The following is a 72,089-nucleotide window of genomic DNA, read 5'->3' as shown; positions in this document are numbered from 1 at the left end:
GAATTGATTTTCGATCAACATTATATAAGAAAAATATCTATTTATAGACTTCAAAAATCCTAAAAATAGAAAAATATAATATCTCTTATATTATTGTGCTAGATTTTTTTTTAGAGAAAACAACGTCATTACCTGAAACAGTAATTTTGTTTGAACACAAAACAAATTTAATTTTAACTGAAAATTAAATTTTGAAATAAAATAGATAATAAATCTAAATTATCTAAAATAAATAATAGAAAATCTTAGGCACATGTGTACTATATATGATTTGCTTTCGCTTGCTTAGCCCCATGTGTAGTGGTCGAAAACCAGATTTGTTTAGGTCGAGGAAAGAAAATGAGAAATTGGAGAGGAAGAACAAGAAAGGTCAAAAGAGATGAAATGTGAGAAAAACAGAAAAATATTTTTATAAAAATCCAAACCACGTAGTTTTAATCTAATTTTATTTTTTTAGGATCTAAAATAATATTTTTTAGGTGTAGGTTGTCGTGTCATAATGTCACTAACTATTTAACGGTCGAGTAACCAATACTAGAGCAATTTGAAAATTAAGTGATTGAAAAATATTTAAAAAATGGTTAATATATATATTAGTAATAATTCAATTTTTTTTAATTTTTTATAACTTTTTCTTCTTTAAATTACAAGCAAAACAAATAAATTTTATTTTCTAATAGAAATAATCAATATATATATATATATATATATATTATGTTAATAATAATTCAATTCTTTTCGTCCTCAGTCCTCCCCCTCCTCTTTATTTTCAGTATTTTTTATTTTATCTCTTTAAACTACAAGCAAAAACAAATAGTGTTAATTGACTAACAGAAATTCTCAAATAAATATATATATATATATATTATTCTTATATTTCTGTTTCTTTTTTATTAATTTATAATCAAATAGAAAATAAATAAATAAATAAAATAAACTCTTGAATCCTAATTGTTTCGAATTCCTTGTGAATTAAATTTTGAATTCTATTTCAAACTTTTTATTATTGTTTTATTTTCAAATAAAACAATTGTTTGGTGACCAAAACGTTAGCTTCTAAAAGTTAGATGGTTAAAAGGTTAATTTTGAATATGTACAAGTCTTGAGTGTTCTAGAATAATCTACACTATTCTATCAACCTCCAAGACCAAATGTGGCCCAACATAGCCAAAATAGCCCAAAGTGTGGGGAAAGGGCCCAATTTCGTGACATAATGCTCTAAAAGATAAGCGATTAAATTGAAAGGACTGTTTCTATGGATGACCAAAATTATAGCCACTTAAAAAGTTGAGCGATAATTGAGGTACTTTACTCTAGTATTATTCAGGGCATATTACAAATATAGTAACTAAATTATTATTTTTATTTCGTTTTAGTACTTAAGCGTTATTTTTTTAAAATCTTACATAATATTTAATTTATGATTCATTTTAGTACACCAATAAAATTAACAGAACCGTTGACATGATATTTTTTTCAATGATTACATGACATTATCTTATGATGACATGTCAACAAGAACGTTAAATTTTTAACGGTGGGATACCAAATGAAACATAAACCAAGCATTAGGTATGATTTTGAAAAAAAAAACTTAAGTATTCACCTTTAAAAATTAACAGAACTGCTGACATGATATTTTTTATTTTTTCAATGACAATGTGACATTACTTTATGATGACACCTCAACAACATCATTAAATTTTTAATGGTGGGATATCAAAATAAAATCTACATTAAATGTTAGATATAATTTTAAAAAGGAGTATATTGTGTGATTAGTCCCTTTTGTGTCGGGTATGTCCGACTTTGGTCACTAATTTAAAAATTAAGGGTAAATGGTCCATAACATTATCGGTTTGTTTGGTTTAAGTCCCTCCGCCGTTAATCCTTAACGAATATATGATATAGATGAGAGACTAAAATCGAACTAGAGTTAACATCTGAGGGACTAAAATCAAATGAATTGATAATATTAGGGACTAAAATTGAACATATCAATAACGTTATGGACCATGTACCATTAATTTTTAAATTAATGATCAAAATCAGTCATACAAAAAATAAAGGGGACTATTCACACAGTTTACCTTTAAAAATATAATTTACATATGAAAATAAAATAAAAATAATAATTTAGATATTAAACGTGTAGTTGCCTTATTAATTAAAACCCGTAATGTAGACTAAAGTTCCATGATAACGGTTGAGTGAAAGAAAACGGTGTGTTGCGTGTTGGTGGGGCTAGCGGTTTGGTGCTGTAGTAGCCGGTGATGGTAGAATTAAGTGAGAAATGGGAATCACTATCTCTTTATAAATACGCACACTCTCTTTGTTCAAACCCAAAAGATATTCCCTTCAACCGTCGCCTTTTGTTCCTTCCTCTCCCAGATTTTCTCTCTTTTATTCCCTCACTTGTATGGCAGCCAATTTCAAGCGTGGTGGAGGGATCGCCAGCTTGGGGAAGCGCCTTCTTAACCGCACCTCCACTCTCTCGGCCACGCCCTCTCCTCCACCTGCTGCTGCTGTCAGGTTCCTTCTTGCTTTCTCCCCCCCCCCGATTTTTAGTTGATGTGATTTTTCATGCTGAATTTTGTAACAGTAATTATGTTTTAGGATTGATTTCTACTGAAAATTTGAAGATTTCTATGTTGAAGAATGAATCTCATTAGGATTTAGATCATATCGTGTGAATGATGAGATTATTTTCCTCGTTTTCGTGATATAAACATCAGTTATAATCGGAGGAATTTCTTGATGAAGATACTTAATTTTTATTTTTTTTCCTCTTCTAGTTTTCAACTGGAATTTATTAAATTAAACATATGTTTTTTAATTATATGAAAAAGGAAATAAAATAAAAGAGGGAATCGTTTGTTGGTATAATGGATAAATCTGGGAGAGTGGAACTGCGGTGTGGGGAAGGCTGGGCGGATAAGGACGCACCTTCCCTCCCCTCTCCTATTGGACACCTGTCTCCCAAATATCGTTTTCTACGCTAATTCTTCTTTAATTTAAATAGGTAAATTACATGTTTAGTACCTAAACTATTATTTTAAATATGTTTTAGTACTTAAAATTTTTAATTTTTTCAAAAACATACTTAAAATTTAGATTTTGTTTCATTTTAGTATATGTAAAAAATTTAACGTTAAATTTAATTTTTGTTTGAAAATTTAGGTACTAAAATGGATTAAAATTAATAGTTGAAGTATACGCTAGTATTAAAATAAAATAAAAATTAAATGTTAGTTATGATTTTAAAAAATTAAAAATTTAGGTACTAAAACGATTTAGATATTAAACACATAATTATTCATTTAAATACTAATATATAATTTTTAATTTAAATTATCTAAAACAAAAAATAATTAATAATTATAAACATTTCAAATGATTTTAATGATAAAAAGAATAATATTTTTCAAATATCAAATTCAGGCAATACAAAGTGTATATATATATTATCAATAATTGAGAAAATGTAAATAAATAATATCTTATAATCATTTTATATTATTTGAAAAAAAATTATGATTTTGACATGATACTTAAAAATAGTTTGTTACCGTTAATAAGTTGGTCTATTAAAATGATATACTATATTTCTTACACAAGTTTATACGCTAACGTTTATAAATGAAACAAATTAGGTTGAAATAATTTTTCTTATAATGGATCTTTATAAAATTTAATTTAGATTAATCAGTCAAGTAATTAATTAAAAATAGCTTACTAGTATATTAATTCAATTAATTAATGTGTACAACTAAGGGTCTAATATCATTAACATCGACTCTTTGAGAGTTGGCGTGCAAATTACGTTAGATAGCTCTTTTATGAGATTAGAAAGTGGACCCAATTTGGAAAATATAGAAATGGCCATATAACCGATCATTGTATATTTTATTTATATTATTACTTGCTGTGTCAGGTTTTTGAAAGTTGAGCAGATAGGGATTTATATTTTAGATCTTATGTAATTATAATTTATGAATATTAATATATTTAATGATTTATGGTATAATTATTGAAATCAACTTTAGATCTCATCATTTATAAAAAAATTAATAAAACAAACTTAAAATTAAATCATCACGTGATTTCAGTGATTAAAGAAAATATTTTTTATTTTTAAAAGTTTTGAGTTCGAGTAGTTATACATAATGGACATATGTGATTAATTGAAATTATTTTGAGTAAATCATGTATTTAGTACATAAATTATCAATTTTGATTTGTTTTAATATTTAAATTTTTAATTTTTTAAAATCAGATCTAGAATTTAATTTTTGTTTTATTTTAATATCTCGTCGTTAAAACCTTAATGCGTTTAATATCTAAACTATCAGTTTTGATCCGTTTTAGTATTTAAATTTTTATTTTTTTTAAATTTAAGTATGATTTAAGCACTTAACGTGTTTTGATACCTATATTTTATTTTATTTTTTAAACTTTAATGGCGAGATACTAATATGAAATAAAAATTAAATTTTAAATATAATTTTGAAAAAATTAAAAGTATATGTGCTAAAAACAGATTAAAATTGATAATTTAGATATTAAATGTGTAATTAACCCATTTTTTATTGTTGATGCTGATCACGTGTTTTAACAGTCCATTTGTTTTGCAGAAGATCTTGACCCACACTTCTGATGCTTTTCTACCTACCCTTCTTCACTCACTACCTAAGATTTGTACACGAGCCCCTTGCTCGCTTATCTACTACTATAATAATTTCCTCACCTTGTAACTAACAACTCTTTTTTTAAACCTTTTAATTAAATTAAAGGAGTAATTAATTGATGCTTATAGTCAATTAGGCACATGAAGATTTCAATTTTTGTCTGGTGATGAGGGATTTTGATCTTTTCTTAGTTTAATATTCATTCATTTAAATGTCACAAAGCAATGTTTGGAATTTCGAAAAGGAATCTTGATCTTAATTATTGTATATGCAGGTGTGCTCACTCATCGGCATATGACAAGAACCTGGATGATCAGGTCCATGCAACTGTGGTTCCTGATGATGTGATCCAGCCTCAATCGGACAAGTACTGGGCTCCGAACCCTCAGACCGGGGTGTTTGGCCCCGCTGCCGAGCAGCTTAACGCATCTGTGGGTGGGGAGCAAGGCATCAATTCCGGTGGCGAGAACTCTGTCCTCGAGGAAAAGGCCTGGTTCCGTCCTACGAGTATCGAGGACCTGGAGAAGCCACACCATCACTGATTATGAGCCTACTATTATATTGTCTATATAGATAAACAAAGACTTTGGTTGGATCAAATAAGGAAAACGTTTCCCTGGTATTAGGTGGTAGAACTATATAGTTGTTTGCATGGTAATTTGTTACTGTGAACTGTGTAACACACCAGCTTATGGTAGTGATGCTCGCGTGCTATATGACTATAAAATTGTTGGGTCATTTTGTGATTGCAATCATTTCTATGGTTTTGCTGAATTTGGGATGATAAAAATATTCGACGATCTGATCCATCGATCTGAATTTTAAAAAATTGGATGTTTTCTTTAAAAAATTAGGCGATCGGGTGGGGTACCCAATTAACGGGTGGGAAGTAATGTTTAGGAGCATGTGAAAATCGTGACTTAAAAAAGAGTGGTTCCTAATTCAGGTGGTCCTATGGGGCATCGTCGGTGAAAAAAGATGATTTATAAAATTCTAAGGATAATGTACTTATAAAATTTTAGAGTGAAAAAATAGATTTTTAATAGAAATATAAAAAAGTAATCTAAGATATATAATAATTTGAATTTTGTAGGAGCAATTGTCTTCACCTATTTTCTCCTCGATCCATTCTGTAACAGTTGTTTTCATTTTATGATTTGTTATCAAACAACGGAGGTATCCATGACTAAAGTGTTGAATCAAACATCAAGTTCTATTGTTTTTTTTAGGCAAATAGTATCAAGTTTATATCATCATGGGTTTAAAAAAATAAAATGGCTGCAGAGTGTTCAGGTTTACTTTTTTACCTCTTATTACGATATGCCCATTCTCAATTATCTTTATATTCGTTAAATTTTCAATATAAATTCGCATATTATTTAAATACAAAATCAAATGAAGAAAAAGCATGACATGTGATGCATGTAAGATTGGATCACAGTCATCTAAAAAGAATTCCACTTTGAGGTCTTTTAAATATAATTGAAAATTTGATTTGATTGGTACAAATGACGCCCACATATGATGCATAAGTAATGTTAGACCAATATTCTGAAAAAAAAATAATAATAACAAATGACGTTAAACCATAGCCATCTAAAAGGAATTCCACTTTGAGGTCACATGTATGGATATGGTAAAAAATATGATTATTTGGTTAATACAAATAAAAGATACAAGTGTTTGCTTGAAATTGGGAGTCAAACCTTTCTAGATAAGGGACACTATTCAGCCAATGTAATTAGGGATATATATGAGATCTGAACTCGATAGGTTTCAAATCGATTTTATTGAGTTAGATTTTTTTTTTAAAAAAAAGAATCGGGTTCGGATTGGATCCGATCGAGTCAGATTCTGATTAGGGTGAAAAATATCTAATCTGACACGACAAAAAAATATAATTTTTCTTTATATATTTAAGGATAATTGCAATAACATTTCTTTCTTTATATATATATATATATATATTAATTTTTTCCAATTAAATCTATATTTTTTGTTAAATAAAATTAATATTTTTTATAAATATTTTATTTTAGGTCATGTTCGAGTTTTATCTCAAAATGCATGTCGGATTCGAGTCAAATGAATAGTATATAATTTTTGGATTGAATTCGGATCAAATGTAATGTGTATAATATTTAGGTCGGATTAGATTAACTGAAAATCTAACCTAACAGGATCCATGCTCCTCCCTAATTATAACGTTGGCTTCATAATTAAAAAAGAGACTTTTTAGATTAGGGTTTTATATTTTGCGGGTGACAGATAAAAGTATATTGGGTCTTATATTTATGTAAATTATCTGAATTGTGTGTACATTTTTAAGCCATCAAGTCAGGGATACTGACATACAGTGAGTTCATACTACCTAATGAGTCATTTTGTCTACAAGATTGTCGGGTCGGATCAGTATACCAAATCTTATTTTAAGTTAGGTAAACTACACGTTTAATAGCTTAATTATTTCATTCGTTTTATTTTTTTATTTTAAAATTATATCTAATTTTATTTTAGTCATTCATCATTAAAAATTGATAGTAAAATTGATGTGACACTATAATATAATATCATGTCATAATTAAATAGTTTTTTTGGTCATCCACCATTAAAAAAATAACGGTAAGATTGATATGTCACCATAAAATAATATCATGTCATCATTAATTTTTTTTTTGAAATATCATACTAGCAGTTTTGTTAATTTTTTAATGACAGAAGACTAAAATAAAACCAAAATATAATATTAGATATGATTTTGAAGAAAATAATGTTTGGTGACCAAAACATAAGAAATGTGATAGACGAGGTACTAAATATGTAGTTTACATTCTAAGCTAATGGTTGATGTCCAATGATGGATGGGTTGATTTTACGAAAAGTTTTCTTCTTTGTGGTCTAGCTGACAGTCTTATAATTAAGGAAACATGTATGGTTGCTATCAGCCTAAAAATAGTGTAGTTCAGCTGCACTACAGTTTAATTTGAGGTTAAAAATGATGATTTTAGGGTGTAATAAAAGATGTGATAAAAATTATAATATTTTATATTAAGTATAATCTAAAATTTTATAAAAAATATAATATTTTTAATTTAACTGAAAATATTAAAAATATATTAAATTACATTCAATCTAAAATATTATCATTTTTTATTAAATTTTAAATTACGTACTAAATCATTAATTTTAACCTTAAATTAGACTCGCTATTTTCAATTTCAAAAAAATATGAATATGCTTATTAACTGCTACTGCTTTGTGTCCATTTTCTATGTAATGAAAAAGTAGCAAGAAAATAAAACCCTAAAAAATAGTAATTGTAACCTAAACGCTGGCCCCTCGTGCTTTAAAACTGTTTCCCCTTTATTACATGGATGCTGAAGAAGTAAAACAACTACATTTTACAGTTAAAATTCCAAACCAAGAAGTTGGAAAATGATTTGTCTTCTATCTATAAACTTTTTATTATTTTGTGTGTATAATTTTGAAATTTTCAATTCATCAATGATAATTATTTAAAGTAAATATTTAAAATTCTTTGACAATATTTACTTATCATAACTTTAAAACCCAAATTTTCCCACCAATATATATATATATATATATATATTTCTTTTGAACTAATTACTAGTATCTGATATATTAATCGATTAATTCATATTATATATGTATATATATATATATATATATATGTATTTTTTTAATCTCAAAAGAATAGGCCAAACACTGTCAGGTTGTCTGTCGATAATCATATTGGATGAAACATTCTTGCTATATTTCGGAGATAGCTTTCGGAAACTATCAATCCTCCTTAAATCGAGACTTTTGAAGAGATTAGAAAACAATGCATGCACCTCCACCTTGTGGTCTAACATCACTTCCACATATTTATTCAGTTTATCCTTAAAGGGCTTATCTACGTTAAACTTGAAAAAAATGTTTAATGCAAAAATAAGTATTCAAATTATACTTCAAATTATACACAAAGTTAACTTTAGGTGTCTAAATAAGTTTTTTTTTTTGTTAAAAATAGGTGTCTAATGTTTTCAACAGTAGAAACTATGTTTTCAAAATTGGTATCAATTTTGGGTGTTGTAGGGTGCTAATCATTCCCCGCGCATAATTGAATCTCAAATATGATTTATGATTTCGCATGCCAAAACATGGTATTTTTTATAAAAAAAAATTGTTTTATTAAAATTATCTGATATTAGGTGTTCCAATCTCACCTTAAAAATGATTGGTGGAGACTCCCATATTTTCATAAAAACCCTTTTATTTTCAAAATTTATTTTATTTTTTCAAAACATCAGATCGGTTACAACAGTTATCAAAACATAATCAAAACGTAAGGTTAGATATGATTTTGACAAAATAATGGTTGAGTGACAAAAAAAATTAAATAATAGGTGTGTGACCAAATAGTTAGTTTATATTCCTAAATAAAAAATATGTATGAATTATGTTAAGAAAATTATATTAGTCCAGATAAAATATTTTTCTAGATTTAATTCAAATATATATAAATATAATTATATTTTTAAATTAAAAAATATATGAATTATTTTAAATAAGTTTTTTATTATACTTATATTAGTCCAACCTATAAAATTTTGTTAGATTCGACGCTCGACATAGCATTCCACCGAAGTCCCCACCAATTGAACATCTTAGCCCAAAAACAATTAATGAATCTACACTCAACAAAAAGATTATCCATACAATTATTGTCATAAATTCATACAATTCTATCTTCCACCTTTTGAGATAAGATCACGTTAAGAACCATGGGAATCAATTTGTTAAGGGTCAAAATTTCCCTACGCGTTATTAATCTTTAGAGTAAGTGGTTAAAAGTTTGTAGTTGACACATTCCCTTTTCTCTAAGTTATGAGTTTAATAATTATTAGGAACAAATTTCCCATTCCTCTGTTCAAAAAGATCTCTCGTTTGTTAAGTTTTTAACGGCTATACTAAAATGAAATAAAAACTAAACGTTAGGCGTATTTTTAAAAAATGATAGTTTAAGTACTAAAATGAATCAAAACTGGTAGTTTAAATACTAAACACGTAATTTACTCATAAGTTTATCCAAACCACATCCTTGAACACACCATTGTGTGCCACATCAATGACTACAATTCTTTTAACCTTTGCTAGCCGTTAGAGCCTAAAAAATAAACACCCATCATTAGGATTGTTCAAATAGTTATTTCGTTCACCGATCAAACTGAATTTTTATTAATTTTCTCTAACCATTAATCAAACATAACTTTTTTTAAAAACGTTAATCAAACCGAACAAAGTTCGGTTATTTCAGCTGATTAACCGAATTAACCGAATTTTTTTATAATTTTTTAATTAGATTAATTTGAATATAATAGAAGTATTTTTTATTTGGGTTAAATTTTTAATTAGATATTGATAATTTAATGAGTTTAGTGCGGTTAAAAAATAATTAAGTCTTAATTCTTAATGAGTTTGAGCTTAAAATATGTATTTAATATATATAATATATTTCATATTTAATAATTTCTGTTAATTCAGTTAATTAATCGATTTCGAACCGAATTAATTGTTAACTAAATATTAACAAAAATATTAACCGTTCTTTAACCGAATTAATTCGGTGACCGACTGAATTAACTGAATTAATTCACTTCGATCGGTTAATTATGTTAAAACTGAAAAATGAATGCCACTACCCAACATGCTTTCACCACACCAAAAATCCTCCCAAAATGCCTTTTGAGAGTTTATTTTTCACTCTTCACCATCTATTCTTGTACACCACACCTTCCCTTGCCATAAAGTTTTCTTTCTAATGCATATCTCTAACTCCACTTGACTAACAATGCCTTATTTTTGGCTCGTGAGTTAATCAAACTTGTACTGCGCTTCTCTTGTGCAAACACACTCTTTTAATTCACAATAGCCGATTTCTTGCTACAAGTCGAAGATCCCCATAAAAAGTAACGTATAATTGTTTCAATTATATTAAGGGTAAACTATGTCATTAGTTTCATATATTTTCGATCTGATCGACTTTGATCACCAATTTAAAAATTAATAGTAAATAGTCTCTCATATTATCGATCTGTCCGATTTAAGTCAATCTGTTATTAATTTCCGTTAACCCTTTTTTATTTAAAATATGGTTGAATGATTAAAATTGAACGAGAGTTAACGGTCGAGAGTGTAAAATCAAACGGATCGATAGCATTATATACTAAAATCGAATGGATCGATAATGGTAGGGGACCATTTCTTCTTAATTTTTCAATTGGTGACCAAAGTTGATCATACCGAAAATAGGGACTATTCGCATAGTTTACCCTTCTATTAACGACAATCTGAAGGATCTTGAACATGGGTATGTAATACAATGAAAAGGCTGAAAGGATCGAATTAATGAGTATAAACCTTGTTGCGAGGGATAAAGTTTTGTTCTTCTAGCTCAATAGCCTTTATCCATATTTCTTAGGGGTCGTTTACCAATGAGTTTCAAAAGCACTTTTGCTTCAAAAAGTGTTTTTAAGGGCTAAATCAATGTTGAAGACCCTATAAGTTGGAGAAGTGCTCTTGCACTACATTGTACAATATCAAACGTAAAAGCCAAAATTTCCTGCTTTTACTTTTGAAATTCACGTGTATTAGGGAAATAATAATTTTTTTGAAATTCAATTAATAAAAATACATTATTAAACATCATGTTGATAAAAAATATAATATTAATACAAATAATTTATATTCAAATATCACTTGGTTATAAATATTATTATAATATTAATAAAAATATCACTTCATTATAATATTAATAAAAATAAGTTACATTCACAATTATTATTTTAATAAAAATATTGTATACATTTTTATTATAATTTAAGTTGATTTATTTTATTCACTATAATATTAAAAAATTAAAAAACAATTAAATATATTTGTTTAAACTTTTAACATTTAAAAGTACTTTTTGACAGTAATACTAAACAATATAAAATGAGAAAATAACTTCAGTGACAAAAAATCCCAGATAATATACGATTTTGACCAACTTTTATTGGATTTGTGAAAATAACCAACAAAATCGCAATGCGATCTCTAATTCGCATTGCGATCTCCACTATCGTAAATTCGCGTTGTATTTCGCGTTGCGATAGTTGGAAATCGCGTTGCAATTTTTCATTTCGCGTTGCGATTTTCCATTTCGCGTTGCGATAGTTGAAAATCGCATTCGCATTGCGATAGTCGAAAATCGCATTCGCATTGCGATAGTCTACAATGTGGTTGCGATTTTCCAAATTCGTTGCGATAGTCTACAGTTGTTGTTGCGAAAGTCTACAGTTGTCGTTGCGATAGTTAAAAAAAAGATTTTGTTTCTTAAGAATTTTCTCTAAAAAGATAGTATCCGCGCGGACGTGTCGAAGACACGTATTACCACGACCACGACCACGACCACGACCACGACCACACGAAACGAGACGAGACTAGACGGCGGCGGCGGCGCGCGAGAGTCCCCCTTGTTCTCTATCGCTCAACAAGGAAGTGGGAAAGCCAAGCCTTAAATACCATTCCCAATAGTGTTTCCAATACTATGTGGGATTTGAGCATTACCAACACTTGTTCCCAATACTATGTGGGATTGAGCCTTAAATAGTGATATTATTTTTGAATGTTTTGCTTAAAATTGTAATAATCGCGATTGATTGTAGATTGACTTTTAATTATGACATATTTAATCGTATAATACTAATGCAATTGGTTGCTGATTCAGTTGTTTTAAGGTGCATGATTGTTAATTGTTTCCTGAATAATCACATTGTATTGGAAACAAGTGTTGGTAATGCTCAATCTCACATAGTATTGGAAACACTATTGAGAATGGTATTTAAGGCTTGGCTTTCCCACTTCCTTGTTGAGTGATAGAGAACAAGGGGGACTCTCGCGCGCCGTCGCCGCCGTCTGTCTCATCTCGGGTCGGGTCGGGGTCGTGATCGTGGTCGTGGTAATATGTGTCTTTGACACGTCCGCGCGTATACTATCTTTTTAGAGAAAATTCTTAAGAAACAAAATCTTTTTTTTTAACTATCACAACGAATTTTCGCAACGAATTTGGAAAATCGCAACGATAACTGTAGATTATCGCAACTGGAAAATCGCAACGCGAAATGGAAAATCGCAACGCGATTTTAAACTATCGCAACGCGAACTGGAAAATCGCAACGCGAAATGGAAAATCGCAACACGGTTTTCGCAACGAATTTGGAAAATCGCAACGACAACTGTAGACTATCGCAACGAATTTGGAAAATCGCAACGACAACTGTAGACTATCGCAACGCGAACTGGAAAATCGCAACGCGAACTGGAAAATCGCAACGCGAAATGAAAAATCGCAACGCGAACTGGAAAATCGCAACGCGAAATGGAAAATCGCAACGCGATTTTCAATTATCGCAACGCGAAATGCAACGCGAATTTGCGATAGTGAAAATCGCATTGCGATTTTGTTGGTCATTTTCGTAAATCCAAAAAAAGTTGATCAAAATCGTATATTATCTGAGATTTTTAGTCACTGAGATTATTTTCTCTTATAAAATAATTCAAAAACACTTCTAAAAATCATTTTTTCACAACACTTTTCAAAAGCGCTAAATTGAACTTAAATGACGGTTGTCCCATTTATATTCAAATTTACTAAATTTGATACCAAAATTAAAAAATAATTTAAAGCGTCTTAATACATTTAACTCTTACAAATAACTCTTTAGTTACTTCCAGTGATACAAACAAACAAAAACATGTTTAAAGGTTTTCAAAATTGATTTTATTTACAAATAATGAAAACTTTTTATCAAAACTCATTTTCCACACTTACCATATATATTATCCAATTTTTTTTATTATAATGAAACCATAAATCACCCATTATTTCTAGGGTCCTCATCGTAAAAAAACCTTTTTTTTTTACAAAAGAATTTTAAAAACTGCTTTTAGATTTTTTTAAAAAAAATCCCTAAACCTATTTTCTGCACTTACTATATCTCACACCCATTGTGGTTTAAAATGTGAAAGCGAATCTTTTTCGCACTTATCATCTCGCATCTGAATCTTCTTCCTTGCGAAGATATCTGCTACCTATTTTGATATATAGGTTAAGTGTTTCAAAAAAGAAATTAAAACGAGTGGCATTAGTAGGTTTTTTTGTGAGACGTTAACTTTTTAATATGTGTATTTTCTTATTTTTAATTGGCATTAGTAATAATATAAAAACCATACGTCTCCCTCGTCGTTAGTTCATAACTACCATATTAGCTGTATCATTAGTTTTTTTATCGTCAAATGGCTTGATTGTAACTTTAAATAGCTAGATGATTTAATCGAATAAAATCAAAATATTGGTAATCAAAGTGAAAAGAAGCAATAATTAAGTGGTCATACGAGTAGTTTATCCCTATTTAAATTTGTGATGTTACTTATCCATTTTGGATTTTATTTTCATATATGGGCTGTTTGAGCACAAGTAATTGGAGGCCTGTGCTGATGGGATGTTGCCATAGGTTTATAAGGAGATTAACCACTTGACACCTTTAAGCTGATAAGACTTGAGTTTTCTACCACTCGACAACGGTACAAGTTCTCTCTGCTCTTTCTCAATCTTTTCCTCCTCACTCAGGTTTTCATCTTCGGTTTTTACAGTCACTCCCTCTTTAGATCTTGTAAGCATCGCTGCAACTGCCCTCTTGACCTTACGATTGTTTTACTGGTTAGCAGCAGAAGCGTCATTTTCCACTCCTTTCTCGGCCTCCATTTTCGAACCAGTGAAAGAACTTCAACAACCAGAGAGTAACCGGAGAGAATTGAACTCGAACTCGAACTCGAACCGTCGAAAAGGAAAAGCGAGCAGAGCGCAAAAGAGAAAATGAGAGCGACAATTAATTTTATCCATTTTGGATTTGATTTTCTTATATGGGCTATGTTGTCCAAGTAATTGGGGGCCTGTGCTGATGGGATGTTGCAATAGGTTGTATGGAGGAGAAAACTATATTTTTTTAGTTTTCTTCCGTAGCAATTGACTTGGAACTTTTAGAAAACAAAAAATCATTTGGCCCATGGCCATGTCTTTCAATGGAGGACTTGTTCTCCCTTTTGCATCTCCCACTTCAAAGGTATGCACGAACACCTCTATCTCCTGTACTTCTTCATCAAATGAACACACAAATGACAGCGATAGCAATACCAACAAATTTAGCTATAGCAGAGCCTCCCCATCTGAGAGATGGCCTCACCTTCAACTTCAATTACTTGAAACATACCCTTCAACTCAAACCCATTTTTCAGTCACCTCTCCTCAACTTACCCCTGTAATTAAGGAAACTGAATTATCTTTGGAATCCTCAAAGATTGAAACTTTGGAAGTGAACGATGAGACCCAGGAGAGGTTGGGAAGAGTAAGTAAGACTAGGGTTAAAAAGATGACTAAATTGGCATTGAAAAGGGCCAAAGATTGGAGAGAAAGAGTGAAGTTTTTGACCGACAAGATTTTGGGGTTGGGACAAGATCAGTTTGTTGCTGATGTTTTGGATGATAGGAAAGTTCAGATGACACCCACCGATTTTTGTTTCCTTGTGAAATATGTTGGTCAGGAGAACTGGCAACGTGCCCTGGAAGTTTTTGAGTGGTTAAATTTGAAGCAATGGTATTCCCCTAATGCCAGGATGCTTGCTACTATCTTGGCTGTGCTGGGGAGGGCCAATCAGGAGATTTTAGCTGTTGAAATCTTTACCAGGGCTGAGCCTACCGTTGGGAATACTGTTCAGGTTTATAATGCCATGATGGGTGTTTATGCAAGAAGTGGAAGGTTTCAGAAAGTCCAGGAACTGCTCGATTTAATGCGCGAGAGAGGGTGTGAGGCCGACCTCGTAAGTTTCAATACTTTAATCAATGCTAGGTTGAAAGCGGGAGCTATGTTGCCTGATTTAGCTATCAAGCTTTTGAATGAGGTGAGGAGGTCTGGTCTTAGACCGGATATAATAACATATAATACTCTTATTAGTGCTTGTTCTAGGGTATCAAACTTGGAGGAGGCAATGAAGGTTTTTGATGATATGGATAGCTGTAATTGTCAACCTGATTTATGGACTTATAATGCTATGATTTCTGTGTACGGGAGATGTGGTATGTCACATAAAGCTGAGCAGCTGTTTAGGGATTTGGAGTCTAAAGGGTTTTTCCCGGATGCCGTTACATATAATTCATTGCTATATGCTTTTGCAAGAGAAGGAAATGTGGACAAGGTAAAACAGATTTGTGATGAAATGGTTGAGATGGGGTTCGGTAGAGATGAGATGACCTATAATACAATTATTCACATGTATGGGAAGCAGGGCCAGCATGAATTGGGATTGCAGCTTTACAAGGACATGAAAGTGTCAGGGCGGAATCCAGATGTGGTAACATATACAGTCTTGATTGATTCCCTAGGGAAAGCAAATAAGATAAAGGAGGCTTCCAATTTGATGTCTGAGATGTTGCATGCTGGCGTTAAACCTACTGTGCGGACTTATAGTGCTTTGATTTGTGGGTATGCTAAGGCTGGAATGGCTGTGGAGGCTGAGGAGACATTCAATTGCATGCGCAGATCGGGGATTAGACCTGATTTCCTGGCATACTCTGTCATGTTGGATATCCTCTTCAGATGTAACGAGATAGCAAAGGCATGGGTGATGTACAGGGAAATGGTTCGTGATGGTTTCACGCCTGATGATATACTTTACGAGGTAATGCTTCAGGCACTAAGAAAGGAAAACAAAGTGGAAGAAATTAAAATGGTGGTTGGAGACATGAAAGAACTTTGTGGTATGAATCCTCAGACTATTTCTTCTTTCCTTGTCAAGTGTGAATGCTATGACCTGGCTGCACAGATGCTGATATCAGGCATAAGTAATGGTGATGCACTAGATGAAGAGAATTTGTTGTCTATTTTGAGTTCATACAGTTCATCTGGTAGGAACAAAGAAGCATGTGAATTACTTGAGTTCCTGAAAGAACACTTTGAAGGGCCTAATAAACTGATAACTGAAGCTCTAGTTGTCGTACTCTGTGAGGCTTGCCAGCTAAATGCTGCCTTGAAGGAGTACGGTAATGCTAGAGAATCTGGTTTGTTTAGCAGGAGTTCTACCATGTATGAGTCCCTTATTAGATGCTGTGAAGAAAATGGACTTCTAGCTGAAGCTTCTCAGATTTTTACCGAAATGAGATTCTGTGGTGTTGAACCTTCTGAATGTACTCTGAAATGTATGATTAGGGTATATTGTAAAATGGGCTTCCCTGAGACAGCACATTGTTTGATTAATCAAGCTGAATCAAAAGGTTTTCTTCTCGACAATCCTGTTATTTATGTCGTCGTTATTGCAGCGTATGGAAAAGTGAAGCTGTGGCAAAAAGCTGAAAGTGTGGTGGGGAATGTTAGACAGAGATCTAATGTGGATCGCAAGATCTGGAATGCCCTAATACAAGCTTATGCTGCAAGTGGTTGCTATGAACGAGCTAGAGCTGTTTTTAATACAATGATGAGAGATGGTCCTTCACCAACAGTAGAATCCATTAATGGTCTCTTGGAAGCATTAATTGTCGATGGAAGATTGACTGAGATTTATGTGGTAATCCAGGAATTGCAAGATATGGGCTTTAATATAAGCAAGAGTTCTATTCTTCTGATGCTTGATGCATTTGCTCAAGTTGGAAACCTCTTTGAGGTGAAGAAGATATACAGTGGAATGAAAGCTGCAGGGTATTTTCCTACCATGCATCTTTACAGGATTATGGTTAGACTGTTCTGCAAGGGGAAACGAGTGAGGGATGTTGAAGCCATGGTCTCTGAAATGGAAGAAGCAGGATTTAAGCCTGATCTTTCAATTTGGAATTCTATGCTAAAGTTGTACTCAGGGATTGAGGATTACAAAATGACAGCTCAAATATATCAGAAGATTATAGAAGCTGGACTTGAACCAGATGAGGACACTTACAACACTTTGATTATAATGTACTGTAGAGATCGTAGAACTGAAGAGGGATTATCTCTGATGTATGAAATGAGGAAAGCGGGATTAGAACCGAAATTAGACACCTTTAAAAGTCTGATTTCCGCATTTGGCAAGCAGCAACTGCCGGAACAAGCTGAGGCATTATTCAAAGAGTTGCTTTCTAAAGGCTACAGTTTGGACCGTTCTTTCTATCATATGATGATGAAAATATATAGAAATTCTGGAAACCATTCCAAAGCTGAAAGCCTGTTAAGTATGATGAAAGAAGCAGGAGTAGAACCCACTATTGCTACAATGCACTTGCTTATGGTTTCTTATGGAAGCTCTAGACAGCCAGAGCAAGCAGAAAACGTTCTTACTAATTTGAAAGAAATGGGATTGAATATGACTACACTACCATACAGTTCAGTCATTAATGCTTATCTTCAGAATGGGGATTATAATGTTGGAATTCAAAAGCTTATGGAGATGAAGATGGAGGGATTGGAAATAGACCACAGAATATGTACGTGCTTTATCAGGGCTGCAAGTTTGTCCCAGCACACGAGTGAAGCCATTATCCTCTTAAATGCAGTTAAAGATGTTGGATTTGATCTTCCTATCAGGTATATGGTTTTCATTTTAGGAACAAGACAATGGTCTTGAAGACAGATTTCCTTCCCCTTGGTTTCATTCCGTACAATTATTGATTATAATTGTTGTAATCTAGGCTTCTGACAGAGAAATCCAAGTTGCAATTTTCAGAGCTAGAAAGTTGTCTTGAGAAGCTAGAACCTGTAGAGGACAACGCAGCCTTTAACTTTGTCAATGCCTTGGAGGATCTATTATGGGCATTTGAGCAGCGGGCCACTGCCTCGTGGGTTTTCCAGTTGGCAGTCAAGAAGAACATTTTTCGACATGATGTTTTTAGGTATACTTACAGCGATAGGTTCATTTTCATCGCCTTTATTCCCAAGTTTTTTGAATTATATTCTATCATCAATGAAGTTCTTAAAGCTAGTCCAAGAAATGAGGGTTTTCGGAATGATTCTCGTATTTATAATATTTACTATATTTCTAATGTTATCAACTTATTGCATTCATATTTTCTTAAGCTTCTCGATTAAAGTGTAGATGATTTCTGATTATGGTAGAAATTTGATGGAATATCAAAATTTTGTTAGATCTTCAAAAGTAGCTTTAGTTAGTTTGCAGCTGCGGTTTAGCCAAATCAAGTTTTTTTCTTGCCTAATTTGGAAAATTAGTCCTTTAGGTATTAGGATATGCTTGCTGCTACGATAAAATTATGTTTGAAATTGCTGTCATTGACCCCTAGAATTTTATAAGTTCGCCCCCAGCATAAGATCATGTGTCCGTCCTTGTTAGTGTTGATCGAAAATGTTTTGCGTCAATTCAATCCATCCATATGCAAGGACTGAAACTTCATTGGAACTTTGATGCAAATTTGGATTGGGCTATTTTAAAGAGGACTATTTTAAGCATATGAATAGTCATAGATAGGAACTGAAAGCTAGACCAGACTATGATTATTATGATACTGTATTTATTTCCCTTATACTATAGCTTCTCTGGTTCAGGGTAGCTGATAAAGATTGGGGTGCTGATTTTAGAAAGTTATCTGCTGGTTCTGCTCTTGTTGCTCTCACTCTGTGGCTTGATCATATGCAGGTAAGTTCTCCGAACCTTTGTTTTAGTTTCCTTTTGACATTTTGAAAACCACCTGGTCTAGTGTAGTTACATATATGCTATACCTATTTATAATGGTATAATGTCATATTTAGTGCTTCAAAAAAAAAAGAAAAAGGAAATGAAATGAAAATGAAAATTCGTGTATGAAAAAGAAGTTGCATTATGGTACCTGTGCCTGCATCAATTCATCCTACACTTGTAACACGGTTTGTAAAATTTGTAATGCGACTGTCACCCTGTAAGATAATGATACATGTCATAGAAAAATGCCTAGTCACAAGATGAAAGCTTTTGAACGTGTACGGTAGCCGCCACATAGTGCAGATCCCCGTTTTACATGGGTGAATTGATGCACAATTAAAGCAGAGGTACTACATTGTATATTTTTATCTTCTTCAGTAAACTATATTGGATACTTTCTTGAAGTTTAACTGTTAAATGTGACATTAAGTTAAAAATGTAGAGTTTATTGATTATCAGCCTGTTCATGATTCTAGATGGTGCCATGAACAGACAACTAGGGTCGCCTTCATTTGAGTTTATTGCAGAAAGATCAAGGACATTAAGGAGATTGATTTAGTTGAATGCTTTTTGTTCTGTTTCTCGATCCCTGCTTATAATGAATGTCCTGTTCTTGGCTCGAGTTTTCAGTAATCACTGTTGTATATTTATCTTAACATTTTTTTCCATATGGAAGGATGCTTCACTACAAGGGTATCCAGAGTCTCCGAAATCAGTTGTTCTAATAACTGGGACAGCAGAGTACAACATGGTTTCCCTTAACAGCACATTGAAGGCATGCCTTTGGGAGATGGGATCCCCGTTTCTTCCTTGCAAAACACGCAGTGGCCTCCTTGTAGCGAAGGCTCACTCTCTTAGGATGTGGTTGAAGGACTCGCCGTTCTGCTTGGACCTCGAATTGAAGGATGCTCCGTTGCTCCCAGAGCTCAACTCAATGCAACTGATGGAAAGGTGTTTCATTAGACGCGGTCTTGTACCGGCATTCAAGGAAATAACCGAGAGGCTTGGATTGGTGAGGCCAAAGAAATTTGCAAGACTGGCTTTGCTATCTGATGAGAAAAGAGAGAAAGCTATTGAAGCTGATATAGAGGGAGCTAAAGAAAAGTTGGAGAAGGTGAAGTCGAAAGTTGAGTACAAAAGAGCAAGAGTGATGAGAAAGAGAAAATTTATAAAGAGACCTCTGTCCAATCATAATTAAAAAAAAATGGAGATTAGAGAAGAAAACATTGTGTAAATTTTGTATGAGCAAAGAAAATGGCAAAACTTCACTAAATTATTTTGGCAATTTTATTTATTTATTATTTTTGGAGTTTTGAAGTGAGCATTGTAAATACTTATGTCCTCAAATATTTCTTCTGTAATAAGAATTAATCTTGGAGAAATTATAGTCACTGTTAGGAGAGTTGTTAGAATCTGGAAACAGACACATACCATAGCAATTTTTTTTTTATTGCTGAAATTTTTAAAATTTCCTTGGAAATAATGTTGGTTTTTGAGAGTGATGACTAATAGTCAAAGTAGGCAAGGACTTCTTTTCAATGGAGTTGCTAAGTAGAGCTTGAATTTTGCAGTTTTTTATTGGCATAATGCCAAAATTAGTCCCCAAAGTTTACAAATAATTATTTTGCCCATATTCTATTTTTTTGGAGTATTTTGGCCTACCAACGTTTCTTTTTAGGGCAAAATAACCTCTAACATTTGACAGAATAATCTCTGTCCCTTATTTATTTTTGAGGGTATTTTAACCCTCAACAATTTTATTTTAGATTAAAAAAAACTCATATTTTGGAGTGTATCGTGTGTTATCTAATAATTTTCATATGTAAAGGAGCTTTTTGCTCTAAAGTCAAATGTTATGGGACAAAATGCTCTAAAAGAAAGAGAATATGGGCCAAAATGACCATTTTAGTAAACATTGGGGGCTATTTTTTGCATTATGCCTATTTTATTTATAGTTTCAAATTTGTATGTTGAATCACACTTGAGTGGTGAAGACATGTATTCAAATTATAGTATTTTTGTTTTTCATATAGTTGTTAAATTACAGACAATAAATGTATTCCAAAAATGTTGCAACAACAATAATATCTATCAAATTAATACTGCAAGGATAATAACATTGAATCTGGTTGTAGCTTTTTTAGTCTATGGAGACATAATTTATGAAAAATATTATGTATATATTTTTTAAAGGGAGAATGTTCTTTAAAATAGTTCAAGATGTAATGGGGCGAGCTACAACAAAATGAACAAAGAGTTGAATTCTTTAAGTGAAAAAAGAAAACCAGTGGATAAGAGGTCATCAAGGATGAAAAACCTGGAGAAAAGCTTTTTCATAGGGTGATATAAAATACAGAGCTTATTCCAAGAATACTCCATACAAAGAATGAAACATACATGGCCTTCATTCTGAAGGCTTAAGCTGATCTTCACTGTCCATCTATCGGAATTTCAACCCCCAATCGTACAAGATCTCGGCGTAGTAAATCCGAGTTCTTAAACTGAAGACCAGTAATGCCGACTCCTACAGCAGCCTCCACGTTTTTTATCCTGCGCAACATGTTAGTAAGAAAAAAAAGCCAATTATGCATGTACAAGTCTCTGAATGATGCAAAGCCTGCGATGACTGAAGATAATACAATGACCCTGGAGCACACTGGCACTTCAATCCCAAAGGGTTTCACTGATGCTCAGAATTTGAGACTATCCAATTGATGAGTGAAACCTGTAGGATGTGAAATGGTTTATCTCCCTTTGGCTAGTTAAAGGCACGCTAGGCCTTCACATGAACCCCCAATAATGTGGCACATAGAAATTAGACCACAAACAACGGTAAACATGTATTGCACGTCGATAATGTATCTTCTACTGTTATTTATTTATTTTAAATATGATTTACAAATTAGGAGAAAAGAATGATTGTGCAAAGACACCCACACAGGAAACTTACATGCATACCGTAGAGACACACGAGGGCCTGCGGTCTCCAAACAACACATGCACCCATATCAGTTCATGTCATGCATATGCATAATAAGATAGAGAATCTAGAACTGCTTATATTTAGGAGTGAGAGGTGTTGTAATTTTGATTTGAAAGCATCTTTTTTCTTTTAACACAAGGTGAAACATCTCTCTTATTAGCCCTCGAGAAACCAGGGTTTGTACCCTCTACTACTATTGCTTTTAGTTTTCGATCCGATTACAAGAGCCTCCTTATTAGAAAGTAGGCAAGGATGGTACCTGTCATCAATGAATATACAGCTTCCTGGATCAACTTGAAGATGTTCTACGACAGCCAAATAGAAATCAGGATCAGGCTTCCTCTTCCCTGGATGCACAAAAGAGAGAATCATTCACTATGGCAGAAAGAGATACATGAATACAGAAAGCAGGTAACATTCTCTAAATATACATATTTTCTGATTTGCTCAAGAACTCAATCACTGATAGTTGTACAGTGTGAAATAACATTGAAAGTTGAAACACTTATGAAGGTTGAAAAAAAAAAGCAAAATGTTATATGGATAGATGTTTTGTGCCGTTTCTCTTTGAACTCGCTTGCTTCTGGAAGCACTAATAATGAACCAGAAACAAGGAGGTTAACCATTTCTTAGGAAGTTAAGAAAAAAAATGGTATTTTTAATTTACAATTAAAACGCAAAAAAAGGCTTCCAGGCAACATTAACTGTTATTACATGTTCAATGAGGTAAACAAAATGGGAAGAGAGTGTGACCAACTGGCAAGTGGGAATTTGACATCCATATCTGGGATGCTCTTTGTGCATACGGTCATTTTCATTGCCATGAGACATTCACATGATCAACTCCCAAGTATAAAGACTCATATCAGTTAGAATGTTACAATCTTGTGTTTGGGATCAATAAATCAGCTCGTCAAAGGGAGACTGAAACCTTAGAACTTGCCGAGGGGAATTCTAGACCTTAGAATCGATAGGGAGAATCTTAAATCATGTAAAATTAAAATAAATTCTGAATTAATTTTATTGCTATCAATCAGCCTCTTTATATAGAGGTTACATAGGTTTACTTGTTTGAATAAAAGATTTAACTAAACAAGAACTCTAAATAAAGAAAGACTCCTAATGACATAAGAAACTCAAATAAGATCTCCCCATACTTCTAATAAAATAACAATAAACTGATATCCTGATATTACTAAAATAATTGACGCCAATAATGTTCCTTTCCTTCCTTGACTTCACGTATAACAGTAGAAGACAACAGAAACAGAACAAAGTGAGCCTACGTAAGGTGTAGGAAAATAAATGGAAAGAAAGGCCCATGTTTAGCACAGCACAAACTAGAAGGTACTAATCACCTTACCTTTTCTGTTGAAATAAAAACTAGCTGTAGACTCTTTTTTACGCAGAACTGTCATAATGCATAACATATCGTGCTGATAAACTACTAATCATCGAGGACTATATCAGCAATGTTAATCATTAGGAAGTTCATCATTTGCTTAGGTATTCTATCACGACTTCAGAGAAAAGGAGATTAAAGGGTGACGAAATCAGTTTTAACCCTAATGGTTTTACCCACCTTGCCTAGGAAATGGATTCCAGCTAGGTCGGTTCAATCCTTACACCTGCAAAATTCCCCTTCTAACATCACTCAGGCTATGGTCTCTTTTCTACCAAAAAATAGTGCAAGAAATCATCCTTCTTCATTATTGTTTAGAGGCTATAATGTGTAATGAGGGAATGGATTTAGGGCCAAGAAACTAAAACAAAATAGAAGTGAAATTCTCCATTCGGTTGAGACCAGAGATACTTCTGTGAGAACTATATTTTAATTGGGAAGAGATTAGGTCCTTGAACATACCATACATGCATGAACAAAATGTCCATGACAAATACTTTGAAATGTTTAACTTTTCCTCGATTATTTTGTACCTGAAGAAACACATACACGTGTAAATATTCAATTAATAAACTACTGAATCAGAAGGAACCACGAGAGCTGTTGCATCCTACCAGATGGGGTAATTTGTAAAAGCATGCATTTCATAATTGTTTTTCTTCAAGTCTTGAAGCAACTCTTCGACTCCTTCTAAGTAGGTATACCCTCTTCTCATACAATTTTTGAGGCCTGAAAAATAAGTCATTGAAATTAACACCTAAAGATAATTAGGAAGGCCAACACAAGCAGACATATTACAAATGAAATACAAAGAAGAAAACAATTTTTTGAAGATCTATTGGAATGCCACCATAGTCGCCTCTTGTATCCAAAAAGTGCAAAATGTTACTCTAAACCTGACTGGGAATATACTTGCCATAGCATATCTGATTCCATCTTCCATGTCCAACTCTCGTGCGTAAAACAAATAAAAGCATAATCCTGAGTTTTACATATAACTAGTTTCTTAACTTTTTAATTACAACAACAATTATTCATCTTGACAATTAAAAACATCATATTTAATTTGCAAATCAATATTCTCTTTCTTATGTTCTCTTAATATTATTTGTAGATATGTAGCGCAAACCACAGATCTATTAGATATATTTTCTTTATTTCAAATAATGGTGAATACGATATTCGTTAGGATCAGAACAACATTAGCATTGATCTTTCAAATTATTGGAAACTAAAAACTCGGTCACCAGTATCTGATATTTTGTACAAGTTCATCAATACTTGCTCTGTCTTTATGAATTCACTTTCTTTCCCACTCTCTCAAGATCACTTAGGAATTTAATTTCTGCTTTCATTCGATCCCATTATGATTATGCAACATATCTAACCAACATAGCCAACTAAAACTGAAAAGAGCACACAACATCATCTACTTAAAGACTGCCACTTTCTACAGTGCATGCAAGCTAAATTAATTTTGGTGCAAAAATGGCATTTTTACGATAACAAAATTGTGTGCAAACTAAATTAATTTTGGTCACTTCCTACATGATGCCCTAGGTTTCCACATGTCTTTGTGGCTGGTTATATTAAACTATATTTTTTCAAAGATTTTTTCCCTTTGCTCAGAGCTAAGAATGCTAAAAGGGCAAGCTAATTAAATGTCAATCCTAATTTCATTGGAGGAAGATTTGAAAAAATTTCAGGATGCACATGCCTATGTAACACAAACATAGGTGCAGATAAAGTTGAATAAATGCAAGCTCTCTTTAACTCTTTGTCTCACTGAGTTGAGGCATTATCCAAAAGATCAATAAAACACATATTTGAACCAATATGCAGCTTATCTATGGAAACACCACAAATCTACTCATCCATCTAGTTAGATATCCATGCATTATATCAACATAGGCAACCATATTCAATGGTCTAAAGCCTCTTTGAAGAGTATAGCAGACTCAGGACCACAAACCATGATGGTTTAGCTCTTTTGTTAACAGTCATAATATACGGCCCTAGAAATAGAATAGCCCCAAGAACTATATTTCCCATGCTTACTTTCTAGGAAACACAAACCATTTCTTCTGTACCTTCTTTAGCATCAAAACTCCCATGATTCTCTTAGCTTGGTGCCACCAAGCCATTAACTGTGAAACCGATTTCTTCTACTTTCCAGAAGATGAAACAAACTTTCTTGATTAGCACTCTTATCTCCAAAGACCACCTTGTTAATATGAGTGAATTTTTAAACCTTTTTCTTTACAGTAATTAATAAAAGTTTCTATACTTTGCAAGGTAGATTTCCTAATTAGTACAACCAAAATTAGCACCGTGGTACTGAAAGATAACAGAGAAAAGGAATCTCTATGTCAAATGAAACAAAAAGAAGAAAAACAACACGTTGAAACACATTTCTTCCCCAGTCAATTCAGAATATTTAATATCAGATTTATTTGAGAATTTATACTATCATCACATTTTGCATATGGCTATTGAAGATTCAAGCAGCCTTAAAAATGGACTGAAAGTAAAGGAAAAAAAAAACAAAAACCAACCTTGCAAATCAAAAGGCCTTCTATCTTTAAAGAATTTTGCTTCTAGCTCCTCCTGAAAGGAAATAAGATAACTTTTTCTCACACTCCAGACCAGTACGTAAACAACAAAGCAATTAAATAAGGAGAAAAGCAATGTCTTTAAAAGATGAGGTGATAGTGCAATTAAGAGATCTATAAGTAAGAAGGAATGAGTGAGGAAAGGGGGCTAGGGGGTGGGGTTTAAAAAAACACAGACTAAAGGCATGGAATTTTTACATTTTTTCAGTCCCAAATTATATTGATAAAATATGTTGCAGAAAGTACAGTGGTAAAATATAAATACAAAAGTTCCTGATAAATGAATCCTCTAATGGTATATCTCTGGTCGACTGGAAATTTACAAGTGCCAGAAGGTTTCTGTCACTGGAGCAACTATACGTCTCAATATGACAAAGGATCACGGTTATGGTTAACATTGGTATGAAACTAATAAGGTCACCAGGAAATAAAGAATACAAATAACTAATCGATGCATGTAGTGATAGTCTAAAAGCAGCAGAGTGGCTTGTCATGTTTCGGTTGTGTGCACAAGCTTCATTTATTGATACATGCAGAAAAAATTAGTTATTCAAAACCAGAAACTATTTCAGCTACTATATTCACTTATCAGAAAGCTGGCAGCGTATCAGAATAAAGTAAAAGGATTACAAAGGGCTAGTTTTTCTTTGGCCAATAAGGGCTAATCATCTTGTGTTTAGTGGCAAAACGATATTTATGATGCAACAATGATCGGCAGGAAAATCAGAACAGCTACAGTGTGTCCAAATTGGGTTTAAGATAATCAACTTGCTGTGCTTGAATATCCACTGCCAAATAAAGTTCACCCTCAAACACAGAAAAGCTAATAAAGTGCTTAAAAATTATATTTCTAGTGAAACACATGTATCATCATATGTATGTACTATAATAAATAATTGAAATATTTTTAGTGCATATGTGTATGATACAAATAAAATAACATTACATATTGTTTAAGATATTTCATCCTAATTAATTCAAGCAAGAGTTTGTAAAATGAAACTCATTCAAGCTCAGGGATTGTTTCACGCCTCTAGTACACAAAACAGCTTGAGGTCAAAGCCTTTCACCGTGGACTGTACTCGACTCAACTCAACTCGATTACATCTCTATGAACAACAATTCAAAGGAATCAACACCTGAAATAGTTTTAATTGCTTTGAAATGGCAATCAATCCTAAAAATTGACAAGTGAAATTATTTCAATCTTGTAAGATACCTCAATCAAGCAGTTTAAAAGATCTTCCAACACTATACTCATAAGACTATTTTACTCAAATCTAGGTGTGTACCTCATCAATCACCCCATTTTCAAATTCCATCCATGCAGTTGGATGCTTGCATTCGATTAGTTCCTTCAAAGACATTCTGACCATCGAATTAATATTTGATTTTAAATGGAAAACAATACTAAAGACCCCAAACAAACACAGTGTGAAATAAGAATTAAAAGAGAGAGAGAGAGAGAGTTACCCGAAGAAGGCAGGGACATCATGGTAAAAAGGGTCGCGAACGATGGTGTCCATGATGTCAAACAACAAAATGGGAAGCTTCCTGTTGTTTAAGAAAGGTGTTGTGTTGATGGGATTGAATGCCATCCTGGTCCTGGAATTCCCAGAAAATAGTTTTGGATGAAACCAGATTGTTGATGCTGGTGGTGCTCTGACCAGTTGAGCCATCCAGTAGCTGTTTTTCAACCAGAAATGGGCGAGAAAGAATCTTTGTTTTCAGATTCCCCTTAGCAGGAAAGGAGGGAGGATCAATGATGGGCTTTGGGTTTGCCTCTCCATATCTGGGCTTACAATTTGTTTGATTCATGTTTGTGGACACTCCTAATGTCTGGGCTTACAATTTGTTTGATTCATGCTTGTGGATATTCCTAATGTCTGGGCTTACAATTTGTTTGATTCATGTTTGTGGATATTCCTAATGTCTGGGCTTACAATTTGTTTGATTCATGCTTGTGGATACTCCTAAAAAATATGCATACGTTCATCTTAACAAAGGAAAAAGGTCAAATTTGACCAAATATCCTATAGATAAAATTAAACTTTCGTTAGGACAATTATTGTTATATTTTGAAGCTTTGAGTTTAAACATTACATGTGTAAAGGTAGACAGTGGTAGGATCACTGGGGGTGGGAAGGAACACTCCAACTTTTATGGTTTAATTGTATTTTAAGCCTTTGAAATTTCGAAATCAATAAAATTAAGTTCTGACCCTCTTAAAATTTTCTAGTTTAATTATTTATAAGACATTATTAATTTTAAAGTTAAATAAAGTTAAGTTTTGCCTCTAATTTTTTTTTGATTTAATGACTTTTTAGGACATGGTAAATTTGAAATTAGTGAAATTAAGCTCCAATTCTCCATTTTGCGGTTTAATTACCTTTTAAAACCTTTTTAGTTTCAAAAAATAAGCAACTTGGTCCCTCCCATAATTTCATCATAGTCCACCCTTAAAGGTGTGAATATTTATTGTCAAACTTAAATAAATATTCTCTTATATTCACTCCAAATTTATCAAAATAATAATAATAATAATAGTAATCAAACTATTAATAAATGTCAAGTCAATTAAGGACAGATTCGTTTCTCATTCTAAGGATTTATAAAATCTTAATAACAGTATTTGTATTCTTATTTCTACGGGAACAAAAATTAATTTAACCCTTATTTTCACTTTTCTTATAGTTTTTTTTTATATATTTTTCATAATTTTTTTTTTACATTTTCATGTTCAAATAATAATTGCAATAAATAAATTTAAGTTTTCTTTATCATAATATAATACCAATATCCACTATTTTCAAACTTTTTACTTTCATCGTCATCTATAGGGATGACAAACGGGCAGGTCGAGTGCGGATACCCCTCCTCTATCCCTATATCCACTTAATATTTTTAAATCCACCACCCGCCCACCACCCATGGTGGGTAAAATTTTTCAAATTCACATCCGCCTATGCGAGTACATTCTCAAATCCATCCCTACACCCACTACCCAATTGGAGATGTACCCGGCTAGACCCGTCTGACAGCAACCTTAAGTTATACATAAGCAACAAGCATAAAACAAACACGTCCATTAAGAAACATAATATTAGTCTCTAAAATTATATCTAATATTTGGTTAAATTATAAGTTATATCTTATACAATATTAAGATTTATAAATTAGTCTCTAAAATTATACCTAAATTCATAATGATCCAAAATTTAATGGGTATTTAGTGGGCGGGCGGATGTGGGGTGGGTAAGGTCTCAAACCATCACCCGCCCACTATCCGCGACGGGTACCACTTTCTAAATCCACACCCGCCTACTACCAACTAAAGTTATACCTATCCCCACCCTAATTGGAGCGGGTATGGGGTGGAATCCACGAAATTGTACCCATTTGTCATCCCTAATCATCTACTATCATTTGAGAGAGTATATAACTATATTTCTTTCTTGTTGTAGATCGCCCCTAGCATGATTAAGTTTCTCGATTAAAAATTGCTAGCTCGATCAATTAATGGAAAATTGTCAAGAGAAAAAATTGGCTTTTGAGAAATTTGACGAAAATTTGAACAAAAATTAAAACTTCTAGCATAAACGTTTTAGAGTAATTCAACTTTATCAACTAAAATATACACCCACTACTTTAGTTTTCTATGATTTCTCAATTCACTAACTTGAATTGAATCTTTTAAAGACAATATTTAACAATTACAACACTATCTTTTCAAAGTTTATATAGAAACCTCCCCCTATCTTTTACAATGGTTATGGTAGAATCACTCTAATTTTTCTAAATCAATATTGTAACCTCTCCTTTTTACAAAGTTTGATTTTGTGGTATCAACCACTTGAAAAGTTTGATTTTATGTTAGTTATTTATTTTATTAATGATGTTAACCCTATAATTTTATTTGTGCCTATCTCGTATGAATTTCTTTTATTATTAATATATATATACATATTCTAAAAAATATATCTGAATCCATATTATTAACGTGAGAGGGTACAAAATTCGGTGAAGTGCAGCATATACCAAATGTTGGTTTGACTTTCACAGCCGAATGGATCTCACTTATTCTAATTTAAATGTAAATGAAACCTATGAAAATGTTAAATGATAGGTGATGAATCATCAGATGGTCATCTCATATTCTCATTTTGATAGAACCAAGGTTCATAACACTTCATTGATAGTGGGATGAAAAAGCTATCCCACTATTTAAAGTACTTCTGCAGGACCCCATTAATCTCATTGATAAAACAATTGTTATTATTATTTGAAGTTTCGGATTTAAGTACTATTAATGTTAAGGTACAAATATTTAATGTTAAAGAATCGAGAATTATCTTTAAATAAATACTACTTTATACTTACGTCTGATTAAAAAAAAAATTCTTTGATTCGTTTGATTGAGTCATCAGATGGTCTAAATTTTGGAGAAGTGTAGTAAATACCACTTCTTGGTTTCACTTTAACAACTGAATGAACAAGATATGATGGAACCAAGATGTACTCAAGGGACAGGTATAAATAGTTGTCACTGAAAACTTTAATTCTCATCTATTTTAGATTATATTATTTGTATTTTTTATTGATAATTTGTTTTCATCTCTTAAAATTTTATAAATTCGTCCTTAACGTGAAATTTTGTATATGTTCCTAATCATAACTGATGAAGCATATGGAATTAGGGTTCGACTGAATAACACGTTTTGGTTCATTGCTACACAGAAACTAGAGAGGATTTTTCAGATTTGACAAAGATAAAAACATACATTAGCTAAAGATAGGGACATAATTAGTGGAGATGATGAGTGTGTGGTGTAGCAGCACATGACTATCCATCACAATTGAATTAAAGTAATAGCCAAGTCTACCAAATCTAAGTGTGATAAGATTCGGTTCAGATTAATTTAAAAAAATATTGAAATAAAAATTGAAAGAACAAAAAAATTTAATAGCCAACAGTAAGATTTTATGTTAGATTATATAAATTTTCAAGATATTTTATTAAAAAATTAAGAGTAGAAATATAAACTTTAAAGAGTATAAATTAAATCATTGATAAAAATATATAAAAAATGCTTAAATTATATGATAATTTAAAATCTTTAACGGTGTATGTTGAGTTAATCGATTGACGAAATCGGCCAAGAGGGAGGTGAATTGGTAATTAAAAATTTGGTGGAAGCTTTTGCAGAAAATTGAAAGTAATTGCACAGCGATTTAGAGTGGTTCGACTTTCTCAACCAAAGTCTACGTCCACTAGCTTAGCTATCCACACTAAGGATTTTCCACAAATTCACTAATTTGTCTTTCTTTTGTGGACAATGAGTAACCTTACAAACCCTAAAAAATTATACCCCAAATTCTTGAGAACTCTCTCTCCCAAAGAGAACAATACAAATTTGCAAACTTACAAGGAAATCCTCATAAGATAGAATGTTTGCACAATTCTAGAACAAAGAAAGAACACTCAAGAATAAATATAATTGAGAACAATAAGTGTTCTTGAAAGCAAAATGAATATTGAATGAAAATTAGGCTTGAAATGCTCAAACTTGAGGTTTGATGCTTTCTCTTTGATTCTCTCTTGATTCTAGTTGCTTGATGTTTCTTGTTATTGATCAATGGCTTATAAGCTTGTTTAAATACAACTTGAATCAATTCTAAATGTTGGGGATCATTAATGAAGTTATTGGAGCCGTTTAAGTGTGAAAACAATTAATATTTCTGCTTGGAGCGTGGGGGGAATCGGTATCCCCTCATGGGGAGTCGGTTCCCTAAGTGTAAAATTCAAATATTTTGACCGTTGATCAGGGGGAATCGGTACCCCCTTGGGGGGAATCGGTTCCCTCCGAGCATACTGGAATTTCTCGGAGCCAAACCATTCAGGGGGAATCGGTACCCCATTGGGGGGAATCAGTTCCCTCTGGACATACTGAAATTTTTAGCTTTGAAATGGTTCGAAATACTTTGTAAAATTATTTTGAAATTATTTTAAGATTAAAACTTAATTTTACACTTGAGTAAGGATTAAAAATGACTTTTGAAAGATTTGGAGTAATATTTTGATATTCGAATAATTATATCGAATATATTTAGAAAATCTTTAGGAAAATCTTAAAATTCATTTATCTTAATTTGTTATATCGAAATATCAAAATGTATTCAACAATCTCCCCTTTTTGATATAACAAAACATTTTGGTAATTTTAAGATTTTGAAATCAAGTTTTGAAATTACTCCCCCTTACTCTAACACTACTCCTCTTTAAAACGCTTTTAACATTTCTCCCCCTTTTTGTTAAATCAAAAAGACTTTTAAAAGATATTAAATAAGGTTTTGAAATCATTCAACCAACTGATTATATATAGATAAATAGCTTAAGCTGCTAATCAAGAGAAATGTTAGCCATTAGTTTTGTAATCATTATTCATAAACAATGTGACATGGCAAAATTGGTCATATATCTAATTGATGTAAATGATGCAATAATGAATAAATTTATCCAAACCAAATATATAGAAATATAAGTTCCAACATCCATAGTTCATCAAATTAGTTCAAATATCCAACAATCAAAGTAAAAACAATCCAAAAAAAATTCAAAATGTTGAAACAATAAGCTTTAAGTTCAAAGTACTAAAGCATAACACAGAATCAAGCATCCGTAGGACGATCGGGAGGAGGAAAATGAGCTCGCATAGCGGCCATCTCATTTGAGAGTGCATCAATGCATTCATTCATAGAAGCGTTATTTATGCGCATCTCCCGGAGAATTCCAATTGTTGAGCTCCCATTGTGGATAAATGAGATTCTATGGAAGTGAAGCGAGAATCCATGGAAGCATATCGGAAATCGAATGTCTCCATAAAGGATCGAAAGCATGGAGGCATTTGATCCTCTGGCTGTGCTTGTTCCTCTGCTCGTGCTTGTTCCTCGTGTTGTTCTAGTTCATCGTCGGAGTCGTCAACTTCATGCGGTTGCTCACCGGTACGAACCCAAAGACCAGTTTCTTCATTGATCTTCCATCCCGATTTAGTTAAAGAGAATAGATTGATTTGGTTTTTTAGGGGAAAGGAAGCATCAAGACCAACTCTAAGCCCAGCCTTTTTAAACAGATTACTAAGAATACAACCATAAACTAAAGAAGAACACAATTTCTTATTGGGAACAAGATTTACAGTTTCGACAAGTTCAAAAAAAATAATCTGTGGAAGGTTAATTTTGTGATTATTTTGGACACAATGAAGCCAAAATAGATCTAAGTAGTGAAGAGTAGAGTAACGCCCCCAGATGGTCGAAACCACCAAGAGATCATTAGGTGAAAAAAACGGTCATGAAGGTCTAGAACACTTGCACTATCCCTTCGTTTATACTGAGATCCTACCATAAGTTTTTCATTGTCTAACCCTTCATTATCTAATCCTAATGCTTTGGCAATGGATTCCGAGTCAAGATGAAATAATCGTCCTAGAAGATAGGATCAGATCCCTATGGTTAAGGTTTCCTCACGGTTTTTAATGCAAACGACATTATAGTAGAAGATACGAACAAGTTGATGGTAGACAATTGGTTCAAGCTCGAAGAGTCAAATTTCCACTCATGAAGAGTAGGAAGATGACGAAAATTGATGTCTAGCATGGCTTGAAGAGATGGGATACGTTCTTCCCGGATTTTGTAGGACTCAAAGTATTGACAAAACCTATAGTAGAGATTTTGTTTACGACCGGGTTCATTGAAACAAGAATTGAGAATGGTCATGTTTGGATCATCAGGATTAGGAATAGGAATTTGTGGGATAGGTGGAGGATTTGGAGGTAGGTTTGGAGGTTGGCTAGAACGACTAGAGGAGGCCCTAGAACGTTTATGAGACATGGTTTAAGATAATCAGAATGGAAAGATAACCTGCATTTTTAAAAACATATGTATGCAAAATAATCAATCCCAACACTCAATTGAGTCCTTAATATTTCAAGGTTCTCTAAACCAATCCTAATGGGCAAAATTTTTGAAAACTTATTGAAAAATAAGGTTTTGAAAATCAATATATGTATAGTTTTCATAACAACAACGTAATTCAATCAAAACACAATAATTTGAAAAACAAATTTTTTTTATTTCGAAAATTTCAAAGAATTTTGGAAAATTCTTGTGTTTTTTTTATGAAATTAGTTGTAAAATCTAGTTTCTAATCACTAAACAATCAATACCCGGTCTAAAGTTCAACCTAGAACTAATTAAAACTGGTTCTAAAATCAAAATTGATGAAATAGAGGTTTTAGAAAAATACCTTGAAGAATTTTGGATTTGAGTGAGATTAGATGAAGTTTGCACGTTTTTGATGATTCCAACAGGTTTAGGAGATGATATTTGAAGAGAATTCCGATTAAAAATGATGTTTTGATGAAATATGGAGATAGGGTGAGTGTAGAGAGGAGAAACAGCGTGAAGAGAATATTTGAGGGTTTGAGTTTTTGGGTGTTCTGCCCGTGCCAGAACCCCAGGGGGTATCGATTCTCCTACAGGTGGAATCAGTTCCCCTTCAAAGGGGGAATCAGTTCCCCTTCAAGGGGGTATCAATTCCTTCTGCACTAAAAATGCTAAAATCTGATTTTAAATACTCAAAATGCTAAATTAATTTTCTCTAGTGGTATTGGCAACTCAAATATTGAAAATTAATCATGTTCAATCAATCAAATTTATCATTAAAAAATTATTTGAACATAAAGTTAATTTTCACCAAAAATCATAAACTCCCCCTAACTAAAAGCAATGAATGTAATCAAAAAATTACTATTATATGCATTTTTCATTTATTCTTAAAAGTGCTAAAATTATTTTAAACACTAAGTGAAGATAGGTTGGTCAAACCTAATTCTCTCCTAAGTGTCCAAAATCTTTCCTTGTCTAAAGACTTTGTAAAGATATCCGCTAATTGATGCAAAGTATCAAAAAATTCTAGAACTACATCTTCCTTATTGACATGGTCTTTAATGAAGTGATGTCTGATGCGATCATGCCAATGACCAAACTTCTTCAACACATGATCACTTCATGGACGTTCTGCCTTGTTGATTCTAAGGGAGTCTTACCTTATTTTATTATTTATTTACTCATTTATGCATTACATGTCACGTGAATATGTTTATCTTATTCTTAATTTTTTCTTGAATATTATATGCTGTCATTTATATGTATAATATATGATATTCATGCATGACTTATTAATTCACATCTTTATATAACTCATTCAATGCATATGCATTCATAGTTAGCTCATTTGCATTCATAACACAGGTGGAAAAATGAATTCATAATTATAATAGCTCAATTCCTATCTAATTATTTGTTTACATACTTTGTCTAGGTACATTGGATGCTAAGTAGACTAAAGGCAATTGAAGAGTTGTATGGACAGTTCACGTCAGTCAGATTGATCGTAATTTTTGAACATGTTCCGAGCATCATTGGGTGATGAAGTCTTCTTAACATTTAATCCCCTATCTCTTAGCTTTCCAACGCACTTTGAATCATATCAATCCGATATTGTGAGCTCAAGATATACCCAGATTAATTAAGACAGTGCAGGCTGGAAATAAGTACGGGATTTACACCAAATGAAGAGCCATGTTCACACCTGATGCATTTCCACCTTCATGAATCCATTTATGGCGTGTACAATCATACAAGGAGGCTAAAGGACTTGTTCATATTCAAGGGAGATGGATGCATTATTTTCAAACTCATTCACCAAATCCAAGTGCATGAAGGGAGCCTATGAGTCACGTTCACACTTGGTGCATGCATTCCAAAGGGGGCCGAACATACAATGAAACATTCCTGAAAATTCATGCAAGGAAATGAACAAACATGTTCACATCAAGAGAGGATGAATTCGGCTATGAAGATGTATTCACTTAAATGGATGAATATTCATTTATTTTATTAGTCCATGAACTTGCATAGGGGACGTACATTGTATCTACTTAAGGATGAACATTCATCCATGAATGTTCAATCATTAAATCTTGTAAGTGCATCCTAGACATCTCTTAGGCCTATAAATAGCTTTCCATTTCATTTGTAGAGGGGAAATTCACTTTGTTTAATCAAATATTTGTGAGAGTTTCTCTCTTTAGTTTTTAAGTGAACTTTATCGACTTATCAAGCTTATGCTTATGGCGTCAACCCTTTCTTTTCACCTTGATACTTCTGGTTCCTATCTCTTTATAGATAGTGGGTCAAAGTACTTAATACCACCCCTTGAAGAAGCAATATAAAGTCTGGGTCTTTGCTCTCTATAGCATTGGTTCTTCTTTGAGTCTTCTTTGAGTCTTCTTTGAGATACTACTTTTCATATTCAACTCCATCACCTTCATTCTACTTCCATTACCAAACTTCATCATTTCCTTGAAACATATCACCAACTTATATATATTTTCCACTGCCATATTTATCTTTCCATTTCAATACTTCCATTTAACCATTTTTTCTAGCTTTCTTGTTTGTGCAGGATACTTGTTGCTTTCCTAGATCGAAACAATCAAAGGTACAACCTTGACTTCACCATCCATCCAAGTGAGGCTAGGTTGAACTGTATCAATGTCTTATTTCAATGTGCTTAGTTCTAGAGTGTTGGATGGGATTTTTAGTGAGACAAATAGCTCTAGAATTGTCACACTTGATAGGAATATTACCTACTTCAATTTCATAATCAAAAAGTTGTTGTTTCATCCATAAAACTTGTGCAAAACAACTACCGGCTAAAATGTATTTCGCTTCAGTGGTAGATAATGCAACACAATTTTGTTTCTTTGAAAACCAAGAAATCAACATATTTTCAAGGATTTGGCAAGTACCGGAGGTGCTTTTCCTATCTAATTTGCATTCTCCATAATCCGCATCAGAAAAGGCATGCAAGCTAAAGCTAGAGTCTCTAGGATACCAAAGTCCTAAACTAGGAGTGTCCTTAAGGTATCTAAAGATTCTCTTAACAGCTAGTAAATGTGATTCCTTAGGGCATGATTGAAATCTATCACATAAGCAAACACTAAACATAAAGTCTGATCTACTTGCAGTTAGATAAAGTAAAGATCTAATCATTGACCTATATAATTTAACATCTATATATTTACCTCCTTCATCTAAGTCAAACTTTGTTGAAGAGCTCATTAGAGTGTCATGAGGCTTGACATTTTCCAATCCAAATTTCTTGAGCATATCTTTGACGTATTTAGCTTGATTGATGAAGATGCCATCTTTTCTTTGCTTGATTTGGAGTCCCAAGAAAAATGAGAGCTCCCCCATCATGTTCATTTCGAATTCGCTTTGCATTAGCTTAGAAAATTCTTGGCAAAGAACATCATTAGTAGAACCAAATATTATATCATCAACATAAATTTGAACTACTAATAAATCTTTACCTTTATGCTTTAAAAACAATGTAGTGTCAACCAAGAACTTTTAGAACATAAACATGTATAGACCCTTTTGAAAAACCTTTTTCAATTAAAAAATTTATCAATCTTTCATACCAAGCTCTAGGAGCTTGCTTTAAACCATAAAGTGCTTTTGTCAATTTAAGAACATGATCCAGAAATTTTGAATCTTCAAAATCTGGAGGTTGTTCCACATACACTTCTTCTTTTATAAAACCATTTAAAAATGCAATTTTAACATCCATTTGATATAATTTAAATTCATGAAAACATGCAAATGCTAATAACATTCTAATTGCTTCCATCCTAGCTACGGGAGCGTATGTTTCATCATACTCTATGCCCTCTTCTTGAGTATACCCTTGAGAAACAAGTCTAGCCTTGTTTCTCACTATATTACCACTCTCATCAAGTTTATTCCTAAATACCCATCTAGTACCTACAATAGATTTATTACTAGGCCTTTCAACTAATGTTCGTACTTACTTCTCTCAAATTGATTTAACTCTTCTTGCATAGCCATAATCCAATGTTCATCATTTAATGCTTCTTTAATATTCTTAGGCTCTATTCATGAGATAAATGCAACATAATTACAAATATTTCTAAGAGAAGATCGAGTTGTTACCCCTTTGGATGGATCACCTATAATCTCACCATCCTTGACATAGTTGTACTCTCTTGGATAAGATACTTCCCTTTCTTCAATGGTTGGATTCTCGAGAGGATCATGAGTTTCCTCATCTTTCGTTTCTTTCTTTGATGATGATTCTTCAACGTCATGTCTAACCTCATTTGTATTTATAATACCTACATCATCATTCAAACAAGAATCCTTCCTTGGAAGGAGATTATCATTGAAAACAACATGTATAAACCCTTCTACAACCAAAGTTCTTTTATTAAATACTCGATAAACTTTAGAATTTAAGGAATAACCCAGAAAAATTCCTTCATCACTTTTAGCATCAAATTTGCCAAGATTGTTTTTATCGTTGTTTAAAACAAAACACTTAGATCCAAAAGAATTAAAATAACTAATGTTAGGCTTTTTATTTTTGAAAAGTTCATATAGAGTTTTCTTTAAAATAGGCCTAATCATTACTCGATTAATAACATAACAAGCGATATTTGTGGCTTCCACCCAAAAATACTTTGGCAAATTGTTTTCACAAAGCATGGTTCTAGCCATTTCTTCTAAAGTTCGATTTTTTCTCTCAACAACTCCATTTTGTTGAGGGGTTCTAGGTGCTGAAAAATTATGGCTAATACCATTAGAATTACAAAACTCAGTAAATCCAAGATTTTCAAACTCAGTTCCATGATCACTCCTAACACTAGTTATAGAGTAACCTTTTTCGTTTTGGATTACTTTTGAAAACGTGATGAATTTTTCTAATGCTTCATCTTTAGCACTTAAGAATAGAACCCAAGTACATCTAGAATAGTCATCTACCAAGACAAATGCATATTGTTTTCCACCCAAGCTAGTAGTTCTAGATGGCTCAAAAAGATCTAAGTGGATCAATTGTAATACTCTACTTGTTGACACATCATTAATGGATTTAAAAGAAACTCGCTTTTGTTTTCCTTTAGCACAAGCATCACAGATTTTATCATTATCAAATTTTAGTTTAGGCAGCCCTCGAACCAATTCTCCTTGAACTAACCGTTGCAAAACACTCATGCTAGCATCTCCTAGTCTCCTATGCCATAACCAACTATCATGCTCATCTTTTGCAACTAGGCATAAATTAGTCACATTAATAGAATATAAATGCACCATGTAAATGTTTCCTATTTTATGAACAATAAGCATAATCCGATTAGATGCAATGTCAATAACTTTACAACCATTAGTTTCAAACATGACATTGAATCCTTTATCACAAATTGACTAATACTCAAAAGATTATGCTTTAATCTATTCACATATAAAACATGTTTAATTTGTATGGAAGAGGTATTACCTATTGTACTTATACCTTCAATGTGACCTTTTGAATTATCACCAAAAGTGATGTAAGGCGAATCTACACGCTTTGATGGAAGAGAGTAGATAGCCTTATTGTGTCCCGATCTAAGATTGACAAGTACTGATGTCCTTGAATTTATAAGTTTGGGCTGCAAAATAAGATAAGAAAATAATGATTAATAATGGAATTTAATAAAGGAGATAATAATATAAGTAATGAAAATAAATAATAAGAATGAAATGAGATAAATAAAGGATAGAGATGGCTGCGAAATTGATGGAAGAGATGGATGATGTTGATGATGAAATGGCAATGGTGGTGATGTTGTATCTCAAACACGCCAAAGAGGAAACTATGCTATGAATCACAATCCCGGTCTTCACAAACTTGCTTGAGGGGTGGTGATAGTGTCTTCAACCCACTAGATGTCAATCTAGGAATTTTGGAATCAAAATGGAAGGAATGACACCACAAGTATAGGAACTATACTTGTTTAATCGATAAAGTTCACAAAGAACTTTGAAGAGAAATAATTCACAAGAGTATATTTTATACAAGAGATGCGATGGGTACAAATGAAATCAAGCCACTCTATTTATAGGAAATGAGAGGGCTTGGCCGAATGGTTACAAGTTGTTTCGACTAGATACATGTCTCTAGGAAAATACATAATGCTTGAGATGAATGAATAAGTCCTTTGGGCTTGTGATGGTTCGGCTAACTCTTCATGAAAGGCCTTAATGATTCAGCTAAGGATGGGAAGACATCTTCCTTGGCCGAATGGGCATGCTTGTTCATCTTGGCGCCATTTTCTTCCCTTGGCCGAATGGTGGTATGTCTCTTCATGTTTGGCACCAAAGGCTTTCATGTGCATGGCATGTGATGTGGCCGAATAGGCATGGATCCTTTAGCTTATATCTCTTGGTGATTTAAGCTTCCAATAGGTGTTATCTCTTCATCCACGCGTTCCTTGTTGAAAAGGCATCTTCATGGGCAGCATCATTCATGAAAGGTCACAATGTTTGGAAAGGTAACCCTTCATGTTTGAGCTACTTTGGGTGTGAATGAGCTGGTGGTGAGCTGGCTTTAGATGACTTGTAACATGGTGAACGTTTGGGCAGCTCCTTGTGAAAAGGTACCTCTTGAGGTGGCAACTATTCACGAAAAGGTACGATTTCACAAATTTTGACTTAAGACATATTTGAATTGTCCTAAGTGGTGATGATGATGGTACAACTCCCCAGCTAAAATAAAGTCATCTTGTAGCTTAAATCTTCAGCTCAATCTAGCTATGAGCTCACGGCCTCCGGACAACTTTTCACCAATTGTTCCTTGTGCTCTCCTAATCGATCCCATGTAAGTTTCCTTGCTGTTACTTGCTCTATTTAGCTCTAATGTAGCTCCTAAGTGTTGGCCGAATGTGCCTACATGCATAACATAAAGAAATAAACTAAGTATATAAGCTTATATAATGTGTATATTATAAGATTGTGACTATAGTATATGATAATAACTTGTATCTCATATATAAATAGATAACTTATTATCATAATAACTATAGGTATAATATATATATATATGAAAATAACTATCTTATAACATATGAAATAAGCATCGATAGGTATAAAGATAGAAAGTTTCTTCCCTGGAGAGGTTGGAATAGCCATGGTAAATATGATGCTGAATTTGATCACATCATCCTCCCTTTTTTTTAATCGATTTGTCCTCAAATTGAATGATCGTCTTTTCCTAGTGTCCTTCCATTCAATCTTTATAAAAAGGTTCATATCCGTTGAAAGACTGCTTTGGAAGTTCTTAACCTGAAAAGAAAGAAAACTTTCATTAGTAAAAATGTGATCAAACATAACTAAAGTTAAGAAATACTTCCTGTAAATTGTATGTTCAAAGTTTATGTCTATTGAAGTCATTTTGCTTTGAACGTTTGCGCCCTTTTGCATTCCAAAAATCATGTCCCTTTGTTCTTCAATAGATGTTTGCTTTGATTTGTGAAAGATGATGACTCTTGGAATGGTGATGTTCTCATAAGTCACACCCCTTGGTTAAAAAATCGCTTCCCTTTGATTTTCATTAGGCATAACTCTTGATTCTTGAAGGATCACGTCCTTTGGATGAAGAATTACCACTCTTTGCTTTTCAAAAATCGCACCTTTTGGCTCTTGAAAGGTCACGTCCTTTAATTTCCCAAATCGATGGATTGTGTCACTTGGATCATCCTGCAAATCAAAGGAAATTCCTGCATTGTCAAAGTTAGAAAATTCTTCATTGACCTTGCGCCTCGTCAGTAAACATCTTTGTAACAAGCACTTAGATGTATAAGCACTTGTTTTTGGAATGTTTTCTTCCTGGATTAACTTCAATTTTCCTTTCCTCATGGCCTCAACACTTTGTTTCATCTTGATTTGCTCAACTTGGACTTGTTTAGGCGTCAAGGGTGTTAGGATGATCTTCTTTCCTCCATGGTTGAATGAATACTGATTGGTAAAACAATCATGAATGGTCATCCTATCATATTGAGATGGTCTTCCAAGGAGTAAATAGCTAGCATGCATAGGAACAACATCGCACATAACCTCGTCCTTGTACTTACCAATTGAAAAAGGAACCATCACCTGTTTATTTACATTAAGTTCACCTCGTTCATTGAGCCATTTTAGTTTGTAGGGATTTGGATGTTTCAACGTTTGTAATCCCAATTTCTCCACCATGATGGTACTGGCAATATTAGTACAACTCCCATCGTCTATAATCATGAAACACACCTTTTCATTCACATGGCATCGAGTATGAAAGATGTTTTCCCGTTGTGCGTCATCTTCTACTACTTGGGCATTCCGACTTCTTTTAACCACTAAGGCTTCACCTTCCACCGGAGCACTAATTTCTGTTTCTTCCTCAACTTCTGTTGGTGGTGGTGGCGCTTCTTCTTCTTCATGGTCAGATTCGATCTCACAATTTCCAAGTAGTAACATGGTGTTTCTGTTGGGACATTGTGTGGATATATGTCCCCTCCCAAGACATTTAAAGTAACGGATGTCTCTTGATCATTCAGGGATCTATTTTCCTTGATTCTCCTTACCAATTTGGGAAGCATTTGATGATTCAGCCTTCTCTTTGGTAGGAATAGGGGTAGACTTCCTTAAATTGTCATTTGGACTCCATCTTGAAGATGTAGGCTCTGAAGTACGAGAGATATGTCTTCTCCGTAGTTGCCTTTTTATTTTCATTGCCATTTGCACCATTTCATCAAGTTCTATGTAATGGTACAACTCTAGTGTGTTGGCAATCTAGAGATTGAGTCCAGCAAGAAATCGAGCCATGGTTGCTTCACGATCCTCCTCAACATTAACTCGGATCATTGCCACTTCCATTTCCTTATAATAATCCTCTACACTCCGTTGGCCTTGCTTTAGGTTCTGCAATTTCTGAAACATATCCCGATGATAATGAGTAGGAATAAAACGTTTACGCATGATACCTTTCATTTCGAGCCATGTTAAGATTGGTCTCTCTTCATTCCTCCTCCGGGTAATAGTAAGTTGATCCCACCATATCAAAGCATAATCAACAAACTCCATAGCTTCCAATCTTACTTTCTTGAGTTCGAAATAGTTATGGCAACTAAACACATGTTCCACCTTGCTTTCCCATTCAAGATAAGCTTCTGGATCAGTCTTCCCTTGAAATTGAGGAATTTTGATTTTGATGTTGCTCATATTATCATCAACATTGGCACGCCTAGGTCCTTGTATCAATGCTGGTTCTTCTTCATCATAAGAATTTGGAACATCATCTTCTAGAAGAAGTTGTTGCCTTCGAGGAGTATTATTGTTTCTGGTTTGTGGTTGATCTTGTCTTTGGTCTAGTTTCTCATGGAGAGCATCAAATTCTGTTCGAAACATTCTCATCATTTCTCCAATTAGTGCTTGCATTTGCAAATTGGGTTGACCTGCATTTCCTTTAGGACTTTGAGACATGGTTAGTAAATAAAACAAAAATAAACCTTACAAGCACACTCACAAAGTCTCACAATTTCGCTCCAAAGAAAAGATAAGATCACTCCACTCAACACTCGTGTTTACTCTCGGGAATATATATATATATATATATATATATTTGGCTTTTAACAATTCCCCTTCTGATCTCACTCTCTCAATAGCCTTTTCCACTCAATTTCTCTTGCTAAGTCCTTTGAAGAACTTACTCAAGATTAAAACAAGTTAATTCTTTCCTTGTGTGCGTCAGCTGCAAATAGGTTAGGGTAGAAAGAATAGAAGAAATGGAAAAGGTAGAAGAAAGGATTTAAAGGTATTAAAAGAAAGAAATGGTTGAAGACAAGGAAAATGAAAGGATAGAAAAAGGAAGAGGTGACTTACAATTCAAGAAACAACACTTACTGCAACCTTTCTCAAGAAACAATAAGGTTATCTTCTCTTAGTGTAGATGGCCTCTTTGATGTACTTTGCAATGGTAGAGAACTTTCCTTGGCTTGCTTTCTCTTTTTTTTTCTTCTTTTCTGAATGTTCTTCTTTTTGTATTTTGAACTCCTTTTGTTGGTTGTAGGAGTCTTTTTTTTCCGAACTTCTTTTTCTTTTTGCTTTTTGCTTTGCACGCCAATGACACTTTTGTTGTCAATCCAACTATGCTCTGATTACCGCTTGATATAAGGTGAATCTACACGCTTTGATGGAAGAGAGTAGATAGCCTTATTGTGTCCCGATCTAGGATTGACAAGTACTGATGTCCTTGAATTTATAAGTTTGGGCTGCAAAATAAGATAAGAAAATAATGATTAATAATGGAATTTAATAAAGGAGATAATAATATAAGTAATGAAAATAAATAATAAGAATGAAATGAGATAAATAAAGGATAGAGATGGCTGCGGAATTGATGGAAGAGATGGATGATGTTGATGATGAAATGGCAATGGTGGTGATGTTGTAACTCAAACACGCTAAAGAGGAAACTATGCTATGAATCACAATCCCGGTCTTCACAAACTTACTTGAGGGGTGGTGATAGTGTCTTCAACCCACTAGATATCAATCTAGGAATTTTGGAATCAAAATGGAAGGAATGATGCCACAAGTATAGGAACTATACTTGTTTTATCGATAAAGTTCACAAAGAACTTTGAAGAGAAATAACTCATAAGAGTATATTTTATACAAGAGATGAGATGGGTACAAATGAAATCAAGCCACTCTATTTATAGGAAATGAGAGGGCTTGGCCGAATGGTTACAAGTTGTTTCGGCTAGATACATATCTCTAGGAAAATACATAATGCTTGAGATGAATGAATAAGTCCTTTGGGCTTGTGATGGTTCGGCTAACTCTTCATGAAAGGCCTTAATGATTCGGCTAAGGATGGGAAAACATCTTCCTTGGCCGAATGGGCATGCTTGTTCATCTTGGCGCCATTTTCTTCCCTTGGCCGAATGGTGGTGTGTCTCTTCATGTTTAGCGCCAAAGGCTTTCATGTGCATGGCATGTGATGTGGCCGAATAGGCATGGATCCTTTAGCTCATATCTCTTGGTGATTTAAGCTTCCAATAGGTGTTATCTCTTCATCCACGTGTTCCTTGTTGAAAAGGCATCTTCATGGGCAGCATCATTCATGAAAGGTCACAATGTTTGGAAAGGTAACACTTCATGTTTGAGCTACTTTGGGTGTGAATGAGCTGGTGGTGAGCTGGCCTTAGATGACTTGTAACATGGTGAACGTTTGGGCATCTCCTTGTGAAAAGGTACCTCTTGAGGTGGCAACTATTCACGAAAAGGTACGATTTCACAAATTTTGACTTAGGACATATTTGAAGTGTCCTAAGTGGTGATGATGATGGTGCAACTCCCCAGCTGAAATAAAGTCATCTTGTAGCTTAAATCTTCAGCTCAATCTAGTTATGAGCTCACGGCCTCCGGACAACTTTTCACCAATTGTTCCTTGTGCTCTCCTAATCGATCCCATGTAAGTTTCCTTGCTGTTACTTGCTCCATTTAGCTCTAATGCAGCTCCCAAGTGTTGGCCGAATGTGCCTACATGCATAACATAAAGAAATAAACTAAGTATATAAGCTTATATAATGTGTATATTATAAGATTGTGACTATAGTATATGATAATAACTTGTATCTCATATATAAATGGATAACTTATTATCATAATAACTATAGGTATAATATATATGTATGAAAATAACTATTTTATAACATATGAAATAAGCATCGATAGGTATAAAGATAGAAAGTTTCTTCCCTGGAGAGGTTGGAATAGCCATGGTAAATATGATGCTGAATTGGATCATATCAAAAAGTCACTTCTCCTCCATTTTTGGCGTTAAGCTCTATGAACCGGTTGTCCCCGGTCATGTGTCTCGAGCATCCACTATCAAGGTACCATGAATTTTAATTTGTTTCCCGTGCCTTGTAGCAATGCTCCTTTCCCTACAAACATAGATTAATTTTTTATTTTTGGTACCCAAATTGTTTTGGGTCCATATTCATTAGTTTCCAAAATCCTAGTCCCATTAGGTATCCATTTGTGTAGGATATCTTTATCTTTAGTAGTAATGAGTTCTTTAGGAACCCACGTACTTCTAAAACAATTTCCATTAGAGGTTCTTTGGGGACCTCATGATTGTAGTTTTTAAAATCTTTTCTAACAAAGTTGGATTTTGAATTTTCTCTTTTTTCAAAACGTTTTGTTCCAACTTTATCAAAAGAAGTTTTAAGATCATCAATTTTCTTTTGATAATCATCATTGACCTTTGAAAGTAAATTTTGCAAATCCAAAATTTTCTTTTCAAACTCTTCTAGTTTGATTTGCAAATCTTTGATTTTACTTTCAAGATCGTTGTTGGTTTTGGATATGAGTTTGTTTTCATTTTTCAATTTTGAAACATCATTTTTATATTTTAAAAACAATTTCTCATAATCCGAAGCCAACCCATTATATTCCTCTAATAGCTCATCATAGGATAAATAATCAAAATCAGATGAGTTAGAGGTTACCTTAGAATCTTCCCCGAATGCCATCAAGCACAAGTTTGCTACTTCGTGTTCCTCTTCATCGAAACCTTCTTCATCGCTCCATGTAGCCACATGAGCCTTGTGCTTATTCTTTGATTGACCCTTTCTCTTCAATTATGGGCAATCATATTTGACATGCCCCGGCTTTTTGCATTCATAGCAAATGATCGGGTCCTCCTCTTTTGGTTTATTTTTGAGGCCTTCATTTCGTTTGAATTTTCTTCCTCGGTAAGGTCTTATCATTTTTCTGAATCGTTTGGCAAACAATGTCATTTCCTCGTCATCGTCATCTTTATTCGAATCACTCTCATCCTTTGTGGATTTGAGAGCAACTCCAATATTTTTCTTCTTCTCCTTCTCCTTTGGTATCTCGTCAATCTTATCGAGGTCCACCTCATCTTCAAGGATCATTTTATGAGTGAGGAGGGAACCGATTAGTTCTTCAAGAGTTAAGGACGTTAGGTCCTTAGACTCGATGATTGCCGTCTTCTTTGATTGCCATGATTTTGGAAGGGAGTAAACTAACTTCCTCACAACCTTTTCATTTGAAATGATCTCTCCATATGATTTGAGACCATTGAAAATCGTTGAGAATCTATCTGTCATAGCTTTGATATCTTCATTTGGTTTCATCCTGAAATTTTCATAGCTATGCGTTAGAATACTAATTTTAGATTTTTTTACCTCATCAGTACCTTCATGAGTGACTTGAAGCTTGTCCCATATTTCTTTGGCGGTTGTACAAGATGAAACTCTTCCGTATTCATCTGGTCCAAGAGCACAAAATATGATATGAATGGCTTTAGAGTTGAGCTGGAATAATCTTGTCTCTCCTTCACTCCACATTCTTAGATGAGTAAGAGGCTTGATATATCCATCTTCTACAACATTCCATGCTCCCATGTCACTTACTTGAATGAAGTACATCATTCTATTTTTCCAATAGGCATAGTTAGCCCCATTAAAGAAAGGAGGCTTGTTGACGGGCATCGAATCGAGACCGGAGTCGAAGTTTGAAGTGGAGGCCATTGATGACTTTGATTATCGATGTAACTCTTCCCGAATTGACTCAAGAGGTAATTAAACCTTCAAATGAGTTAGGCTTTGATGCCAATTGTTGAGTTAATCGATTGACGAAATCGGCCAAGAGGGGGGTGAATTGGTAATTAAAAAAAGCTTTTGCAGAAAATTGAAAGTAATTGCACAACGATTTAGAATGGTTCAACTTTTTCAACCAAAGTCTACGTCCACTACCTTAGCTATCCACACTAAGGATTTTCCACAAATTCACTAATTTGTCTTTCTTTTGAGGACAAAGAGTAACCTTACAAACCTTAAAAAATTATACCCCAAATTCTTGAGAACACTCTCTCCCAAAGAGAACAATACAAATTTGCAAACTTACAAGGAAATCCTCACAAGGTAGAATGTTTGCACAATTCTAGAACAAAGAAAGAAAACTCAAGAATAAATATAATTGAGCACAATAAGTGTTCTTGAAAGAAAAATGAATATTGAATGAAAAATAGGCTTGAAATGCTCAAACTTGAGGTTTGATGCTTTCTCTTTGATTCTCTCTTGATTCTAGTTGCTTGATATTTCTTGCTATTGATCAATGGCTTCTAAGCTTGTTTAAATACACCTTGAATCACTTCTGAACGTTGGGGATCATTAATGAAGTTATTGGAGCCGTTTAAGTGTAAAAACAATTAATATTTCTGCTTAGAGCGTAGGGGGAATCAGCACCCCCTCATGGGGAATCGATTCCCTAAGTGTAAAATTCAAATATTTCGACCGTTGATCAGGGGGAATCGGTACCCACTTGGGGGGAATCGGTTCCCTCCGAGCATACTGGAATTTCTCGGAGCCAAACCATTCAGGGGGGATCGGTACCCCCTTGGGGGGGAATTGGTTCCCTTTGGACATACTGGAATTTTTGGCTTTGAAATGGTTCGAAATATTTTGTAAAATTATTTTAAGATTAAAACTTAATTTTACACTTGAGTAAGGATTAAAAATGACTTTTGAAAGATTTGGAGTAATATTTTGATATTCGAATAATTATATTGAATATACTTAGAAAATCTTTAGGAAAATCTTAAAATTCATTTATCTTAATTTGTTATATCGAAATATCAAAATATATTCAACAGTGTATTCACAATCAATAATCCTTCTATCCATTTGTGAGTCAAAGGAATTAATCATTTTATTTTGACAAGTTAATTACATCATATGTTCTCAAAGTATGACCCTTATTTTAATTTAATCTCTAAATTTTTAATATTCTATTTTAATGCCTAAACTATGAATACTATTCTAATTTAGTCCTTAAACTTTTGAACATTTCAATTTCATCCCCAAACTATGAATTTCATTCTAAATTGGTCCCCAAACTTTTTGAACATTCCAATTTCATCCCAAACTATATGTATGTACTAATAACATCTCTTGTTAATAAAATTATTAGGCCAAATTTTATTTTATATGTTTGGAAAAAAATTTTAGGTTAAATTATGGTTGAAACTAATTACATATTTGGATGAATTTAGGATAAAATTGGAACATTCAAAAGTTTAGGGACTAATTTACAAAGAGGATCATAGTTTAGGGATGGAATTAGAATGATCAAAATTTGAAGGACTAATTTAGAATGAGAGTCATAATTTAAGGATGAAATTAAAATATTTAAAAGTTTAAAGATTAATTTAAAATAAAAATTATAATTTGGGGACAAATAATGTAATTATCTCTATTTTAATTTGTGTGTTCTAAGTGTAGTGATTAATGATTTATTTTTTTGTTTAAAAGGAAGATATCTTACCGATAGGGGTTAGTTCGAGTGGTAAGCAGTTTGATATCGCTTAAGTAATGTCTCAAGTTCGAGTCATTGTGTATGCAGAAAATATCTGTTGGAAGACTTACCTATCAAAGCTAGATGTGTGCAACGCGGGTCGATCCGAATTAGTCAAGATGAAGTCTTAGAGCTGAGAGGGCAACAAAAAGAAAACATCTATTTTAAAGCCTCACTAATAAAATGAACAAATTAGTGCAAGGTGCTAAATATCCATTTAGTTACATCTTATTGTTCTGATTTAATTGTCGGTATTAGATTTATTGATATATTAATTTGAATATGATTTTATAGAGACCTATTATAACGATTGCTCTCTCGATTCAGTTTGCTCCATTCGCAAATGTTAAGATTTAAACCCTAACCTTGTTTATAGAATTTAATATCTCGTCTCATATACCGACTCTTTAACTCCAAGCTTACACACTTATATGTTTCAAAAGTAGTATCAGTTGATCTAGTAGGATGATGAATTAGATTCCTTAAGCAATGTCAAATGTTCGAATCCTGACGTTTGCGAATAGAGAAAATTGGGTTGGAAGAATCGCCCTCGCCTCTCCAGTACCCGATCTGGATTAGTCGATCAATAAATCGGATATCAGTGATTAATTAAGAAATAATAATAATGTAATAACAACATAATTCGAAATAAAGATTACACAAATGAATAATTGGTCAATTAAAATTTTGTGTAATTTTAATATGAAAAATTGAAGTAATTTTACAAAAGAAAACAACACAATAATTCATATCAACTTTAACTTAATTAATCACTGTAACAAGATTATGTTGAAGATCTATGGAATCATAACTTCCACCTTCAAATCATGCTTTCATAATAATATTGTTGAACTTAATAATAAATTATAATTTCTTTTCAAAAAATAATTATATTATAAGTATTATTATATACTAATTATCTTAGCCAACATATTTAAACATTATAATACAATTAATTGATTATTTCCAGAGTTTTAATTATTTACCATTTTGTGATTAACAAAAATTGATTTAAAATGCGTTCTAAAAATAGATAAATTACATATTTCATCATTCAACTTTCTTCTTACTCCTATTTTGGTTACTAAAGTTTAAAATATTTCAATTTACTCATTGAATTTTTTACTTACTCCTATTTTGACCATTAGGTGTTAAATCATAAATGGAATTGTGACATGACAGTCATTTGTATTGAGATAGATTGCTTTTTTTTTTTTAACATGAAATTTATGTGTTATCCATGTCATTCCCCATTTTTATCTTTTTTGATTTTATCTTATTCCTCTTAAGATAAAAATTTTACAGTTTTATCCTTGTGTCACGCCAATGGTACAATTATCATTCTTCGACGTATTCTGCGATCACTCAAAATATCGAAAAACTCACTTCATTATCTCGTACCACTCTATCAATTTAAATTTTACCTAAATTACTTTAAATCTTATAAAATTCAACTCTAAGTCCAAAATTTAGAAAGCATAAACTACATAACCTATAATATCCACTATATGATTTGTGTTGAAATTAAAGCTAGTTTCCTCATTTTCCACCTCCCACCGCTAGAATTTAGTAGAATATACTTCATAATCGAGAAATAAAAAAGAATTAAAAATTTTCATAAAAATGAAAAAAATAAACCCATTTCATAATATATTTTTTAAAAGTTCATCATAATGTCATTAATATTGTTACAGGTATGTCAACGAGGTCTTGGCTTAAGGACATGGTTTGAGGTCTTGATAATTTTGAGATTATAAATTTAAAACTTTTAAAGTTTAAAATATTATGAATGAACTTATCTAATGGTTTTAATAGTAAAATTGAGTATTATTTTTTTAGAGGTTTTGAGTTTGAATAGTTACCTTTGAAGGGTATATGTGCGTTGTTAATAACTAAGAAATATTTTAAATTGATACTACCTTATAATTATGCCATATTATTAAAAATATTTTTTGGAAGCGTGTCAACTAGAGGTGAGCAAAACTCCACTTGACTTGAAAAATTAATCTTTTTGACTTAATTTGACTCGAAAAAACTTGACTCAAATTGACTTCGAGTTGTAATTTCGTAAACTCGACTTGAAAAATTTTTAAATTCAAATCAAGTTATAAAATAGAATTTGAATAACTTGAAGTTTTTAGTAATTAATGAATTGATTTTTAAGTTGGAGGTGATTCATTCGACTATGTATGATATATGTATATCACATATAAGATATATATATATATATATATATATATATATATATATATATATATATATATATATATATATATATATATATATATATATATTGTACATGATTATAGAAAAATGTTTAAATTTGAATCAAATAGTTGTCGGAACGGTCCTTAAGTTTTTTACGACTATGGCGGGGAGCGATCCAACTTAAAATTGGAAAAGGTTAGGTTTTAAAATATATACATAAATAATCAAATTTGGAGTCGCCATCGACCTTTGGGTTAGGTAGGTCGAATACCTAAAAATACCTTTTAAAATAGTTTTAAGAAAAATAATTTTAAAAGATAAAAATTGATGTGTTTAACCAGAAATTCGTTTTGAAAAGGTTTCGGGAGTCGATTACGTGTGGGGAATGATTAGCTCCCCACAACGCCCAAAATCGGTACCTAAGCGATTATACGTCATCTAAATATTGAACTTTGCAAATTTGAATATACATTTATTGTGATCCTATTAGAACAAAAATTTTGAAAAGAGAATTATTTTGTACTGACAATCTTCAAAACACACTCCTTATTAGTTAATGCGTGTTTTTATGAATTCTCTACACAAGATAATACTCATTTAATTTTTCTAGAGGGAATACACATATTTAATATATAAAATCATTCAAATAAAATAAATAAAGGAATACAAAATAAAATAGCGATGTATTACTTTATATGAACAATTTTCAGGGATACATTCATTGTTATTTAAGGCGGGTCTCCATAAATTCCTCGTATAAAAATAATACTACTTTAATAAATAGAAACATGTTATACGAAAATATCTACACTCGTATATGTATAATAATATACACTATATCATATACATATTGATATGTATGATGCTAATGTATTAGAGAGAAACCCAACAACAATTTAAAAAGAACAGCACAAGCGTAACAAGCCTGAATGCGAACAAAAGAAATTTAAACAACTATGTAAATGGATGATGAAAGTAAAAAGACAATAGCTTTAAAGGTTAAACTATAAAACCAGCAAAAACTAGGGCGTCCTTGTAAATATTTTACAAACTAGGTACTGGAATCGTAAATAAACTAACATCAATCATTCATGACCAAAATTGAAACTATTAAAATATGGTATTCAAACTAAAATCAACATAAAAAATAAAATAACCAGTGCAAAGGGACCAAGACAGAACATGGGTAAAATTTAAAGCGCAAATTAAAACAAATAAAATTTCATTTCAGTGACCAAATCGCAACTTTACAAGGTTAGAAGGACCCGGGAAGGGGTTTACCCACGCACTAAAACACGCACTCTCCCTCCCCAAAATGGTGTCGTTCGATCCGAGGTATATAAGCCCAACACCATGGGCATTTTTGGCCTAAAACTTCATTTGCTTCAATCTCACTCTCTCTCTAAGAGAGGAGAGAAATGAAACCATCTGGCCTCTCACTAACTTCCCTCGTAGGGGGAGGCCGGTAGCCTCCGGTCACCGCTCGTCGGAGCACACCGCCGCCACACAAAGCGACCGACGACCTAAAAACCTTACCTAAAATGTCTCCATGCCTTCCCTAAACCCAAAAATACACCTTACTCAACCTAAAACCAACCCTAGTGTCCTATGTCTAAGAGAAACGAAAGGGTTACCCTCGATTTCTGGTGGTTTCTCTTTTCTCCGATTGTGGGACGCATGGCTTCGGGTGGTAAGTTATTCCTTCCCCTATCTCAATTTTCCTTCTTATTTTTTTCGAAAAGAAGACCCCATATTTTTCTTTCTCCGATTCTTTTTTGGCTCCCTTCGGTTGTTGTCCATTTTTGTGGTTCTCTTTTTTTCTCTATGGATTTTTTCTCCCAAAAAGATCCCCTTTCTTCTTTTTTCTTCGTTTTTATCTTGCATGTGTGGGTTTTGGTGATGACCCTATGTTACCGAGAGAATTATATATATATATATATGCGAGCGGGTTCAGACCATACCCACATATGTCCCAAAAAAATTATCAAGATACTGTCATCTAATTTTTTATATTTAATTGTTTGTTTAAATTTATGGAGTTAATTATATCACATGTCCTCAAACTATGACACTTATTTTAAATTGGAACCTAAACATTTGAATAATTTCATCATCAAACTATGATAATCATTTTAAATTAGTCCTTAAAATTTTGAATATTCTAATTTCATCCTCAAACTATGACCCTCATTCTAAAAATGTCCCCAAACTTTAAATCTTCCAATTTCATCCCCAAATTCATCCAAATATATAATTAGTTTTAACCATAGTTTAACCTAAATTTTATTTTTTCAAACATATAATAATATAGCTTGGCCTAAAGATTTTATTAACATAGAACATGATTAGTGTATACATATAATTTGGGATGAAATTGAAATGTTGAAAAAAGTTTGGGGACCAATTTAGAATGAATGATATAGTTTGGGAATGAAACTAAAATGTTAAAAAGTTTAAGGATAAATTTAGAATGATAGTTATAATTTAGGGATGAAATTATAATATTTAGAAGTTTAGGGATCAATTTAAAAATATCATAACTTGAGCACGTATGATGCAACTAACTCTAATTTATGCGATTTAAGAACTATAAATCATTCTCACATTTTAAACATTTTTACTTTATGAGATTTTATAATATGTATTTTATTTAATTTTATAAAAATTGATATAATTTTCAAAGTATATAATATTTTGAGACAAATCAAATCAAAGTCAGGTAAATTTTTATTTCTGTTTTAAACTTAGGTACTAAAATATGAGACAAGTCACATTTTAGGCCTTGAATTTGTACATTTTTCTCATATTTATACCTAGTTTTTTAAAAATTTATATGATACTTGAATTTGTCTATTTTTTTACATTAGTACCAACTTCCTTTTTAATCCACATTCACATATAAACATAAATGTCTATTTTTTCACATTGATCAATTTTTTTTAATTTTTTTAATTGTTTTCATTTTTATTTTTTAAATCTATAATTTTATAAATTGTAAAAATTTTAATTATTATATATTTCTTATAACTTTTTACAAATTTTAATATTTTTTTATTTTGATAATGATAGTAACTAGGGTTGCACATAATTCGGATTTCAATCCGATCCGGATCGGTTTTTATCCGATCCGGTTTTTTCCCATAGAAAAAAACCGGTTTATAAAATAACCGGTTCGGTTTCTAACCAGTTTGGAGGGCCTGATATCCTAACCGGTGTAACCGGTTTCGGTTTTAAAAAAACTGGTTTTTTTAAAAAACCGGTTATAAAAAAACCGATTTTAATATTCCAGATTGCTCATAGGGAACCGATTCCCCCCCAAGGGGGTACCGATTCCTCACTGAATGGTTTGGCTCCGAGATTTCCAGAATGCTCGGAGGGAACCGATTCCCCCATAGGGGTACCGATTCCCCCCTATTCAACGGTCGAAATATTTGAATTTTACACTTAGGGAACCGATTCCCTATGAGAGGAAACCGATTCCCTATGAGAGGGTACCGATTCCCCCACGCTCCAAGCATTTTTATTAAATGTTTTCACACTTAAACGGCTATATTATCTTCATTAATTATCACTAACGTTCAGAAGTGATTCAAGGTGTATTTAAGCAAGCTTAGAAGCCATTGATCAAAGACAAGAAACATCAAGCAACTAGAATCAAGAGAGAATCAAAGAGAAAGCATCAAACCTCAAGTTCGATAAATTCAAATACTTAATTGAAATACTTAATTAACTCAACATAATTGAAATACTTAAATACTTCCAAGTTTGATAAATTCAAATACTTAAAAACTTCCAAGTTCGATAAATTCAAATACTTAAAAACTTCAAGTTCGATAATTGAAACAAAGTTTACGATAATTGAAATAAAGTTATAAAATAAACTACATTGCCATCTCTTCTTCATCATCTTCGCCTTCTTCGTTTGGAGGGGATATTCCAAGTTCGACTTCTTCAATGTGTAAATTTGCTTCCAAATCGGCATCAATTGCATCTTCTAGGGTGGTGATATGTTGCTTACGAGCCGCTCCATCCAAATAATCCTTTAAACAAATGCATACTTCCACCGACTCGGGACTTAGTCTTGATCTCCGTTGTGATATAACCCTGCCACTAACAGAAAAAGCGGATTCCGAAGCTGCCGTAGAAGCTTGGACGGTTAGTAAATCACGGGCCATGGCGGCTAGAATCGGAAATTGTGCTTCCTTTTATTTCCACCAAGCCAAAATATCCAAACTTTCAAACTCTTCAAATGTCATTTTTGATAGAAAATCGCATGACATGTAATTTCCCAACTCGCTACTTGGGGTGGTAGTACGTGATCGTTTGGATTGGGAATTTACAAGAGTGTTAAAAAGATTCAAATTTATGTTACTTGGACGTCTATTAGATGATTCCGCATTCATTCTCATTTGATCGTGTATTACACTACTTGATCCGTATTTAGTTAAATAAATTGCAAACATGTCTCGAAAACATTTGTTAAAATAATTTATTTGGTTTTGGACAAAGTTGGGTTCATCATCGGTTAGATTAAAAGCAAACGCAATTTGTTCAATTAGTGTTTCAACCCCACCAACATTTAACGTTGGGTTTAAAGCGGCAGCACAAGTAAAAATGGGGGGAATCTCCTTAAAATATTTTAAAAGTTTTTCCTTCATTGCAAAGCCAATTTCTTGAAAAACTTCGGTTTCAAATTTAAAGTCATTTAGTCGGGTAGCCAACAAAAATATTTGATTAAGAACCAACGGGCTAGTAGGGTAATAAACACCGGATAAAAAAGCTGTTGCATTTTTAAAAACCTCAAGCAAATCGGTTATTTTGGCTATAGTTTCCCAACTCGAATCCGGATAAATGTTTGGGACATGACCCCTCTCGAAAAGCCGATCGTGAAATGTTTGCAATGTTTCCCTTTGCCTTAAGGCAGTATGCATCATCATCCAAGTTGAGTTCCAACGAGTTGGACAATCCAAATTAGGACCCAAAGCTTTTTTATTAACAGACTTACAAAATCGTTTATAATCATTTAGTCTTTTGTTGTTGTTACAAAGAATCGATTTTATCATTGTTTTAAATTCTAATCTAATTGGCTCAATAACCTCCAAACCGGCTTGCACGGATAAATTAATTATGTGTGCAACGCAACGGGTATGAAAAAACGCACCGTCTAAAATCGGTGAAAGTAATATTTTCAATCTTGGAACCGCGTTTGTATTATTCGATGCATTATCAAAGGATATAGAAAAAACTTTATTTTCTAATTTATAAAGACAAATTACCCGTTTTAAAAGTGTAAATAAATTAGCACCGGTATGCGGCTCACCGAATAATTCAAACGCGATTGTTCTTTTCATCATTTGCCAATTATCTTGATCTAACCAATGTGACGTAATGGCTAAAAAAGAATTTCCGGTATTATGAGGGGAACTCCAAACGTCACATGTAAGCGACACACCATAACGGTGTTCTTGGAATCCTAAAATCATTTTTTCCCTCGCCGTACGCCACATTTTTATAGCATCTCTTCTAAGGGTAGTACGACTTACTTGAGTATAACGTGGTTGCATTAGTTGTTGAATTGTTGTCGTGAAATCTTCATCATCAAAGTGGTCTAACGGCAATGCTTTTGTAATCACGAACTTTGTAAACGCTTCTCGTAATTTTTCGTTGTCGTAAACAAAAACACCACCTTGCGGTGTAAGATTCAATTGACTAGGATCCGATCTTGAGCGAAGTGCCTTGCATGATTTTGTCAAATGGTTCTTCAACGTTGTGTTTCCTTCCGATGCAAGAAACTTTAGACAAAGTTTACAACGCGCCTTCCTCGAGCCATTTGACATCTCACATAAATCGTAGTGATCCCAAATATCTTTGTTTCGAGTGTGTTCGATCACTCTCACGACTTCAAGGTTTCCCCCGACGGAAGATTCAGCCGTGTTACTCATGATGAACAAAAAATTACAAAACTAAGATTTGAGAGATGTTTAAGTGTTGTGTAATAAGATTTGAGAAAGTTGTAATCAACCAAATACATCCCCAACCTATTTATACATGTTTAGGGTGGTAAAATGGTAATTTTTTAAAGAAAAAACGGTAAAAAACGGTCACAAACGGCTATATTAACGGCTAGTTTTTTAAACCCATACCGGTTTTTTTTTCCGGATAAAAACCGGTTTTTAACCGATTTTTTTCAAACCGGTTTTTTATCCGGTAAAAAAACCGGTATGGGTTTTTTTCTCCAAACCGGTTAAAATAACCGATTTAAAAAAATCCGATCCGGTTAAAAAAATACCGATTTTTCCCAAATCCAGTTTCGGATATTTTTTTCGCAAAATCGGATATTCGGATTTTTTGTGCACCCCTAATAGTAACACTATCTTGTCACATCATCTATTTTAATTTATCAAAATTTACATATAAATTTGTGCTAAAATAAATTTTGTCGGATCCGGATACCTAAAAAATCAAATATCTAATTTTTCAAATTGGATACAATTAACAATTTTAATGATCCGAATTTTTGGCAAAATTTAGGATTGAATAATTTCCAATATCCGAAAATGAAGGCACCTACTTCGAACCAATATAAGCATAAATTCTTACACAAATATTGAAGCATTTCTGAAACATTGACCTCCACGGCCTAGGATTTCACACGTCAAACTACAACCTATATATATATAGCTTATGAAATGGAATATTTTCTATGACCAAATTATTAGCATCCTCTTTCTTTTAAGTTTCCTCGTAAATAAAGACACTACAGCACATAATGATGCTATACGGTACAGGTGCTAGCGGCAACATGACATTTTCAAGAAACCAAACCTCAGAAGAAACTAGCAAGAACTGCATTCTGGTCTCGTTTGACTCCATTAAAAGGTGAAACATCACTTGTATGATTTGAGAACATCTTGTCATTTCTCCTCGAATTCAACATCGATAATTTCAGGGTCCGACTTTCTTGAATTGGAACTCCTGCTATCTCCGCGAAAGAAGCCTCCTTCGGGTTGCCATACAATGTTTCTGCAGCTCGCACATCGGATTATTTGGTTTTTATAGCCAACAAACTCTCTCTTACAAGCTGGACAAGCACCCTGTCCAATTTTTAACATGGAAAGGTCGGTAAGCCGTTTTAAATAATGTTTTACAAGTTTATAGAAGGTAATACAAGGATTTCAGAACATAAACCCTGCCAAAGCACATCAACATAAACCATGCCACAAACACAAAATTGGAGTCAAGTTGAGAATAAATGGATCCCATTTACTTCTGTAACCATACTTTTTATTTCCTCACAAAACTTGAAAAACAACATTCAAGAACTTTTCAATCTAATCCACTGAAAAGAAAGCAAACAAATAGAAAGATGAGAACAACAAACAAAGTTTTACAAAGTAACTTGATTAATAGAAGGTTTAAACAATTTAGAATCATGAGTAAAAGAGTGGCTAATTACCATCTACATTTTCTTTTTTCAAACTATTCCTCCCACTGAAACCAAACCAACATTAATATATGTTAATAGAATAAAGATCTTCCTACAAGCTAAATGTTTTAAGGATGTGCTCGACTATTTTACTCTTATCAATGTTTGATGGACTCTATCATAGTAACATTGTTTTATTAACTATGGCATTTAAAATTATAATTTCTAGTTTTTCTAAATTGCAGTCTATAGTTCATAGTTAACAAGAATGAAAGAGATATTAGAAGTCACGAGCATTCATCATCACCATTCTGCACCTAAAGGACCATATTAAAGCATCTTAAACTGTAATCATCAGAATGGCAAGTAAAATATTTGTTCAGCTACTAACAAAGTAACTTAAAGATCACAAGCAAGAAATAGACTTTAATTTGGATCTTAAAGTTCCACATGTTACAGAAAGAACTCACCTAGCAGCACCTTTTACACGTAAAAAGAAAACAAGTAATAAAAAATAACCAAGCTACACAAGTCATCCCTTTGTCCTGCATTACATGAGCCATCTTACAGAAATAAGTGATACCTTTATAACAAGATTTTTTGCAACAGTCCCAATGAGAAGAGGTCCAGCAAACGGCAGAATCCATGTGGCAAATATTATGCATCGAAACATCCAACCAGATAATGCAAACCAAAGGAAGAAAATTGTCTGCGAACAGATAAAATAAATTCTATTATCCTGAAAGAAATAAGCTAGCAAACCCAAGCAAAAATGTATTTAGGTTCTAGCACTTCCCATAAAAATAAAAAAATAAAAATCCAAAGGATTTTGACTAATTTTCTCTGCATTGAAGAAAAACATCTTGGAAAGATTAAATTCCGATGCAGAAGATATTGATGAATGAGTCATAAGCATTGGGACTATAGCCAATTACTTTAATATAAGACCACTACACAAACTGATAGAGAGCTGATATGACATGAAAGATAACATAATACTCACCCTTAAACATAGTCCCAACATATAGAAAAAATATAAAATAATAAGCCTATCAAATGAACCCCCAAAATGAAAGCAACAAGCAACTTTGGCATATGAAATTTTCAATCAAAGCCAACTTGAAATAGGTTTTGAAGCTTAACTGTGGTGCAGGTAGGTATAAACACCAAAGACTAGTGATGTCGAATATTAATTAACCTCAGTAAATGTCCCATCCTTTTTAATTAGTTACAGACAAGATATTGGACATTTGCAAGTTAAACTATAGGTCTCAAGAGTTTTGAACTTCACCAATTATTTAACATTTAACAACCACCACCTGCAGAAACCAATGTTAATAACTTCTTTCACATTATAATTGTTATTAAACCAGATAAACAGAACAGGCATGGAACAGGGGATGCATGAACATAAGTTATTGTCATCATCTATGTTACTAGGACCCCAGGGTGCATGTCCAAGAAAGGCATGTGTCTCATGCGGGTACGGTCAGGTTTTGTAAGTTTTTCATGTATTTGGAGGATTCTTGAAGGTTATATCTCCTTATCTCTGTATCAGAAATGGGTACTTCAAGAAAAATTAAGAGTCCAACCAACATATACAGATAAAGCATTCGCTAGCTTTGTCTAATTATTTACTTTCTTCTTTTCTTTCCTTCTTTCAAAAGCCAATCGAGCATTTAGAAGTCTAAATGGCAATATTTTTGAAAAACTAAAACTCTAAGATTCAACTTTCATAGATAGTAAAACGTAAGAATTTACTTAACATCATAGAAAATTAAGCATTTAATCAATTAGAACGCGTCGCATTTTACTTCTTTTGCTGTATGAAAAAAAATATTTTCAGAATTAGCAACGCAATGTAATTGAAACTAGACCAAATGTTACTTACAGCAGAACTTCTTCCCAATGGAGTATCCAAGAAATCATTCAGCTGCTTCCTGTACTGCAACCATATCAACAAACACCCCCCCCCCAAAAAAATATTGTAAGTATATAAATTCCAAAAAATAAATAAATTAGATTTGAAAAAAAAACACAAACCCTAGGCCAATTTCTGCTAAAATCCATAGAAAAAGTCCGCCAACGTAGTCCAATCTCGAACTCCCTGTCAATTTCACGAGCACGGTCCGTAGCCGATTGGGCGGCTGAGGAGAGTTGGCGGGAAATGGAGTACTGGCGGTCTAAGCGTTCAGCGGTCTTTTTAGCTTCGAAAACGAATTGCTCGAAGCCGTCGTTGGCAGTTCGCCAGGCGTCCTTCCAGGCCTCACCGGAGGCCATGCGGCGAGTGAAGGTGTCGAAGTCGCTCCTCCTGAAGGATTGGACTAATAAGGGGCGCCGACGCTGAAGGAGACGAGGTTGCGGTTGAAGCTGTATTGCGTGCCATGCTGTAGATGGCAGAGCTGTGGCCATAACTCAGAATGTGAGATGATGATTATGCAGTCTTTCTCGCCTTTTAACTATTTAGGATTGCTTACGAATCCATTATTTTTTTTATAAAAAAAAAAGGAATTCTTTTTTTAAAAAAAAGGAATTCTTTTTAATAAAAAAAACAACAACAACCTATTTTAATATTAAAAAAATATAGAAATCAAGGCTACCGAAAATGTGATAAAAAAATTAAAAGTTTAAAGAATTATAACTTCATTTAATGTTAAAAAATGATAGAAATAAAGACGATCCTAAATGTGATAAAAATTATAATATTTTAAGTTAGGTATCACTTAAGATATTACATTCTTCATAATATTTGTAGTTGACAACCGAAAATATTATATTTTTTGTAATATTTTATGTTCAATCGAAATTATTATAAAAAATATAATATTTTAATTTACACTCAACCTAAAATATTATTTTTTTGATAATATTTTCGATTATACCTTTTTTGTTGTTGTTGTTTTTAGCCTTTAATTATTAGGTTGTACCGCTTAACTACCAAAAAAGCAGTGGTAAATATGAAGTTTTTCATGTGCAACAATTCATTTAAGTTAATTTGCGATGTGACTGTTGAACAAATAATTTATAGATTTAAAATGTTATTTTGCTCTAATTTAAAGCGTTATCTTATTTCAACATAAAAATTACATATTTAATAAAAAAAATAAGTTAAAATTTAAAATGTTTTTCTGCGTTAGGATTTCTCTGTCGTTTGGTACATTGTTTCTCTACCTTTTGTGACATGTTCATTGAGTTGTGGTCTCAGTTTTTCTAGTTCTTGCTAGTTTTCGTGGTCAAGGGTTGTGTTATTTTTGTGTATTTGATTATGGGAAAGATAAAACATGAGTTGAAGGGTCTTAATCTCAGTGATGAGGAGGAGGAAACCCTAATAATTGAGCAGACGTATGCTCCTCCCTAAAAAAAATTTGATAACTATCTTGTTGTTTGTTTTCTCACTACTAGTATGATTAATATTGAAATGACGCAGGTTACCTTGGCAAATGTTTGATATCCTATTGGGGGCATCTCTATTACCGACTTAGGGAATGGCCGATTTTTGTTCTTACTCTATCACAAAGTGTATTCAAACCGAATTATATCATATTGTCCTTGATATTTTAACTCTCGTCTGTTAATTTTGCATAATTTGATTTTAGGGGAACACCCAATGTTGGTGGCTCTTAATAGAATTGAATTATGGGCTCTAGTTAATCATTTATTGGTAGTGTTTATCTATGTAAATAAATAAATTAGCTGACCCTATTCCCATATGTAATGGGGTGAGGGGAGGTAGGGTAGTAGGCTGCCCCTAACGTTAGGTTGAGAGCAACTTCCGTGGAAGACCTTCAGCAATTATGAATTGCTCACTGTGAGACTCGATCCCACAACCACAAGGTTAAGAGTCTTGTGCTCTATCAACTGAGCTGGACAGACAATTCTAGTGTTTATCTATGAACACGTAGTAAAATAATTTGGAATTTTTATTGGTTCGTTCGTCGAATATGATGCTACTGCAGTTTCCTTGAAATACAGGGGGATTATCAGAATCTGAGTGGGTATTATTATTCGAAAGCCGTTGAAGAGGAAGAAAAGACTCATTTTACCAAATGGTTCTTTTATTTATGTTTCCTTTCAATATGATAAACTCAAATTATTTTGCTTCCTTTGCGGTAAACTTGGCCATAGAGAAAATTATTATATGTTATGTGTTCTCTAAGAGAAAAGCGATCTTCCTTTGTTGTGTGATGTTTCTATTTGTGTTCCTTGGAGTGGTTTCTAGCCCATGGTTGCGTGAAGACAATGTGAAAGTTGGTGTTTTGATTGCTTACGAAGCAGAGATGGGTTCGATACCACTAGTGTATACAGGGTTGGGTAGACAAACCAAGGCTTGGGTTGAGAGATCTTTTACGCCCATAGTGACTGATGCTAGTCTGTAAGGGGTTTTGACGTGATTATGACATCAGTTGAAGAGGATAACCCTATAGATAAGTAGCTGAATGCGAAGCGACAGAGGAATGCCTAATCAACTTCGATTGTCTTTGATGAAAATACGACTAGAAATATTAATCTATCGACATGCCTAAAACCACGGGCTAGCCAAACACAATGAAACTCTTAAGTTGAAACGTTTGGGACTAGGGGTTGCCTCGGAGCTAACTCATTTGTAGTTTTTTTTTTATTTTTATAAAGACAGAGTTTCATAATTCACGTATGGAAAATGTTTGTAATTCTTGTGGTTTTTTATGTGGAATTGAAGTCGATCCTCTTGGGACTCGTGGAGGCTTGTGTTTGGCTTGGCATCCCTTGTGCAATGATTCTTTATATTCTACTTCAAGTTCACACATTGATGTTCTAATTACTACTGAATATGATGGTTATACGTGGAATTCGACGCATTTTTATAGTGCCCTGAGGAAGAATCTTAGATTAGAGTCTTGAGATCTTTTGAGGTTTTTAAATATACCCCAAATATTTGATGGCTTATGATTGGGGATTCTAATGAAATCATGTTCTCATTTGAAAGGGAACGAGGTTGATGATTATAGTTTGATGGATGTTGGTTTTTCGGGATATTGGTTCATGTGTGAGAGCGGGAGAAGGGTTGATAACAATGTTTACGAACGTTTGGATAGAGGTTTAGCATGCAACTCCTAGAGACAACTATTCCCATATTATTCTTTTTCCCATCTTATGCATGTTTTCTCGGATAACTGTCTATCACTCCTGGATAAGAAGGCTTTGATTAATGTGGTTCTAATGTGGCATTTCAAGTTTGAAGAACCATGGTTATTGAAAGGGTCTTGTGAAAGTGAAGTTCAGTGCCTATGTACCGAAGATGAGGGCCTAGTTCTAAATAAATTAAACCATGTTAGTCACGAGTAGGATGAATGGTTCAAAAATATTTGTCGAACAAAGTGATTGATGGCTATGGACTTAAAAAAATCGGTAGACGTGGTCGATCTACCTCTAACGAATGAAGTGCTATGCGTAGGCATGTAAATGAATCGAACGTTCAGCGAACCGTTCACGATGGAAAGTTCGTTTATGTTCGTTTATTTATTAAACGAATGAATATGAACAAGATTTTATGTTCGTTTAATTAAATGAACGAACATGAACAAAGAGCTCGTTCGTTCATTTACGTTTGTGAATGTTCGATGACCTGTTCGTTTATAATCGTTCATTTATGTTCGTTTATGTTCGTTCGTTTATATTTGACCCAATCTCCATACCCGTTTGAAATATTAAGACCTAATAAATTTTAACCTTAAACCTATTAATATTTTGAAACCCAACCCAAATAAAAATACTCAAATTAATTAAAAAAATATAAATCCTAAAATTATTCGAAAAAAAAAACTCTTCTCTAATCTAAACACAATTAATTTTATGTTCGTTTACGTTCGTTTATCTTCATTCGTTTATGTTCGTTCGTTTGTGTTCGTTCATTTGTGTTTGTTTATCATTTTAACAAACGAACATAAACGAACACGAACAAGCTAAATTTCTTAATAAACGAACACGAACAAACTAAATTTCTTAATAAACGAACACGAACAAGCTAAATTTCTTAATAAACGAACATGAACAAGCTAAATTTCTTAATAAACGAACACGAACGAAAAATTTCTTAATGAACGAACACGAACGAAAAATTTAGTTCATTTAGTTGTTCAAGTGTTTGATCGTTTAGTTAAAGTTAAATGAACGAACATGAAAATACTCTCGCTCGTATTCATTTGTTTGTTTACAGGCCTAGCTAGGTGAAATAGTGGACACAAAGCTTCAACTCAATTGGAAGTGGAGAAACAATGATTATATTAGGAGCAGAGGACGTGAGCGAATTGGTTGAGGAATGAAGATAGTACGACTTTTTTTCACATGTATACCTCTCAAAAGAAAAGGAATAATAAAAAAAATTACCTCCTTTGATGCTAATGATGGTAGTCAAATTGGTAATGAGTTGGGGGGAAAATTAGCTCGAGATTATTTTCAAACCCTCTTCACGGTTACTTCTGCCTCAATGGATAATAGCATTTTGGATGGTATTGTTCTCTGTGTTTCTGCAAATATGAATGCCTCTTTGTTATGGGATTTTTGTGTGGATGAGGTCTCGTTTATGGTTAAATCCATGCGCCCATTAAAGACCTCAAGGGACGACAAATTAGGTGTTCTCTTTTACCAGCAGTTCTGGCATTGGATTGGTGTTGAAGTTGTAGAATTTTGCATTGGTCTTCTTTAAGGGCGTTATGTTATGAAGTCAATAAACCACACACACATTGTGCTTATCAAGAAAGTTGCGGAGCCGAGTAAGTTTAGTCAGTTACGACCTATTAGTTTATGCAATGTTATATTTAAAAGTGTCAAAGATGTTGGTACATAGAATGTAGCATTTCTTGCATGTTTGCATTAATGAAGCACGTAACACGTTTGTTCTAGGGAGGTTGATCACGAATAATTTTATTACCGCCTATGAACTTTTGCACTTATTCTAGAAGAAGCGAGGGGGTCGTAAGGGGTATTTTGCTTTGAATCTTGACATGAATAAGGCGTATAATAGAGTTGAGTGACCTTTTTTATGGGCTATCATGGAAAAGATGGGCTTCTCGCCTAATTGGATCAAGTTCTTTAAGTGATGTCTATGCTTGGTAACATATTCGATGATCATAAACGAAGTAGCAGAAGAGAAATTTATGCCTCAACAAGGTCTTCGTCAAGGTGACCCGCTTAGTCCCTATTTGTTTCTTATTTGTAGTGAGGGTTTATATTCCTTATTACGCCAAGAAGTTTCATTGGGAGAATTGCAAGTGTTAAAATTAATTAGTATGCACATATGATTTCTCATCTCCTTTTTGTTGATGATTGTCTTGTTGTTGGAGAGGCAACTGCTCGGGTGGCCTCTAGTATTAAAATATTTTACGCCTCTATGGGGAGAGTTCTGGGCAAACAATTCATTTTAATAAGTTCGAGATTTTCTTTAGCATAAATGTTATCGATAGTAACTGAAATGATGCCATCTTACTCTAGATGTTGCAAATACAACAAACCCAGAAAGGTATTTGAGGTCATCAACAATCGTGGGGTAAAAAAAATTTACTTTTGCAAACATAAAGGATAAGTTTAATAGCGAAACAAACATTTTATTTCGATGAAGCAAAATCTATACACTAAGCATCTCATCAATAATCTACCCGAGATGCGATAATTCAATGGAATCAAGTGTGCATATTATTCGTGACTGCCATTTTGCTTGATTACTCTGGAAAACAATGAATTACCAATGGCCAAGTCATTTATTAGATGTTACTTTATCTAAATGCCTAGAGTGATTATTTAGCAACTATACTACCATGCGTCATGCAGAAATTTTATGCATTGTCTGGGCATTGTGGTTCACCCGAAATAAAGCATATCATGAGGGCAATCAAGTTAGAATGGAGGAGCTAATTACCTTGGTCAAATCTCAGTGTCAGGATTTTCTTAATACCAATGCATGACTTTGTGGGTCTTATTGGGTCTCCCTTGTCTGTTGGAAATATCTACTTCCTCTGGTTGTGAAGGTAAATTTTGATGCTCAGTTCTCGCAAAACCAAAATCAAGCTTGGTTAGAGGTGTTAATTAGAAATAGTGATGGTTAAATAATGGGTGAATGTCATAGAGTTGGAGTGAAGATTACCTTAGTGTTCTTGGCGGAGGCCATGGTAGCGTTGCATGCAGTCCAGTTTGCCTATGACCTTGGTTTCCAAGAGGTTGTCTTTGAGAGAGATTCGAGAGTGGTTGTTGAGAAGTTCCGTTCTACATAACTAGATTTATCAGAGATTAATGTTATGACCTAGGAGACGCGACGAGGAGCAGGGGCATTCCATGCGTGTTCATTTCAGTTCACCCCAATGGAAGGAAATATTGCAGCTCATCTTCTTATTGTTGCATCGAAATTTGATTCGATCGATCGATTTTGGATAGAGGAGGCCCCGTCGAGCGTAGAGCTATATAGACGATTTGTTCCTAAAGGCTCGATTTTTTCGGTTTCTTCTCTGTTAGAGGTGTTTCATTTCTCAATTTATTTTTTAAGCAAGGAAGGAAAATGGCCAAATGTTGTGATATATTTTTGGTTTGAGTTTTTTCAGCTTTATGACTTTTGATTAGTTGTTATTGTCTCAGTTTTCATAGTGTTTGGTTCTTGCACCTATTTTGTCTTTGATTTGTTTTAACATGATTTATTATAATGAGCGTAACATTTTTAGTTTTAACAAAAAAAATATTATTGTCTGACCTAAAAAGTTACATATACAATAAGAAAATCAATAACAACCTAAAATGTTACATGAATTTCTCAATTGAAGAAAACTTAGAAGTAATTATAACTTTTTTCGTTTTTGTAGCGACCTAAATTTCGAGTCAACATTTTAGAATTGACCCAAAATTTAATTGAATAAATTAATTTTGACATGGAGGTTCTATGGTTCGAATTTGTAATTAATCAAAATAGAAATTGTGCTTATAGGAGATAAAAAGCGTTTCTTTTAATTTGGGAGTAATTGAGGGGGACTAAATTCGAAATTAGACCTTTGTAGAATTTCATGGCTACATCCCATTTAATTTGGCTTATGTCATTGGGAAAAGAGAAGATAAATGTTGAGCACCTTTTCATCTCCCCCACGTTTTTCTTCTTTTTCTCTACCCTTCTCCATCTTCTCTAACAAGTTCCATCACCCAAAGGTGCTACCTTACCATCATTTTTCGGGCTTTTATATCAAGGTAAGACTATATTTGGATTTATAAGCTAGAGATATATCTTTTGAGCTTTATTTCCCGCTGGAAATTGTCGAAACGATTTTCAAAAAGGGCCTTCAGTTAACAATAAAAGTGATTTGAGGAGTCATCACCAATCTTTGATTAGAGTGTGATTGGGCACCCAAAAAATATTTGTCATTTTTAAAAAATATTCATTTTAATTAAAACAATAAATTTGTGGTATGTATTACCAAAAAAAATTTGAGTTCGTGAGTCGGTTACATGTGAGGAAGGATTAACACCCTCACAATGCCCTAAATCGGTACATTGTCGATTTGTCTTTGCAATGAAATTTAAGAATTCGAGTCTAATTTAATTCAAGATCCCATACAAATAATATTATTTGAATTTTAGGACGAAACAACAATAATATTTAATTATTTCCTATCGAGAAGAATCAACCTCTCATACCTTAAAGCAATCGATTCTTACTCCAAACGAAATAAAGAAATATTAAAATTACATTCTAAAGTTCATTGTTAATTCAAAAAAACAAGAAAAAAATAATTTTAAAAGAGAAAACGATAATATCTAATTATTTTCAATCGAGAATAAATGACCTTAAAATTGTCATTTATTACTCCAATCGAAATGAAGAGATATCACTATTTCGTCTTAAAATTCAATATTGATTCGAGTGAAAACGATAATATCTAATGACTTCCAATCGAGAATAAATGATCACTAATCGAGAATAAATGATCTCTCATGCTTTAAAACAATCATTTATTACTCCAATCGAAATGAAGAGATGTCACTATTCTGTCTTAAAAATAAATATTGATTCAAGAGAAAACAACAATATCTAATTATTTCCAATCGAGAATAAACGACCTCTCATGTCTTAAAGCAGTCATTTATTACTCCAACCGAAATGAAAAGATATTACTATTCTCAATATCGATTCGAGCGTTACTATTTTGAAATCCTATTGAAAAACACATGCAAAAAATAAAACAAATTAAAAGCATACATCAAGCAAGTATAATTAATTATTTATTTTACCAATATTTAATGAGAATAAGGTTGTTCAATTATTTAAATAAATCGAGACGAGACATTAGATTCGATCTAATAGTATTTTCTCGATGAATTTAATTAAGAGAACATGATCTTTTTCTCAATCCCCCAATTTTAAAATGGATTCAATTTAATTCGTGTCACTTAATGGAATAGACTTTCATATTAAAACTACCGAAAGTAACTTTCTTATGCGTTAAAACAATCACTTTACGACAATATTAAAATGAAGGAATATTACCCTTAGTCAAATTATTTTGATTCGAGTCGAGAAATACTTATGAGGGTATCATGCAAATCAATAGAGAACAAAACTAATTAGGGACTAAAATGCAATAACATAAAAGTGACATGCAAAAATTAAAATAAAACAACATACAAATAGGACTAAAATAAAAAAACAAATCGTCATGTCAAAAATTAAAACAAAATAAAATGCAAAAGTGACTAAAATGAACATTTTTAATATTAAGTGCTAAAGCAAAAATAAATAAGATACGTGGACCAAAATGTAATAAGATAAAAAACATAGCCAAATCAGAAATAGACAATGATTAAAATGCACAAAATAAAGGAACAATAGCTAAATCAGAAATAAATAGTGACTAAAATGCATAAATTAAAAATACAACACAAAATTCATAAATAAATAATAAAACAAAATACATCAATTGACTAAAACAAAACAAAACAAAAATCAGTTACCAATTTCAAATAAATGTCAAAATAAAGGAGTGACTAAATTAAAATAAAATAAAAAAATGATGATAAAAGTGAAATAAATTAGAAAATGGAGGTCCAGTGACCAAAATGCGAAAACACGACAAACATAGTGGGACCTGAAAGAGAATAACCCAAAATGTTAATACTTAAAAATAAAAATAGAAAATAGTAAAATAAGGATAATAAATTTAAAATAAAAATGAAAAGAACACAACATGGTGACCAAAATGAACCCGGGTAAAACTAGGGAGGACCACACACATGATTATATCACGAGAGCCAAAACGCACGGTATAGGGCAAAACGACGTCGTTTTGCTTTGGGTATAAATACCCCTTTATCCCTTTTTCTTTTCATTTTTCTTTCATTTTTTGATTTCTAGAGTTTCTCTCTAAATTCGAGCCCCCTCGTCGGCCGTTTGGCCCTTGCCGACCGCCATTCCAAAATTTACTAGGAGACTCACCTCGACCCCTTTTATCCCAGATCTGGGGTCCGTTACTCGTGAAATGGTCAAGACCCTTCGGCCTTCCAAGTCTCCGATCGCCGCCGTTCGCCGTTGGATCGGACCGATCTCGAGGTATGTTGTTCTCCTCCCTCGTGCGATCCTCCTCATCGTTACAATCTGGTGATGGAGGCTCCGAACGCCGGTGAAGCCTCCAGCCAAAGGTGGCCTCTTCTCTCTTCCCTCTTTTTTTACTCTATTATTGCTAAAAAATATTGTATTTCGAATAAAAATGGATCTAAAAAATTTCTTTTATTGCTTCGAAAATGGTGGTCGAAAGACCTTTACAAACTTTTTATATTTATTCTCCTCTCTCCCCGTTGCAAAATGTTTCTGTTTCATTTTTTTCTTTTTCTCTATTTTTTTCGAAAAATCCGAAGGCTTTATTCTTTAGATTTGGATTTTTCTCTAAATAGTCCATTTTTTATGTTCTGTTGCACGTTATATCATTCCTTTTGCGTGTTTGGAGAAGCTTGGCAGAGAGGTGATGATGGTGGAGATGACGGTGCGACAAGGTTACTAGTTGGAGGAAACGACGGTAGCAGGAGACTGGTGCATAGGCCACTATGGCAGGGCTAGGGTTAGGTTTTGTTGGGCTTACTATTTGGGCGGGTTGATTTGTAATTTGGGCCTAATTTGTTGTTGGGCTTTGGGTGTAATTCTGGGCCCGGTTGGGTTATTGTATTTGGGCCTTGACCTTAAAAACAAAATATAATAATAACAATAATAATAATAATAATAATAATAATAATAATAATAATAATAATAATAATAATAATAATAATAATAATAATAATAATAATAATAATAACGGACTCCGAATGAAAGCGGGTGTCAACAACTGCCCCTCCTTGTCCATTCTTATGTTAACAAGGGTAGGGCAAAGACGAAGAGACAACGAGTTTTCTTTCGGTCGAATCTGTGCTTGAAAATCTGATATTGTCTCAAGTTAGACTGGAAATGAACAACATCTCAAGAGAGATTCTTGAAGATCAAATATTAAAAGGGATATGTTGTACTGCTTCTTCAGGGAAAATCAGATCTAGAAACGTTGATTCATTCCACTGTTCTTCAGGGAAGATTGAATCGAGGCAGACTTGTTCCACTATTTCTCAATGAAGAACAAATCTGGAAAAAAGAGGGATCTGTTCCGCTGCTTCTTCAAAAAAAATCAGATCTGGAAATGTTGATTCATTCCACTATT

The 72,089-nt window shown here is 33.0% G+C and overlaps 4 protein-coding genes across 5 annotated transcripts; 2 read left to right on the top strand and 2 right to left on the bottom strand.

Moving 5' to 3' along the window:
- Positions 1-2,258: 2,258 nt before the first annotated feature.
- LOC120170222 (late embryogenesis abundant protein At5g17165-like) lies at positions 2,259-5,272 on the top strand. Of its 2 annotated transcripts, none has more exons than XM_039178198.1 (2): positions 2,259-2,540; positions 4,961-5,272. In XM_039178198.1, exons 1-2 carry the CDS (start codon positions 2,274-2,276, stop codon positions 5,228-5,230), a joined length of 537 nt encoding a protein of 178 aa, XP_039034129.1. In that variant the 5' UTR covers positions 2,259-2,273; the 3' UTR covers positions 5,231-5,272. The 2 variants fall into 2 exon arrangements, with proteins under 2 accessions (XP_039034129.1, XP_039034130.1); XM_039178199.1 differs by having other exon boundaries at positions 2,324-2,532; positions 4,963-5,272.
- A 9,026-nt stretch (positions 5,273-14,298) lies between these two features.
- LOC120170226 (pentatricopeptide repeat-containing protein At3g18110, chloroplastic-like) lies at positions 14,299-20,700 on the top strand. The gene is made up of 4 exons (XM_039178203.1): positions 14,299-18,339; positions 18,444-18,644; positions 19,312-19,402; positions 20,121-20,700. The coding sequence occupies exons 1-4, from the start codon at positions 14,801-14,803 to the stop codon at positions 20,640-20,642; spliced, it is 4,353 nt and encodes a 1,450-aa protein (XP_039034134.1). The 5' UTR covers positions 14,299-14,800; the 3' UTR covers positions 20,643-20,700.
- Positions 20,701-21,690: 990 nt separating this feature from the next.
- Positions 21,691-28,169, bottom strand: LOC120170230 (flavin mononucleotide hydrolase 1, chloroplatic-like). The gene is made up of 7 exons (XM_039178207.1): positions 27,915-28,169; positions 27,734-27,809; positions 26,385-26,436; positions 24,444-24,558; positions 24,292-24,362; positions 22,687-22,774; positions 21,691-21,994 (listed from the first exon to the last, which is right to left on the bottom strand). Exons 1-7 carry the CDS (start codon positions 28,118-28,120, stop codon positions 21,874-21,876), a joined length of 729 nt encoding a protein of 242 aa, XP_039034138.1. The 5' UTR covers positions 28,121-28,169; the 3' UTR covers positions 21,691-21,873.
- Positions 28,170-58,847: 30,678 nt separating this feature from the next.
- Positions 58,848-61,829, bottom strand: LOC120170203. The gene is made up of 4 exons (XM_039178185.1): positions 61,450-61,829; positions 61,298-61,351; positions 59,990-60,115; positions 58,848-59,074 (listed from the first exon to the last, which is right to left on the bottom strand). Exons 1-4 carry the CDS (start codon positions 61,816-61,818, stop codon positions 58,895-58,897), a joined length of 729 nt encoding a protein of 242 aa, XP_039034116.1. The 5' UTR covers positions 61,819-61,829; the 3' UTR covers positions 58,848-58,894.
- Positions 61,830-72,089: the final 10,260 nt, after the last annotated feature.

This window comes from Hibiscus syriacus, unplaced genomic scaffold (assembly GCF_006381635.1).
Source record: "Hibiscus syriacus cultivar Baekdansim isolate YM2019G1 unplaced genomic scaffold, ASM638163v2 tig00111774_pilon, whole genome shotgun sequence".
Classification (NCBI taxonomy): domain Eukaryota; kingdom Viridiplantae; phylum Streptophyta; class Magnoliopsida; order Malvales; family Malvaceae; genus Hibiscus; species Hibiscus syriacus.
This window is presented reverse-complemented; position numbering and strand designations above follow the sequence as displayed.

What these genes read in the sequence shown, in the direction of transcription:
- LOC120170222 (XM_039178198.1), top strand. Translation starts at nt 2,274, where the DNA reads ATGGTAGAATTAAGTGAGAAATGGGAATCACTATCTCTTTATAAATAC. An exon ending in TGCTGCTGTCAGGTTCCTTC is followed by an intron (nt 2,541 to 4,960) that starts TTGCTTTCTCCC and finishes TATTGTATATGC; the next exon opens with AGGTGTGCTCACTCATCGGC.
- LOC120170226 (XM_039178203.1), top strand. Translation starts at nt 14,801, where the DNA reads ATGGCCATGTCTTTCAATGGAGGACTTGTTCTCCCTTTTGCATCTCCC. An exon ending in GGATTTGATCTTCCTATCAG is followed by an intron (nt 18,340 to 18,443) that starts GTATATGGTTTT and finishes GTTGTAATCTAG; the next exon opens with GCTTCTGACAGAGAAATCCA. An exon ending in TTTCGACATGATGTTTTTAG is followed by an intron (nt 18,645 to 19,311) that starts GTATACTTACAG and finishes TCTCTGGTTCAG; the next exon opens with GGTAGCTGATAAAGATTGGG.
- LOC120170230 (XM_039178207.1), bottom strand. Translation starts at nt 28,120, where the DNA reads ATGGCTCAACTGGTCAGAGCACCACCAGCATCAACAATCTGGTTTCAT. An exon ending in GATGTCCCTGCCTTCTTCGG is followed by an intron (nt 27,810 to 27,914) that starts GTAACTCTCTCT and finishes TTCGATGGTCAG; the next exon opens with AATGTCTTTGAAGGAACTAA. An exon ending in ATTTTGTTCATGCATGTATG is followed by an intron (nt 22,775 to 24,291) that starts GTATGTTCAAGG and finishes TTGTGCATCCAG; the next exon opens with GGAAGAGGAAGCCTGATCCT.
- LOC120170203 (XM_039178185.1), bottom strand. Translation starts at nt 61,818, where the DNA reads ATGGCCACAGCTCTGCCATCTACAGCATGGCACGCAATACAGCTTCAA. An exon ending in CATTGGGAAGAAGTTCTGCT is followed by an intron (nt 60,116 to 61,297) that starts GTAAGTAACATT and finishes ATCTGTTCGCAG; the next exon opens with ACAATTTTCTTCCTTTGGTT. An exon ending in CAAAAAATCTTGTTATAAAG is followed by an intron (nt 59,075 to 59,989) that starts GTATCACTTATT and finishes AAAATTGGACAG; the next exon opens with GGTGCTTGTCCAGCTTGTAA.